Genomic DNA, 72,089 nt, shown 5'->3' on the forward strand with positions numbered 1-72,089 from the left:
TCGAAAAACACTCACAAAGAACACTCATACAGATAAAAAAATTTTTTTTGAGATTCTAGAGTAAAAAGATGATGTGTAAAAAGAAATTAAAGTGTAAGAATATATTGTTGTAAATTAAACTCTAAAATCATTTCTCAATTATTTAACTAATTTCTACTAATTCATTCTCATATGTCGGTATAGGTCTTTCAGTACATGTCTTTAAACATTAATTAGTCTTTCTCTATCAACAATTTCTCCACCATACACTCGGATGATTCACACTTGTGTAAGTTGCATTTACTTTTCTTGCTCATTGTGAAGTCAATGTTGCTATATTTTTTTTTCATTACATGGTTTTGGTTAATTTTTTTTATTATTTTCGTGCTGATAAAAACATGTGTAGGGCCGTAAATGTTAATATACTATTTTTTAAGTGGAAGAATGTAAAATATAAAATATATCTCAATTTGAGTAAAAAAATGTACAATGAATTAAGATGACCTTAATTGAATGTCAACATAATGAATTATAGATTATGTGCATGAAAAATTTGCCAAATAGAAAGGTTTGAGCTATAAATTTTGGTCATTCTATTGTTATGCTTAAAAAATATTACTTCACAAAAAATTATATATTTAAGAAATTTTATTAAATTCTAAGCATGTATAAAAAGGTTTGAGTAATTAAGAAATCTGGTGTATATAATTTGTTAAGCTTTGAATTAGTATATGTAAGATTTTAATTAAATAAAATTTATATTATCAACATTAGAATAATAATAATGTCTCTAAGGTAGTTTGTGAGAATAATAAAAATATAAATATGTGGTTCTATAACTAATCGTCGCTAAATAATAAACAACAGCTAAAAGTAATATAAAAAAACTAATGTTGCTAATAAGACTATTAAAAAAAGAGAGATGATAAACCCAACGAAGGGTTAGCGAAAGCAAGGCCAGCTATGAGAGAGAAAAAGGAAAAAATTAAAATTATTTTTACATTTCTGCATATACTCTTTCACCCAATAGGGTTTCATATTTCTGCATTTCTTTCTCTCTCTGAAACGCATCATTTATTTCTCTTCTCCGGCTCCGGCTGCATTTATTTCTCTTCTCCGGCTGCATTTATTTCTTTTCTACGGCAGCATTTACTTCTCCATGGTATCCTTTTTAAGGATCTTTATTATTTTTTTAATATATCTAGGGTTTAGCTTTTATATATCTAGGGTTTAGATTTTACAAGTCTAGGGTTTACATTTTACAGATGTATTTATGGATTTAAACTGTTTGAATTTTCAGGAAACCGAAGCACCGAACTTGAACAACCTTGTAGATGAAGAACTTAACCTGAACAGATCCACCCCTTGTTGAACCCGAAAGGTACCCTGAACAGATCTAGTGGTTTCGGGACAAGGAAGGGTCCTTCCTTGTCCCGAAATGGTTGGTTTCGGGACAAGAAAAGGTCCTTCCTTGTCCCGAAATGGTTGATTTCGGGACAAGAAAGGGTCTTTCCTTGTCCCGAAATGGTTTGTTTCAGGACAAGAAAGGACACACCCTTGTCCCGAAATGGTTGGTTTCGGGACAAGAAAGGATCCTTCCTTGTCCCGAAATGTGTGGTATCTTATAAAAAAATGTTGTGTTTCGGGTCAAAAAATTATGTGTTTCGGGACCCGAAATGAGTCGTTTCGGGACAAGAAAGGGTCCTTTCTTGTCCCAAAACCAACCATTTCGGGACAAAAATTGTTGTGTTTCGGGACCCGAAATAGGTGGTTTCGGGACAAGAAAGGTGGTTTCGAGACCTGAAAGGTGGTTTCGGGACCTGAAAGGGTGGTTTCGGGACACGAAATGGTATTTCGGGACCCGAAAGGGTGGTTTCGGGATCCGAAATAACTTAACACAAACAAATCCCGAAATTGTAGAATTACACAATTCGACTTAGCACTTAAGTTTTATAGAGATAGAACACAATCTTATCACTTGTAAATTAATTGTCCATTGTGTCCCACATTTACTCCTCTTCAGCTGCTCCTTTTATAGGTGAAATATGCCAACGGTCATATTTCATTTCCTTGAATTTGATTGGTTGAGCAGAGGTTCAGACCTGGCGGTCAACATTTCAGACCTGGCGGTCTAATCTTCCAGTATGTAGGACAAACCGGCTAGGTTTGTCTTTTACTCAATGTGGTAACTGTCGGTTGGACAGTTGTCTGTACTTGGAAGATTGCCTTTCTGATTTATCTTGAAGTGGAAAGATCTTGTAGGACAGTTTTCTGCAGCCTGCAGATTGTCCTCAGACTTGTATGAATATGGCAATGTTCAGTCTGTTCCTTTGGTATCATTCTCAACAGATACCCGAAGTATCTTTTCATGCTGATCGGTTATTTGTGTTAACCGGATGGCTTCCGGTTATTCCTTGGCTTCTAAATGACCGACTGTCTAGTGTTTCCTGCCTTCTGTTTTGACCGATCTTGCCTTCTTTGTGCGGTCATGTTTCTGGTCAGTTTAAGTATTTGACCGGTTAAGTTTCTTAACCGGTTCAGTGATTTGATCGGTTCGGTTCTTTGTCTGTTCCTGCATAGGAGATTTGTTTGTGTTAAGTTCTATTAACCGGTCTAATTTTATCTAACACACTTTAACATACATTATGTGTAAAAAATACTTCAACAATACTAGTTTCCGAATTGTGACATATTTATGTTCTCATTCTATATCTGGGTCCAGTGGGAGGTTGTCGAGGACTTCAATTACTTTCTTCGCAATGTTGATGACAACAACATAATAATGACTTTCGTATAAAAATGGGAAAAATATCTGCAAAAATATCACCAAGATTCAGATGACATATATGAGCAAGAATAAGTATTTAATATAAGTATATTGGACTTACCAGATTAGCAGTTTTCATGTCTTCGGGTGTTATTTGGAAAATTCTCATTTCTTCAATCATTCTGTCAATAAAAAGCTCTTTCGTTCTCCAAAAGTCCTGTAAATTAAATCAACATGACAATAAGACAATTGGTTTATACAATAATGAAAGATATAGAGACTTACCGTAAGGACTGTTGAAAAAACGATTTTCGCTTCGGAGGCTAATTTGTAGTGCAGTGTGATAATGTTGCCCACGCATCAATAATACCACTTTCAACATGGCATCTACTTTTCATGGATTGAAATTGCTCTATGTTGATATTGGTATGCTCGGATACATATACTAATTCTTTCCTGAAACCACATAAAGAAGAAATGAAGTTAAAAAAACACCCATTTCGGGTCCCGAAACCACCCATTTCGGGACAAGAAACACCCCTTTCGGGACAAGAAACCACCCATTTTGGGTCCCGAAACACCATTTCGGGTCCCGAAAGCACCAATTTCGTGTCTCGAAAGCACCCATTTCGGGACCCGAAACCACACTTTCGAGACCCGAAACCACCCATTTCGGGACCCGAAACCACACTTTCGGGACCCATAACAGCCAAACACATAAAGAATACACATAAGAATTCAACTTTCAGGTCCGAAACCACACTTTTGGGACCCATAACAGCCAAACACATAAAGAATACACATAAGAATTCAACTTTCAGGTCCTGAAACCACACTTTCGGGTCCCTAAACCACACTTTCAACATAATATAACCAACATCAACTAAGAAAGATTGATTTACCTCGCATTCTCATCATCTTTATTGTCAAAAACGAATCCCAAAACGACCTCATCCCGGTAACCTATATTGACAAAATCGAAGAAAACTTTATTTCTTTTCTTGTTCTTCATCAAATATTGACATTGAAGGCGTGGTGGAATTTTCATGACTTCGAGGGGATATTTCCTAGGTTTTTTGACAAATTTTCTTCCTTTAAACACCGCTAGAGGAACTTCTTCACCACCCTCTTTTTGTACCACCAAATCATGTCCAACTTCATGAATTTGGGCAGACTCGAAGTTCTTCGGCTTGTCCTGCGTCATATATGGAGATTTAAGGTGTGCTGGAACTTTCATTTGTCGCACGGGATTTTTCCTTCTTTTTCTTGGAGCCACCTCTTTTCCATCGTCCTCAGTGTGACACCCCTCATCATTTTGAGCAGCAGCCTCCTTGTCAGCGGCCTCATCAAGACCTCCCTCATTTTGAGCAGCAGCCTCTTTGTCACCCCCTCATTTTGAGCAGCAGCCTCCTTGTCACCGGCCTCATCAAGACCCACCTCCTTGTCAGCGGCCTCATCAAGACCACCCTCATTTTGAGCAGCAGCCTCTTTGTCACCCACCTCATTTTGAGCAGACTCATTTTGACCGGCATCTTTGTCACACCGTTCTTCAGATGGTGTTTGATCCTTGAAGTATTTATGCATGGCATCCCTGAAAAGTTTATTCTTGTCCATTGCTCTGTAAATGATGTGCATGGAATTGTCATACAATGGCGTTGCATCCCAGCCTGAACTTAAAGATTCCATTTTTCTCATGGCTTTTTCAAGCATCACTGTATATTTCGTAACGCACACCAAATTCTCTGTAAAAGTTATTATATCCAAGTACGGAGCTGTGTTCAGAGGTGGTGACCTATTCCTAGGTTATGCTGTTGTTGTCGCCGCCTTTGGGGTCTCAGACACCCCATCATTCATATCATCCTCCTCGTTCTCCTCCTCCTCGTTCTCTCCGAAATCATTATCCTCGTCGTCGCTCTCCTCCCACATCCCCGGTAGTGGAATGCGTCCCAGAACGCTTCCACGTCCGAATCCTCCATTATCAAACTCTGTATCCAGCCTAAACTTCAACGTTGTGTCATTCCAACATGACAGTATAGGAAATCGTCGCTCAGTAACTCCTCCCAGTTCAGGGTTGCTCACCCTATAAAGGTAGCATAGCTGAAAACATACATATGTTAAAACTAAATATTTTTGAAAACATGAAAATGAATTAGTGATAACTTACGATAAAGAACGTATGTGATCCTTGGAAATGTCGTTTTTCATTCTGCTTCACTTTTGAGCATGATTGAACTAATCCTTCAAGTAAAAATTTGCACCAATTGAACTTCTTGATATTGTCAACATCTGAAATAGATTTCAGAATTCTATACCTGCAAATGAAAAAAACATATTTGAGAATTATTTAACAATACATATTTGTTGTCATGCAATTGAAAATAATAGAAATGAGATATACCTGGATAGGTTACCTAGGTGATCACACCAGAGAAAGCAACTAATAACAAATAATACGAAGTCTATCTTGAAATTGTTGTCAGCAGCTTTGTTCTCAATGATTTTGATCGGCATAGCAGTCTCTAAAGGAGCGCCATTATTAGGGTTACCCCATCGAGTCCTAAATGCCTTCAACTTGTCATTAATCTCGTTATTCTGATATTCTACAATATCCAGCTCCCCTCTGGGGAGACCCAATACCATATGAACGTCCTCTTCTTCGATTTTTACTTCCTCGCCATTCTCTAGGGTGAATGAACATTTATTGCAGTCAAACTTTCTAACTAGATAACGAGAGATCTCCCCGGGGCATTTTGAAAGCGATAATGAAAGTGAGCGCCAAAGCCTATTGACTTCACAGAATCTTTTTGTTTCTTAGACAGCATTTAAAGAAGATTGAAAAGGCCACTAGACGATGTCCTAGTTAAAAATAAGTTGTGGGGGGCTGCTTTGGGAGCTGTTGCTCTAGGGGATTTGGGAACTGCTTTGGAAGCTGCTTTGGGAGCTGCATTGGGACCTGGTTCGGGAGCTGATTCTTGGACATTCCTTTTACGTTTATTTGCCCTACAACAACAAATGATAAACATTTAAAAACCATGAAGTAGATAATCACATAAATGAAGCAATTCGAGTCCCGAAACACCCTTTCGGGTCCCGAAACCAACCATTTCGGGTCCCGAAACACCATTTCGGGTCCCGAAACCACCCATTTCGGGTCCCGAAACCACCCATTTCGGGTCCCGAAACCACCCATTTCGGGTCCCGAAACCACCCATTTCGGGTTCCGAAACCATCCATTTCGGGTCCCGAAACCACACTTTCGGGACCCTAAATTCAGCCAAACATTAAGTAATCCAACTTTCGGGTCCTGAAACCTATCATTTCGGGTCCCGAAACCACACTTTCGGGACCCTATATTCAGCCAAACATAATATAATAGCACTTTCGGGTCCTGAAACCTATCATTTCGGGTCCCGAAATCACACTTTAAGGACCCTAAATTCAGCCAAACATGAAGTTATCCCACTTTCGGGACCCATAACACCCTATTTCGGGTCCCGAAATCACACTTTCGGGACCCTAAATTCAGCCAAACATGATATAATTCCACTTTCGGGACCCATAACAGCCTAATTCGGGTCCCGAAATCACACTTTCAGGACCTTAAATTCAGCCAAACATGATATAATCCCACTTTCGGGACCCATAACAGCCTATTTCGGGTCCCGAAATCACACTTTCGGGACCCTAAATTCAGCCAAACATGATATAATCCCACTTTCGGGACCGATAACACCCTATTTCGGGTCCCGAAATCACACTTTCGGGACCCTAAATTCAGCAAATACACAATAATTTTAGTTTTCGGGACCCATAATTCAACCAAACACAATTAAATCATACTTTCGTGTCACGAAAACTTTGTTTCGAGAACCATAATGCAACAAATACACAATAATCATAGTTTTCCCTAACCCTAACCACAAAACTCTAATCCTAACCGCAAAACCCTAACCCTAACCGCAAAACCCTAACCCTACGATTCTAAAATAGAAGATGTCTTATTTACCTTGTCCTTGGAGATCTGGGAGATCTTGGAGTCTTGCATGGAGATTTACCTAAAACACCAGCCTGAAAAGAAAATATTACGAAATGAACACGAAGGCGGACGATTCTGAAACTGAAATATTAAAGAATGAGAAGTGTCTTACCATTTTCGATTGAAAGAAGAAAGTAGAAGTCGGGATGCCGGAGTGAAAAATCGCCAGAAAAGACGTCGGTTCGTTCGCCGGAAGTGATAAATGAAAAGAAGAAAGAGATGGAAGAAGAAAGAAGGGAATTGGACCTGAAACGTTTTAATTTTTTTTCTCTCTCCTAGCTGGCAAGGCCACGTAGGATTCGTGGCCTTGCTTTCGCTAACCCTTCGTTGAGAATATCATTTCTCTTAAAAAAAATAAGACTAAAAGATGATTTGACGATATTTAAGTCTAAATAAGACTTTTGCACGGTTGTATTTTAAAAAAATAATTATAATAATTGAATATATTTATATTCTTACTAAATAAATTACTTAATTATTAATCAAAATATTAAAATATTTTTTATTTAAAAATTATATTATTTACCATATTATATTATTATATATATATATATATATATATATATATATTTTGAATATTTTTCTTAAAAGAAATATATCTTCTCAAAATAACCAACCATTAACATTTTTTAAATAATTTAATAATTATTTAACAATAAAGATGACATGAATCAAAAGATTATATAATTACAAATTATGATTACTTACCGAACAAATAAATAGTTAGGTCATCTCCAACCTTTAATCTTTACACGTAAAAGGAGTAAACCTGATATTAAAAATAATTCATCCTCAACCCAAAATCTCATTTTAAACTAAAAAAATATTCTCATAATATCTTTTTTCTTATCAAATTTTTTTAATACTATTTATATATTTATAAATTTTACAAACTAAACCTAAATATTTTTTCTATTTAATTAAAAGAAATTATAATAAAAAATATATAGGAAAAAAATAATTAAATATATAAATAAATAAAATTAATATATAAGTAAATTATATAAATATATATAAAAAAATAATATATTAAAAGATTAGATAAAAAAAATAAAAAAATAATTATATAAATAATATTAATATATAAATATATAATATAAAAAATAAAATTAAACTTATAACTTTAAACTCTCATAAACTCAGTTTATAAATATTAAAATATATAAAGTACTTGAAATATGTATAAAATAGTCTTTTAGAGGATAAATAATTTTCAAGAAAGAGAAATGCGTATGAATTTGATGGTATGAATTTAATGGTGGGTCGAAGTTTCTAAACTCAAAATGAGGTTTGTATGTCGTTGAATTGGAGATGGTCTTAATAATAATAGAAAAATTGATAAGAAGTTAGAAGTCGAGTTTTATTAAAAAAAAATAATTTTGGCATTTTTGATTTCCGGGGTTTTAGCCCCGATTAGCAAAGGACCAGGTGTATGATTATTTCTCCAAAGCATTTCTTTGTTACATTATATGAACATTATTTTCTTTTATTAGTGTGAATCATAAAAAATTATAACATTTGGAATGCTACATGTGTAGAAATGATATAAACTTTAATAAAAAGAAATTTAAAGAACATGAAATTTCTAGATGTTTGTGTAAATAAAATATCCAACTGGCGTCACTTCACGACGATAATCATGGACATGAAATTCAAAACTAAGCATGTGGCTGAAAAAAAAAAAGTCAATTAATTTTATTAGGCATCGCATTTAATTTCTTATACTTGGTGTCTACCTTGAAAAATGTTCAAATAAATTCTAATTTTCTATATAAAAATAAAAAATATATTCTAAAAGTCTAATAAAAAAATGTCAATTAAATAGAAAATATATAAAAATAATTTTAGTTAGACACAAAGAGGAAAGAATTTTTTATTTTTTTCAATTAAGGAGAATTAAAATGACACCCAGATTTGATCACTGCTTGAACTTAAAAAAGTTTCCAGTTAGAATCGAACCCGCAACACTTTGACCTCTTAAGCCGACATTTATTAGTGATTTACATCGGTGGATTATGGAGAGGAAGGTAATTAAAAATAAAGAAAATGAGTTCTTGGCTTGTAAAATGAAAGTCTTAAGGTAAAAGCTAGAAGTCTAACTTTATCATATAACATGGAAAGAAATATTTATGCCTCAAATTAGATCAAGGTGTCAAAGTTGTGTGTCAACTCTCATCACCTGCCCTTTAACTAAACGATGTATATGTCTCCGATCAATACTACGGTCATATGAGTTTCGACTCGACATCAAACGACAACTCATCATAGATATAACAAATTTGATGGTATTAGGAGTTTAGTTATCCAAATTAATCTTTATCAACTCTTTTATTTTTGGGAGAAATATCTTTATCAATTCTTTATGGCGAACCATATCCATAATTTTCAAAGTAAACTTCTAAAATATATGGTGGCAGCAACAAATGTACTCGATTCAAACTAGCTAGACTTGTATTCTAGTGTAAATATCTCATACTAATTTTCTATTTCAGTGATAACTTTAAGAAAAAAATTAAGATACAATGTTTTTGTCCCAAAAAAGTTGAGGGAGGCTTCGTGGACGACGATTTTTGGTTCTGTTGGAGAAGCCTCGTCCGCAACAGCAAAGGTGTATGGTTAGGCTGGAGAAAACTTCGGCCACGAAGATGGCTAGAGTTCAACTAAGATAGAATTTAGATTGGGGAGACTTGATTTGATACCGGGACAGAGTTTAGAGTTGGGGTAAGCTTGAATTTAATGACTAAATTATATAATATATATGTATCAAAAAAATTATAATGTTTAAATAAGTTGAGCTCTACGAGATTTTACAACATAAAACTCATTTATAATAGAATATACATTTATATATTTAGCCAAATCTCGTTCAATATAAAGTGTCAAATAGTCGTCATTGCTGAAAATACTTGCTAAGTAGTAACGATAGAAAACAAGTAATGTTAAAACAATATAAATCAATTTAGTCAGCATAACCACTCTCAGTAAATTGTTTACACAACTCAACAACAACTCAACAAGTGTAAAACCTTCAAATTATGCATCACATCAAATTTATAATATACCAATTCATACTTCAAAGCAATAATGTCTTGCTCTATAATCTTCAGGATAAAACTTCGTTGCAAGTTTGCAAATATCATCACTAGATTGAGTCGAATGAATATTTTGTATCTAAGATGTACTTAGAGAAAGAAGTTCTACTGATGACTCATTAAACCAAGTATTTAACTCCATCAAACTGAAGTCATTTACACAGCATTAAAAACATTGAAGTGGTAATGATGTTCAATTGTATTTTTGTTGACGAGGAACGACCGATCTCAAAATTTTACATTAAATCAAACATATATAAAATCAATTATAAATATAATATATATAATTAAATTGAATTGAAGATTATACCAATTAAAAAGAAAAGGAATTTTTACCTATTTAAAATATATTTATTTACAGACTATTTGTGAATTTTTTTTTAAAAGAACATCAACCATGAAACTAAGGAAAAACTATCATATATTATATATATAATAAAATTGAAAATTCATATTTTTCTAATATATATATATATTGGAAAAGATGTGAATTTTTAATTTTATTTTTTATATATAATATATATTTTTTAATTAAAAAAATATTAATTAATTAATTTATTTATTTATTTTTATTTTATTTTTAAAAAAGGTGGGCTTAAGCCCACTTCATCCCCTTGTTAAATTTGTTCCTGGGTTCTGATGGCGAGTCCTAAAAAGTTTAAATTGAAAGAAAGAAGAGATGAAGTATGGGAATGAATTGGTTAATTTTGTTGTCTTTTTCTTTTTTGATAGATCATTAAAATAAATTAATAATGATAAATTAAAAAGAAAAATACATGAATATAAAGTGAAAATCTTTTAACAGGACTTGACATGTCTGTTATATTGAATAAATTTGATTTTTTTGTTGTTGTAAAGTTAGTATAAATATATATAGAGAGAGAATTTAGATACTTAATTGATAAATTAGACAATTTTGATCTAACTTAATGCATAAAATTCATAGAGAGATTGAATAAGATTAAAATTCATATATATTAAATGATATAACAATTTTATTAGAGAATCATACAAAATAATTAATACATATTTTTATAAATTAATTAAAAACAAAGTAAAAAATCAAAATAAATGAAAAAGATAGAAAATGGAGCTAATTGAGGTTATATATATATATATATATATATATATATATATATATATATATATATATATATATATATATATATATATATATTTAAATAATTTATTTAATTAAAAACTCATAAAAGCATAACAACACTATCCTTCTTCCCCGCCTAACGTATAAAGAGATGAATGCTAACCTTAAGTTTTTAAGTTCGAGTTCGTAATCCGTTATCCTATTTTTTTTAAAGTATATAACATGAAATTAATGTCATATTTAATCATATAATTTACATTTGTCAAATAGTTTCAAACATGTTAAAAAATGAGATTAGTGGACTTAATTTGTAGTTATTGAGAATCAAACATAAAGTGTAATTTACAAAAATTTGTAATCATTTGATTTTTAAAATTTTGAATATCTACCTATTTTATAGGTAATAATTTTTTTTATTATTGAATTTATTCTCAATACAATTATTCCTATATGATTATAATTATTCATTTGCAATCATATATAATTAATTAAAAACAAGTACACTAAACATCAATAAAACTCAAAAGATATATTAATTAAGCAAATGCACTAGTTAAACTCCAACAAAACAAAACAAACACTACATTCATGCACATGCATGCATGATCATAGATTATTCATTCATAATTATAAACCCAAACTATTTCTTTATCTTCTTCTTCTTCTGATCTTCTGATCTTCAATTCTCTAGATAACCAAACTTCTTAATAATAATAATTAATCATGCATTCTTAATACCTAGAACTCAAAGCCGAAAAAGATCGAGCCAATAGACCAAAGAAAGCCCCAAGCAAACCCATAAACCAAGCCAAAACCAATATCATCTTATCCTTAATCTTCCTCTTAGGAAGATGTCCCCTATCAGCCACCATTAACGATCTATAAATAGCTTCTGTAACTGAATATGCAGTTATCAAATCCGATTCATCAGGAAGAAACCCATATTCAGTCAAACACACAATATCATAAACTCCAGTCGCCTCCGATATCTCCAAATAATCGCAAATCTTCAATCTCGCGTTTATCCTATCCTCACACCCCACCTCATCTCCATGTGTCAAGATCAACAAAGGATTCTCATCTACAATTTGTCAAAAAAATCAATACAAACCAATTTAAAAAATAATAATAATAGATAAAGTAAATGTAATTACTGCATTTTCGAATGGCGGGTGAACAGAAGATTTGACGAACAGCCTCCAATGGTTGACGATCACCGGACTTAATAGCTTTATTGATTTCAAATAGGTTAGCCACCACCATAACGAATGTAACCCTTCTTTTTGCGAATTTTGGAGTTGATGAAGTTAATGAGATGTTGAAATCTGATTCCATTTTCTTCCATGGATGGTGACGGTTGTGGCTTTCATCTTCGAGTTTCTTCAAGGGTTCTCGGTGGTAAACGCCGTCGATCATCCAATCCCACATTTCTCCGGTGAATTCGTTAACCTCGTCGTAATCGAATCCTGCACTGTCGTAAACGCAGAAACCACTCCTCATTGATCTCAATACGTTATGTTCTTCCAATGTAGGTGCCATTTGTCTCGAACCATTTCCTGTCAATATTCTTGTTTTTAATTAGATCAACAATTATAAGTTAGTAAATTAAATTAAAGGTATGATCTTTATCCAATTATCCATACCGGATAATGTCTGGGCAAATGGGATTACGCCGGTGCGGCCAAGAACACTGTACATGAGATTAACAAGAGAACTCTTTCCCGAATTATGAAAACCCACCAAGAGAATGGTATTCACAGGTGGAATATCCATGTCTTCTCTCTTAACACCGCCGGCGGGAACCCAGAAATCTCCGGCACGATAAGCGTAGAGTTTCTGCCGGAGTTCATCTAATCCTTCCGGAGATAAAAGAGCAAGTCTTTCCATTTCTCTCATGAAAGTTAATTCTGGGTCAAGTTTGAATGGATTGAGTGATGGAGATTTGGCTTCTTCTTCTTTCCATTTCAGATATTCTTCGAATTTGGCGGCGGATCGCCACCAGCAGAAAGGGGCAACGGTTAAGAGGTCGCTGTAATCATCGACGGAGACGTCTTCTTTGAGAATGATTGATTGATCTTTCATGGTTGATATGTCGGGTTTCGATAATGGAGTGGAATTAGAAGCTTGAAGGTTACGATGAATGGAGTTGATTGAAACACTGAGGGGGGGTTTTGAATTGAAGTAGACAAGGGTTGATTGTGGATTCTCTTTCATCCATGATTAAAGAGGAAGTTTCTTAACAATGGTGATTTAGGGTAGCGACATTAATTACAGAGGATTGTGAAAATAGTATTTTATTAGATGAAGGAGAAGCAGCTTCGTTGAAGAGGAAGAAGACATACAGAGGTTATTAAATTAATGTTGTTTTTAGCAAATAAATTATCATTAAAAAATCAATTAATCACGTACTAAATATGTTTTTCATTTTCAATTACTATTTAAAATAGAACTTGAGTAATTTTTATAGTATAATGCTCAAACTTTGAATTTGTGAGACTAGGTTTAACTATAAGAATTTTAGCTATTTAATATATTTTCTAAATGAACAAAATGTAACTCTTTTTATTTTAATGTAATGAATTAGGAAGTTTTTTTTTAAAATTGAGTATTATTTTTGAGATTTGAGCATTTTAATTTGTTGGATTGCATAACTAAAAAATGTGTTATTTAAAACAATTTTGAATATTTTTTTTTTTTAAGGGAAACCGACTTGATAATTATTTTTTAAAAACTTTATAACGACATAACTTTGTGTATTTTTTTATTTATTTTTTAACAATTTAAACGTATTTGTGTTTTAAATTGATCATTTTTCGAGATATACACGTTCAAAACTTCTGAATACGGTTTGAATACTTTAAAAATGTGTAAGTAGAAAATAATTAAAAACAATAGAAAAAAAAATTACTATTTTATATTTTCAAATATGGTAAATTAATTAAGAAAAATAAAAATACTATATGTTAAAATTAGAATATTCGACATTCATTTGTTCGTAAAAAAGTTATTAAATAATTAAAATTGTGATACTTAAATTCAAATATAACATGAGTCTTATATATTAATTTATACTATTATACTATTCAAAATTGTCACTTTTTTCACAATCTATACTATTTCAACAAAATTAATTTAATCCACCCCAGTCTTGTCACTTTCTATACTAATAAGGTTAAATTAACTTTGAATAGTAATTACCGAAAGAAATGGCTCCACAATAGAGTGATTATTATTAATATAATATAAGGAATTCTCACTTTTAAAATTAAAATTAAATAAAAATTATATTACAAGTTAAAAATAATTAATTACCGCAACTTCCAACACACCAAGCCAAATAGTGAAGTAATAACATTTAAGCACCTTCCAAATTTGTATTCAACGAGAAAGTACGGACTATGCCCTAGTTTTATTACATTTTTTTTGGATATGTCAAAAATATATTATATTATTTTTTGGTATGAACTCATTAACTTCATCTTATTATATAGTTACTAGTCCAAATTAATTCAAAGCCAAACAAAATTAACTTAGACCTCATAATTGAGTTTTTTAGTGAAGAATCACATGTTCAATTATGAATAGCTCTCACTGAATAAACCATACATTTGTTGCATGTCCGAAGTTTGCTTTTTTAAACGATGAAAGTTTTTTTTTCTTTCAGAAAACTAACCCATATTTTTAGTAGTGTCCACATCTACAATCGTATCTAAGGGTTCAATTAAAATCGAAAAAACTAAATAAATTAATTGAATTGATAAAAAATTGAACTGATTGATGAAAAATCGAATGAAGTGATCTACGTCGATTTACTATTTTATTTTATAGAGCTTGATTCAGTTTAGAAAAAAAAAACAAAAAACTGGCATATATTGATTTAATTATTTTGATTAATGGTCTTTCTATATATTATAGACAAACATATTTATTATTTGGTATACTATTTATCTTTTAAAAGTTTAACAAATATTTTAAATTTGAGTGATTTAGAATTAAAATTAAAATTACATAATTTATTAGAATATAACTACCTAGACTCTCATTTTATTCCTCGTTCTCTCTCAAATTATTTTAAAGCATCTAGATAAAAAGCCCAACATAAAAAAGACTCACTATCATTCATTGGGCTATTTGATAAGAAGCCCAACATAAAATAAATTTTGGCCCATTTTATTACTAATAACCTGCCTTTGCAAGTTGCAAAAAGCCAACAAACAAAGATTAATAAATTAAACAAATCACAAGAGCATATTTCTTAGCCTATAGAAATAATAAGTACCAACCACACTTCCATTTCTAATAGCCAGACTTGTTTTAAAATGTTTACAAACATGACCTTAAACGAATCTTATAACATTCACTAGCACCACCAAAAACGCATAATTGCATACAGTAAAAACTTGAGTGCATTTGCGGACAATGTGTTTAACCCGCAGATACTAGTAGCACTCAGAAGAAGAACGGAACCAATGTTCTCCAAAATAAAAATAAATAAATAAAAAAGACTTCATGACATAGAATAAGGTTGGTGGGAGGGGAAAAAAGGAAATATGTTAACTTATGCAACCTTGAGGCCACCACAAGAGAGATATGCATCACATTGAAAAAATTAAAATAAAACTATACACCACCAGCAACCCTTTGGGGAGGACATCCATAAGACGATATTGAACCCCCCCGATATTTGTTCACCTACATATAATCACATTATTTAAATTATTAATCAAAATACTAAACATTTTGGTCATCGGTTTACCCAAATAACTCATATTCTAAGGGAAATACCTTCAATTCAACCGAAGTTGAACCCACCAGATGGAACAGGAAGATTGTTCCCACCAAAGTTGAAACCAGACTGTGAACCATCAGCATCAGCCGAAGGAAGCTGTTCATCCTCCTCTTCTAACCAATATGTCTCAAGAATCTTGACAGCTTTTTCATAGATTTCAATATTATCGTGACTCTGAAGATTTTCAATCTTTTCCAGTCCTTCAGCATCATCAATCAACTGGGCATAGTAATTCACTTCGCCTGTATTACCCGAGTTCTTCTCGGATTCACCCACTTTTAGGATGTTCTCTAATCCTTCCAAGCAAACAGTAACTATTCTCGGGTCAGGACAAACCAGTAGATCACACAGTGGCCTTATACATCCCAGGCTCACCAAGAACCTAACAGAAAAATCGAGGTTTAGATATCTGACGTGAAATACAGTATTTAAGACAGTAAGGAATACAGAGGAGATAAATCTATTGTATACTTGATTTGCTCATTAGTACCCCCGGATGTGGCATTTGAAATTGCCCAGGAAGCCTCCTTCTTGATCTCGAACTCACCAGTATGAAGCAATTGGATTAATGGAAGAAAGATACCAGAATCAATAACAGCCTGAATATATATAATTAGGTGTTAGGGGACAATTTTCCACATATACACAACAAAGTCTCGATAAAGAATGCAGTCAATAAACTACTGTTTCTAGCAATCATGGACACAAATGCCCCCTATTTGGAACCACTTTTTGTATCACATATCTAATCTGGATGTGGATCTGAGATCACATTTTCCAATATAACTTAGTCATCTGAAGAATATTCGGTACCTGTATCTGTTCCTTGCTACCCGCTGTTATGTTTGAAATGGTCCAGCAAGCTTCTTTCTTGATACTTTTCTTGTAATTTTGAGTCAAGAGGTTAAGAAGGCTTGGAAGTGCCTGATGCTCAATCATAATCTGAAGCAGTAAAGAACAAAGTTTCCAAACACAAAAATTTAGATGTCCAGGTTAAGAGAAAAATGAAGTTGAGAAATAATAACCTAATGAAGTACAAATGTAAAACATCAGTAGTACTCAAAAGCAGGGTTTTAACATAAGTGGGTTGATCTTAATAGTTCCAGAATATTGAATAAAGAATAATAAAACAGATGAACATCTTGATCAATTCTCTAATGATGTTTCATTACATTACCTGAGTTTGAACATCATCACCAGTAACAATGTTACCAACTGTCCGAAGGGCAGGAATGAGCACTGATGGTGAAGGATGACTAACAAATACATGATTAAAGAGTAAGATTTCTACAGTCACAAAATATAAAACCAAAGCAAACAAAAAAACATAGAAAGATAGCCTTACACCAAAAGTTCAACAAGACGAGAGCAGACATTAGCCTCGATTACAGCTTGTATTTTGTCATTAGTACCATCAGAAAGATATGACAAAGCCCAGCAGGCATCAGTAAGTACTTCATCGTCATTTGAATGGATAAGTCGTGCAAGGGCAGGCAGTGCAGGTTTTGTCTAGAGATAAATATTTAAGTTCGTTTGAGAAACAACCACCACAAAACAAAACGAAAAAAATCACTATCATGATAACAAAGCATGCCAACCTGATCAAACTGTGGCTGTGGTTTTCCCCTACAGAAGTTTGATAATGTCCATGTGGCATTTCTCAGCATAGAAAGCTTAGCGTGCTCATTAAATTGAGCCAGCAATGGAATCAAAGCACCATGGCCAAGAACTAGATCACGACACTTTGGTGAATCACCCGCGATATTCCCCAATGCCCAAACAGCCTATTCAAAAAAAATAATAATAATGTTGCAAAGAAAGATTTCTTGAATATTCAACCAAAAATATCTACCTGTTCGCGGACCTCATCACTAGATGAGCCAAGCAGCCTCACGAAAATAGGAACAGCACCATGATCAATCACTACTTTAGTATTGTCAGAAGTTCCAGATGCAATATTGGTAAGCGCCCAAGCCGCCTCAAACTGTTGTACAAAATTATAATAAATAAAGTTTCAATTCATTACCTTCTTCTCTAAAAAATTAATAAGAAAGAATATCCAATCTAGAACCTGAAGTGGCGAATAGTCGTCACGATCAAGAAACTGCACAAACCGCGGAATAACTCCAGCTTGTATGACCTCTTCAATAGGTGGATTTCGTTCTGTAACCAAAATGAAAATGAATGATAATCATATAATTATCATCCTAACAAAAACTACAAAAGGGGAATATAATCATATAAAACCTATCGAAAGCAGTTTCCGGAACTGAGATGTAGCTTCCAGCTGCAAATTTGTATCCTCAGACCACAGACCAGCAACCATAGCAGGAAGACTCTCTAACTGCAGTTAAATTAGCAGAAGCCTATAAGAAAAGTGGATATATCCCCCCACCCCTGGATGATAGCCATAATCACCTGTAAAAATGAATTTTAAAGGCCTTCTATCCTCCTCCTAACTAACTATCATGATACTATCAATCGATTGAAATTCATAATCATATATACTATCATGATATCATCAACAAACAGAGCACAAACGAACTGATCAAACAGAATCAGTAAGCCATAATCACCTGTAAAAATGAATTTTAAAGACCTTCTTCTATCCTCTGCCTAACTAACTAGAGCAGTATCAATAGATTGAAATTCATAATCATATATACTATCATAATATCATCAACAAACAGAATCAATTAGGTTAAACTTAAACCATCAGACCTTTTTCTCAACTTGAGATGAGGAATTGACAGTAGTCTGAAATTGATGCGATTGAAGACCTTCACGACGCTTCTTAAGTAAATTCTCCTCTCGTTTATTCTTACGGATCTCAACCATGTTATCCTCTCGCCTTCGACGACCTTCTTCGGCATCAACGGCGACCTTGTATCGACTACGACGAACATCGGTCTTCGCGCTCGGCCTTAGAGACATGATTATCAGTAATCAGAGCGATAATCTCTTGAAAGAGTGATGAACAGAGTAGGGTTTTGATTTCGAAATTGGACGATCTAATTACAGCGGTTTCTACTTTCTAATAAGGGGCTTGTAGTTTGGAAATTTAACGAATCTACCATTTGATTTGGACTGACGTGATTTGAAGATGGGCGGCGCCGGTGATCGTATGATTGTTTGGAAAAAGGGGGATATATCTGGGACGTTGATTTAGATGACTTTTTTGAAGTCATGTTTGACTCTACTTTTTTGTCATAGACAGTACACTCTTCCACTTCTCCATGTTTTATACAGGTAGTTTCTTTTGGATTATTATAATTAAAAATTATCATATAATTTTTATATTTGAAGAAAATCAAGAATGTATTAGTGGAATCAAATAAAAGATTTTGACACTTAAATTATATAATATATGAAATTTTACATAATATCTTTCTCTAATCTTATATTTTGTTTATGGGTAGAAATATCAAAATGACTTTTTTTTATTGTAATCAATTGTTGTTGATATGACTTTAGTGTTAAAATTATATACAAAAATAAGTTTGTCGTGTAAAAATGTCAAAGTTAATAATATATTTGATTATCGGTATAGTGGTTTCACTAGCCGAAGTAGATATAAAAGAAGATTAAACATTATGTAGACTTCATTCCATAATATAGTTTTACTTTTGATACGACGCAAATAAGTGTCATCGTCTGATCAACACAATATGTGTAGGCAACATATTGATAGTTTTCATGTGGGTATTGCTACAAGTTGTTCGCTAAGATGATTTCATATAATTCTTGTTGGAAAAATTTTGGGAGTCAAAAATTATATCCAATATCTTGTTATTTGAAAAGAGCGTTATTCATTATGAAATTCTAACTGATGATATGTGTATGAAAAAATGTTGTATTATGGTTAGTCGTATGTGTCACGAAAAAGTTGAATCGGCAACTCGCTTAGTTTTGCATTGTTGGAGGGTGACTAGTATTTGAAGTCTTTTGTGTAGTATTATTGGGATTCATTTGGTGATGTCCGAATTTTTGGGTAGTTGTTGGAAAATTTGGATTTAAGATGCTGATATGACAAACCTACATATTTGAGTTATCATCTCAATTATTCTTTGGTAGACTATCTGATCGGAGAGAAATCGTCGAACTTTTAATGATCGTAGTCGTACGATGCGTATCATTCATAATACTATTATTATGATAATTTCTAAGATTCGTTCAGGAAAGTCAGTATAGTCTATCGAGGGTTAATAATTTTCTCGAGAATTTAAGATTTTTACTATCAATTCTTTAAAATTTGGTAGTTAAAATCCTTATTTCGCTGAGATTCGATAGTCAAAACTCTTAATTCGCTTGAATTCGATAGTTAAATTAGTAACATTTATCTTTTATAAATAACACGTAAATAATAAATTATCGTTAATGATAAAATTTAATTTTGTATAACTTTAACTAGAAATAATCTTTCATAGAAGATATATGTATTTCAATTGTCCCAATTATGAAGTTTAAATTTGAAATTCCACCCATTAAATAATATAGTATATGAATTTTTAAAATCTTTGAATTACATTAAATCTTTCTCAAATCTTATATTTTTTTATGATGTATAAGAGTTTTTTTAATGATCTAAAGTAATATATTTTATATTTATATGAATATTAATTTTACACACATTAGAGTATGTTTTTGTTTAATTGAATATAAATATTACTTTAATTATTTATTAAATCATAACTTTGAATTAATGATTTTGATCTATTATGTATATATTCATGTCAATTGAGGGTTATGTTTCAAGTATTAGAAAAATAAAATAAAATTTGGATATATCAAAAAATATATATATATATATATATATATATATATATATATATATATATATATATATATATATTTGAAAATTAAATTATTTTTAAAGTATTTAAACTAGTAACTTTAACGAAACTTTCTCGTAAGCAATGCTCCATTTTAACAAATTAACCAATTTTTTTCATAAGTATAAATTCGTTTTACATTCGAATAAATGAGTTTCTATAAAAGTAATATCCTCCAAACTTGTTAAATACCATTTCGAACCCTAGAAAAAACATATTTCCATCCAAATGTGATAATATTGAAAAAAAAAATCATTACATTTTTCTTTTATGTATTTTTTTTCTTTTAATGGTTCGAATACTAATTACGTGGGGTTATTTAAAAAATATTAGAGGGGACGGTGATTTGATGAGACAATTTTTTTTATATAAAATAACTTACTATTATTAATATTAATAGATAATGATAAAATATATATTTTTAAATAAAAGATATTTTAATATTTTAGATAATAAATTAATTAATATAATTGATGAGAAAATAAATAAAATAAAATTTGATTGTAATTTAATTTAAAAAACTAAGTAAAAAAAAGAAGGAGAAACGTTAGTATTATAATTTTAGTTCATATTTCCTATTTTGTTTTAAGAAATAATTAATTTCTGAAATAAGAGTACATTCTCTACATTTGTAGAGCTTCATATGATGTGAGTTTTATTTATTTATTTATTTATTTAAATTCAATTATATCATTATATATCTTTTTAAATTATTAACACAAATAGTTTACTTTAATTATAAAAAAATTTAATTGAAAAAAATATTATAATAATTCATTTAACTAAAAACACAATTTATTTTTTTATTAAACAATGTTTTTAATAAAACTCTTTAAATAACATCAAATCACATCAATTGAATTATTAGAGGAGATATTTTTGCTTATATTCTTAATTAATTGTTTATACATCATTATTTATTTCTTTTGCCACATAGATTTTTTTTATTGTAGCTAAGCTGTCTAAGTCAGATAAGTCAGTGATAATAATTGGTAAATTTTTACAGTAAAAATAATTATTAGGCAATTTTTAAAACATTAAATAATTAATTAACTTCTTTTTTTAGAAGGATCTATGAAAAAACAATTAAATTATAAAATGGCTAGAAAATTCCATCATTTCTTCTATATAAATTTATCTTTTTATATAAATTCTAAATTTTTATATGGATAAGAATAAAAATCTAAACCATAGACTTTTTACGAGAGATCGTGTAAATTCTAAATTTCTTGGATGTGTACGGAAGAATATTGATGGAGGATAGATGCATAAAAAAAATGGTGCATTATGGTTAGTCATTGTATAATGTGTTGCGAATAGTGAAAACGATACTACATTATTTTTGCATTGCAAATGATTGCTTGTAATTTGGAGTCTATTTTGAAACATGATGTATTGTGTGATTTATAAGTCAATTGTTGGTTGTTGGGATGTTTTTGGTAAAAATCGTAAGTTAGGTTAGATTGAATCGAAGGATACATATTATAATTGTTTTCTGGTGGACTATTTGGCTCGAAAAAACGATAAAGTGTACCGTGATCGCGGTTCCCTGATGTATTTACTCCGCCACGCTTTTATTATTACGACATGGGTGATCTCTTTTGAAAAACGGGTGGAGGCAATCATTGAATTCTTGAAAATTTTTGAGCTCGTTAATTTGTTTTTGTTTCATTTTTGCTCTAAAATGGTTAATCTTTTGTTTTTGTCGCTAAAGTAAAAATTCATATTTTTGTATTGTTTTTATCATTATATTTAAATGATTATCATTTATATTATTATAACGGTTTCCGAAATATATATAAACTTCACATTTTTTTTTTATTATTCTTATTCATTATCTATATAGAAATAAAAAATGGATAGATTCTTTTGTTTAGAGATGGAACAAAAATATTAGGGCAAATTTTATTATAGGATAGCAAAAACTAAAAGATAAAGAATTTTGACACCTTACATCAATTCCCAATAATTGTAAACCGTCAGATCTAAACGAGATCATTTCCTTTCATGAACCCTAAATTTACTATAGAAATTGGCGATGAATTCATCTGCTTTTCTATCAATCATCTCGTCTCCTTCATGATGATTCTGTTCCTCAACTTCATCATCATCATCGCTTTCTCCGTCACTTCCAAGTTCCAGCATATTAATGGCGGAAGCAAATGCAGACGAATGATTCTTACGAAGACCTTTCAAACTCTCCGATGAATCAACTCGATCTGATTGATTTACGAGATCCTGTTGATTCGTGGCAGTGACGAAAGATTGATCAGAGAATGCAGGAGATGAACAATTTGGAGATGATAGTTCGTCTGGAAGATGAAGAGGAGGACGAATTGAACCTATGATCTTGTTCAGAACGACGGGTTGTGAAACGACGTCGGGTTGAATCGGCTTAGATTTGCGTCGGAGTAAAGATATGGCAGCCTTTAAGAGGACGAAGCTTTTATCGTTCGTCTTCTTCTTCTTCTTTTTCTCGTCGTCGCCGGAGAATGTGGTGGCGGGTGGTGTATTTTCCATCTTATAATGAAAGAAAAAGAGGGTTTTCTTTATAATGACATTGTTTATTGCTATGTGGAAGAATTAAAGCACCGATATGCCCTGCAAAAATGCAGGGCTTATGGAAAAAAAAAAACTATCGGGGGAGAACTTGGTAAAGGGATCTTCTATATATATATATTCGGCCTGCCGGAGAAGAAGAGAGAGGGAAATGGCGGGATTTCGGCCATTTTTTCCGGGGAACCGATTGAAGATGGTGATGTCCATCAATGGAGATCAATAGCTCTTTATTTCAATTTTTTAACTCAAACCTCTTTTTATATATATTAATCATTTGATAAAATTTTAAAAACAATTTTTTTAATAATATATACAGAAATTTATATTATTATATTGAAATAATATAAAAAAATATGAAAATAAATATGTCGATAATATTATATATTTAATTGTGTTTATTAATAGATGGACGTCGCATATTTTACCACCAATATGTCATTCTCTCTCATTATTTCCCGACAAAGCACAATAAAAGTTAATACTTGTAATCAAATAGGTTAGGAACAACGTTAAAGTCTACTCATTAGTATGTTGCATACATCGCACTTCTACTTGACACCTATCGTAATGATAAATGGCTTATCTCGTCGTGACCTTCTTTTAAGTCTTGTCTATTCTTAGTTTGAAAATCAGTCTATTGTACTAAAGATGGAGTTCGGGGGTGTTCGAATAAGGAGAGATTGTTTTGTTGACACGGTTAAAGATATTTGAGATGGGGAATGAAATTCACTTTTGAGATGTATTTCGGAAGGTTCAAGATACTCAATCACATCCTAACGCCGCATTTTAATGATATTATTGATTCACGTATTTGGATGGTTGAGAGAGACGAGAAGTTCAATTCAAACCTAGATTGGGAGTCCATACGCAAAAGGGGTGATAATGTGGACTAGTTTCATGTTGTGTGGTCATCTAAGATCGTTCCAATGCAACAATTCATATTATGGTTGTTTTTTAGGAAAAATCTCTAAACTAGGGATCAACTTAAGGGATTCATGGATATACTGGATATTAAGCGGATATTAAGTGCTTGTTATGTGATGAAAACGATGAGACAATGGACCATCTTTTTTTGTTGGTGCCTTCCCCAAACTGATATGGGGCGTTAGTGTTGATGAACATCTTCATGTGTATAACGGGATCTCATGTTCCGTCAAACTTGTCAATTTCGTAGTGCGCTCAATCACTTGCTTGTTCTCTCGCTGCACACTTTATATATTCATTTTCGACTGCATGTTATATCCGATAGAGCAATGGGAGGTTCACCACGCACTACAGGGGCAACTAGCTGGAACTGTTCTATTTATACGTAAATTAGGCTTGGTAAACGTAAGCTATTTAAGTAGGTTCACAGTTTCGCTCAGCAAAATAACCTTATTTGAATTCTATTAGTAAAACGCTAGCGCCTAACCTATACAATGGGCTTTTAGGGGATAGGGTCTGAATGATTGAAATCTTAAATCAAAACATTATTGAGGAGATTCTCGACATGAATGGAGTTCACTAAATTTATTTCGGAATGACATGAGATAAAAGAGACTGTCATCGTTAAAGCATATTTTCAAATGCTGCTATGCTTTGGTTATATATCACGTTTGGTCCAAAATGAATGCAATGAGTTTTCTAAAGTTCGGCGAAACGAGAAGAAGTATGGAAAAATATCATTTTGGACAGTCAAGCCCTTGGAGGCGTATTTCAGTCCCTTCATAGAATAAATTAAATATAAACGAACATTTCAAATAATTGAACTTTTACCAGAGTTTATAAATTAATTTCATTTATATAAATAAAAATTCAAAAAATATTTTTTATTTATATAAGTAACTAAAATTATATAAATGATAATAATTATATTTTTAGTGTAATTTTTTTGTTAGATCAATTTATAAATATAATTATATATATAATTATAAGTAAATTCTTAATTTTATTTAACAAGTAGTTGTTTTAAATATTTTGAATTTGGAAGTATTTAATTTTATTAAATATTTGAGGTTTAAGAGTGGTGTTTGTATTTTCTTTGTCCAATGGGCCGTGAGTCCCGTGACCCCTCTTTCCATACATTTTATTTTGTTTCACAATAATAAATATAATATGGATGTTTATACATAGTCTAACTAAATTTAAATAAATCAACCATACAAATATTTTATTTTATGGGTAATCATTTATTTATATTTTACAAACACCACACATGAACAAGGTTAATGGTTTGGTTTAATAATAAAGTTACATTTTTTAATGTAAAATTTGTATTAATCAAAATTCAACAACCAAATATAAAGTAACATCAATATATAATGAAATCTATGAAATTATACATAGATAATGGTTCTCAAGTTCATTGATTCTAGAGTTCAATTTTCACTCAAAATATGTGAGTGTCCAATAAAAATAAATAAATTATATATTTAATATAATATTATTTTTTAAACAATTATTATGCTAATTTATAATATTAATGGTATTGTATTATAAATATTTATAATATTATAAATATTTATAATATTATAAATATTTATATTGTATTTAATATAAAATAAAATAATTTTAAATTTTAGTTTAAAATAATAAGAACAAAATAAGAGTTAAATATCTGCTGAAATTAAAAGAAGTTTTAAAAAAGTCATGGATTTTTAATTTACAAATTAATGAATAATGGGCAAATTTGGAAATGGGCCCAAGTTCACATGTTTTGTTTTGGAAACACATAAGTGTTTGTTTTATTGGTTCTTTTGATTAGTTTTATGTGTTTATTTAATTTTGAGTTAATTTTTGTTTAATTAAGATTTAATTATTAAAATAATTTTTTATTTTTAATATAAGAATATTAATTTAGTCAAGTCTAAGTGTTATGATGTTATTTAATATTGAATCCAATAAAAAAAATCATCATGTTTATTATTATTTTTTAATTATATATATAATATTTTTTGGAAACGGGTAAAACTCATCTGGATACTCATCCAAAACAAACCATTTGGAAACATTTTTAAATAAACAAAACTAAATCAAATACGGATCAGATACATCTAAGTCCAGCATTGCCACACTTCAAACATAGAGAGAATTTTATGTATTTAATTAGTATTTAATGTACATAGTACCCACGTATAACTCAAAAATCAAGCCATCTTAGTCATAAAATCTTTAAGTTTCAGTTTTGCGACCTCCGGAACTTAAAAATTTTGATTTCTCATAAGGTGTCGGCGGAATCCTAAAAATAACATTTGTTGATCTCTACTTGACATCGTTTATGGGTCGTATTTTCGATAATAATGGATGGTTCACTAAAGTGCTACTTGTTATAATTGATGTGGAATATTGTATGGGTATTAGCATTATAGCATATTAATTAGGTGTTCAACTATTAACCTAAACAACATTCGTCATTTTTTTTTATGTACAATCATGATATTGCCACTATCCTAACATCGAAAGTTGATAGGGCATAAACTTGAATGATACGTCGCTGGCACAAAAGTCGTGTGATCCGTCGAGTTATCATGAATAATCAGAGCGACAGGTAAAACCCGCGACATAGGAAGTTAGCCAAAGGTTATGTTTGAATATCACATGACTGAGAAAGTTAGCCAATGGCAAAGTTTGAATGTCAAAGGATCGAGAAAGTTAGCCAAAGTCTAAGTTCAAATGTCACGCGACCTATAAAGTTAGCCTTTGACCGTGGACATGGTCAATATTTTCAACCGAGGGCACTATTTTTCCCATGAAAAAATAATCTTGTGACCCAACTTGGTTAGACTCCTTAGTCCGTTTTTCAAGACGGGTCGAATGGGGAGCTCATAGGCTAATACTTGAAGCGTGAAGATGTCAATTGTCAAGCACACAAAAAGACTTAAGCTGCAAAAATGACTGGGATAAAGGCGTCTTGTCGTTACTAAGAGAATCCTTGTTAATTTATTTTCCTCTATTTATTGATATGTTTAAACTCAATAGGTAAACAAGGGTTTAGGGAATCCTTGTCAATTTATTTTCCTCCATTTATTGATATGCTTCATCTAAATAGGTAAACAATGGTAGTCAATAAATCCAAAAATAATTTAATTTTAAAAAATAATTGATTCAATTTTTTTATTGAATAAAAAATAAATTATTTGAAATTTTAGTTAGTTTAATTATTATTTTTATTTAAAATTAAAATTCAATAAAAATAAAATTAGAATATTTTAGTTTATAAATGAGTGATTTGATAATCAGAAATTTTACAAACTATTAAAAAATTAAATCCTCAAAAACAGCTTATCAAACATGCTTAAATTATAAATCATTCATTTTTACATGTTTTTTTTAACGTTATAAATATATTTTAAACTTTTTTGATATGCTTAAACTCAGGTAATCCCGGCTAGTATAGGATCAAAATGGTCGTCAATAAATCCAATGTGATTTGATAATCAGAAAAATAGTAATTTTTTTTACAAACTATAAAAATAAAATAAAACCTCAAAAACAGCTTATCAAACATGCTCAAATTATAAATCATTCATTTTTACATGTTTTTTTAACTAAGTTATAAATATATTTTAAAATTTTATTTATGTATTAAATATTTAAATTTAATAAAAATAAAGTAAAAATATTTTAATATTTTAATTAATAAAATAATTGATTTTTTTAATTAAAATGAGAAAAATATTATAAAGATATAATATTCATGATAATGATAAAGAGAAAAAACAAATGAGTTTATTTATAATTTTTTAACATTTAAATTGTGACATTAGAGTTACTAGTATGTATCCCGTGCATTTGCACTAGTAATAATATAAAAAATCGTGAAAAAAATATTACGGTAAAAATTTTATGAGCGGATCAACCCATAATCCGACCCAAGTATCCATTTACTCTCACATATATCCAAATTAACCACAGCTCTCGACCCGGCAATCCGGACACTTTTATATATATATATATATATATATATATATTAGTTAGTTAAAAAATTGAACTTATATTGTTAAAATGTCACGCGTTTATCAAATTTTATGTTAAATTTAAAATATAAAGTGTTATTAGCCTAGTTGGTTAAAATGTTGTACTTGGTTTGTTAGGTTGCAAGTTCAAACCATACCTATAGCATTTTTAATTTTATTTTTAACCGTTTTAAGTTTATGGGCGGGTCAACCCATAATCCGACCCAAGTATCCATTACTCTCACATATATCCAAATTAACCACAGCTCTCGACCCGGCAATCCGGACACTTTTTATGAGCGGGTCAACCCATAATCCGACCCAAGTATCCATTTACTCTCACATATATCCAAATTAACCACAACTCTCGACCCGGCAATCCGGACACTTTAAAAATTAAGCATCATTATATATATATATATATATATATATATATATATATATATATATATATATATATATATATAGATTAGTTAGTTAAAAAGTTGAACTTGTTAAAATGTTACGCGTTTATCAAATGTTATGTTGAATTTAAAATATAAAGTGTTATTAGCCTAGTTGGTTAAAAGGTTGTATTTGGTTTGTTAGGTTGCAAGTTCGAACCATACCTTATCAAGTATCCATTACTCTCACATATATCCAAATTAACCACAGCTTTCGACCCGACAATCCGGACACTTTAAAAATTAAGCATCATTATATATATATATATATAGATTATTGCATTATAATTAATATTCTGATTCTCAAACTATTTCTAATTAGTATTAAAATTTAAAATATTTTAATTGTAAGGATTTTTATTTTAATAGTTGACCAAAAAAGTAATATACTTCAATTAGTCAATCTTGTGAATTGATGTTTTTAATAAATATAAAAATTAAAAAAATAAAGTGGTTGAGAAATAAAGGTAAACAATTAATGTAACATGTTGAAAACGCATTTACTCTTTTTTTTTTCTTTTTGGTACCACAACCTCATCAGAGAAACTTCTTAAACCTTCTAAAAACAAAACAAAAATATTTATTTCATTTTATTAATAATCCCACTAACCGACAAAAATATTTACTAAAATAATTATTCAAGATAGTAACCATGCAACGACAGAATTCTGATTTCCAAAGTCAAACAATTCTCTCTCTTGTTCTTGATTTTCTTGATTTCCTTTATTATAATCTTGATCATCATTTACCCACGGCCAACTAAAACTCTCATCCCCGCCGCCGCAACCGCCGCCATCGCCGCCGTCAAAAGCCAACTCCCCCCAGTTCATATCCCAATCCCAGCTCCATTTTCCGGCGTCCGACGTCATCTCCGGCCAAATATTACTAGAGTCCACGTCACCATCACAAATGGACCGACCACCTAAATTAGTTTGATCAATCTCTTCATCCATAATAAACCCATCTAGATCAAACGGTGAAATATCATTCAAGATTTCCTCCTCCCATGATATACCACTAGACTGACCCGTCTCCGTCGCCGGCGCCGGCGCCGGTGCCGGCACCGGTGTAGATGGCAGTTGAACATTTGCCTTATTTTTGGACGGGGGATTATAATAATTAAGTTTGTTTTTCTTCATGGCAGCTCTGCTAGTTCGGCCACGGCCTTTTCTCTTGGCCGGTGCCGGTGCCGGCGCCGGAGTATCAGAATTGATGGTCGGTAAAATAGTTTGATCTTGGGGGGACCTTCTATAGTTATGGACCCTTCTACTAAGGTGTGAATTCCAATAATTCTTTATTTCATTGTCTGTTCTTCCCGGCAAGTGACCCGCGATTTCTGACCATCTGAAACGTGACATGTATGAAAACAAATTAAAATTTAATGCTGCCAACTATATGTTTTTGTTTCCTTAATAAATGCACCGCTCGCCAATAAATAAATAAATAAAATTTCTTATGTTTATTGTTACTAACATAACTTTAAATGTTCTTTTTGTTTACTTAACTAGTCTATAGTTTTTGTAAATACACCATTAAACAACATGGTAAAACATTTAGTGAAAAATGTGACATGACTTTTGTTCTACTACACACTCAAAATTTACCAATTCAATTTAAACGTCTTTATTTAAAAATAATGATATGTATTTTTGGAAAATTAATAATAGTACTGTTTTCAAAAATAAATAAAAAAGGTATAGATTTGTCCACATCTTGTTTTAAAATTTACAGTTTTTTTTTTCTTTTAACTTTTGTGGATCTGGCTTGATGTGATATATTTGTATTATAAATTAATCAACATCATCTAGATAATAATTAGCATAAATATTCAGTTCAGTAAGGAAAGTTTGATCATTTAATCAAAATAAATAATTTCTTTTTCCCATATAATCTGTAACCATAGATCAAACAAGGTGATAAACTTGCTCTTTATATATATTTTTTATTTTTTTAATTTTAAAAAACTAACCGATTCAAAACATTTAATATTTTAGGTCAGTCGGTAATATTTTAGGGCTGGTTTAGTTTAGATTATTTAAATAACTCAATTTAATCAAATATTATTTTAATTTCACTCTTATTTATTATCTCGTTCAACTTATTAATTAAAATATTAAGATATTTTTTTATTTTATTATATATTAATAAAAGAATCTTCTACTTTCCAAAAGGTAAAATGATAAACATATAATAATTATATATGTATATAAAAGTAGTGGGACTGGTAGACATATGAAGTACTAGAGGGGGTAACCTAATTAGTACTAGTAATATATGTAACATGTCCTAAAGTAAAATGACATTATATATATATATATATATATAATTTTTAATTAAATAAAATTAAAATGAGACCCAAAGTCATGTTCTTTTTACTGCCACATTAATGGATATTGAATAATTTAACTTATATTAAATTTATGAGTATCTTACCTATTTCCCAAAGCAGAATGCAGCTTAGTGATGAGTTGTTCTTCTTGTTCAGAAATATTTCCTCTTTTGACATCCGAATTCAAATAATTGATCCATCTTAGTCTACAACTTTTCCCACACCTCAGTAATCCTGTTAATATACATTATTATTATTATTAATATTATCAAATAATGAAATAAAAAAAAAAAATTACCTGCATTCTTTGGCAAAGATCTCCATGATCCTTTCCCATTAGCTTGAATATACTTGGTCAAGATTTCATCTTCCTCCGCCGTCCACCGCCCTCTCTTGAGACCAACTTTTTCACAGCAAGGTGCTCTCCCCATTATTGTTGTTGATTTGGACAAATGGGTTTTTTTTTAGTTTATGTTTTATAAGGTTGTCGCACTTTGAACTATCAAGGTTTTAGTTTTATTATTATTATTATGTGAGGAGAAAGATGAGAGAGAGAGAGAGAGAGAGTTGAGAATGAGAGGACACTGAAAAGTGTTAGTAGAACTTTATAAAGAAGTTGAGTGGTGAGATATAGAGCCACGTCGATGACAAACAAGCGGCGGGTTTGTCTGTCGTGGCTTATTAACCGTCGATAAGCTCGTGACGGGGCGTGCAATTCCCACGTTGATACTCTTCTTATAAAACCACATACTCATTAAACCCTTTCTTAATTCATCAAGAGTATGTATATGATCTTTTATATTAAGTTAGTTTCTTTTATTATCTTTATCATAATGCTTTAAATTTTGTTAGAAGATTGGAAGAATATGTGAAAATGAAAAAAATATATATTTTTCAAAGCTTCTAGTGATGTGAAATATATATAGAGAGAGAAAGATACGATGACGATTAAAGAAAAAAATAAAATTAACTTTTAAACTAAAAAAATGAATTTCAAAATAATCATTTGATTTTTGGATATTATTTTTGTTTGACTTATTTTTTTTTTAAACAAGTTTTTAAAGTTAAATCACGATTTTTACATTTAAATAGATTATATTTTTACATTTAAATAGATTATATAGAAAAATGAATGAGAAAATATAAAATAAAGTTTGGAGTGAAATGAAAGAAAAAAGATTGAGTTTGGAATAAAAATTCCAAAAAATACATTACTAAAAAGAGAATGATTGGGAGAGAGAATTTGGAAAAGAAAATGACATTACACAACTTAATTAGATAAAAAAATTAAAATTTTTATCTCTTTACTCTCTTTCGTCACACTTTTTCACTTTTTCAACCAACTATCTTCCTTTTCCTCCCAAAATTTTCGGAGGAAATGAGATCTGCGATTCTAAAATTTATGTTTCATTTTGTACTACCTTCACAAAACATTCACAAAATATGTGAATTTTTCGTTCTTTCTTCATTACTTTTGACTTATTCTTTAAAATAATTAATTTTTGTGAATATGGTAAATAAGTCTTTCAAATAGAATATATTATTTGAAACAACAAATTTGAGCCCAAATTTTTCCTTTTATCATTCCTCTTATTTTAATAACTTTATTTTATAATTTCTTTCATTAATTACGTTACTTCATTTATTAATCAAATATTAAAAAAATATCTATAATTTATTTTATTTTTATCATTTTATATTAATACAATTTTAAGTATTTTTATCAAACAAATTATAATTTTCTTAAAATCATCAACTCCTTACTTTTTTTTTAATAATTGAATCAGCAAACTCAATTCATTAATTAAAATTTATTTTATCCTTATATATTAATAATTTTTAAATTTAAAATAAAAAAATACAGCTTTTCTAAAACACCACTGCTCAACCTTTTTTAATTAATCCTGATTTATTTTAAAGTTTATTAAAAAAAATCATATTTAAAAGTATTTTTTTCAAAATATTCACATGAGGTAAATCTATCTATATTAGTCTATTTAAAATTATTTTAAAACCATCATGCATAACATAAAATAAGGAAATTTAATACTATTCATCCAAAAAATGAGAGATAATTTAATACTATATTAAATAAAATTCGAAATGAATATTTTGTATTGAAAATATAATTAATAAATAGTAAATGAGCCATCCCAACCACTTTAAAATAATATATATAGTATAGTATTTAATATATATATACAAGTTGGCTGCTATTTTCTTTATAAAATTGATTATATTAAAAATATCGTGTATTTATTATAAAGAGCAAGTGGTGACACTTTTTGCTGATATTGATATAATTTGTTTTATTGGGTATGTATGTACTTGTATTTCGGAATTACAGTGAAATCCAAGAATAGAACTGAATATGTTACACATTTTGAATCAAAACTAATCTCTTTCAATAGATAAATCCAAATATAAAAAGATAATGTATTATAGTTAGGGTTTAATTAATCTCAATCTTTATACAATTATTTATTTTCTTCTTTTATCAAATGAAACACAAAATGCAACTAGGGTCTGAATAATTAATTTAATTGTTTTCAAATATTATTATTTGATTTATACGTGAGTTATTTGAATCAATAATTTGATTATTTTCAAGTATCATTATTTGATTTATAAGTGTGTTATTAATTGGATGACCCACCAAAATGTTTTCTTGTATGAATATTGATTTAGACTAAAGTTTTATATTTATAATATTTTTTTTATTGAAAATTTTAAACTATAACTTAGAATTTAATTTCGGTAGTTAATAGTACAGTTCCTTACCATTATGATTTATCTCTTCATTAGGAAAAATATAAAATTAAAAAAAAAAATCAGTCCGATCGTACATAAATATCTGTTTGATTGATCTCTTATGGCTTTTACAAAGCCACGTTTGATAAAAAAAAAAATAAAAGTTATGTATAGTCTCTCTCTTTTATGTGGGCTCAATTTTGATTTTCTAGAATGTCATTTCCTGTTTTTGTTTTTAAATAATGGAAACCACTAGAAGAAAATAAATAGGGAGAAAATGATGTCTCAAAAAATATATATACTCTCCCTTTCCCATTTATTAAAAAAGGCCCACTTATTTTTATACAACGTTAGGTTCAAAATTTAATTTATACTTAGAGAATATTGTTATTAATAATGATAATCTATAATGCTTAATTTTAGAAGTGTCTGAATTGTTGTGTCGAGGTTAATTTGAATATATATGAGAGTAAATGGATACTTGGGTCGGATTATGGGTTGACCTGCCCATAAACTTAAAACGGTTAAAAATAAAATTAAAAATATTATATGTATGTTTCAAACTTTCAATCTAACCAAATTAGTAATTTGATTGACAAAAGTGTGAGGTCACCATGTTAAATGTTAAAAATATGAATCAAATATTTGATTTAACAAAGTGAAAGTGTAAGTTCACGAAATGAGAGGTTTATTCGGAAAAACGAAGTGATGAGATATGTGAGAAGATTTTGTTTTACCGAAATAAATAAAATGTGAAATGAAAGTGTTTTATATTTTATTTTAATATATTATTCGTGATTTATTAAAAATTTTAAACATTAAATACATAATATTATTATTATTATTTTATTTCAATTTATAATGCATTGTATGAGAATTTTTTAATATTCTTAATTTATATTTTATAATAATTTTAAAAAAAAATTAAAGATAGAACTCAAAGTGACTTTAACTTAATACCCTATAAATTATATAAATATTTGATAATAAAAAAAACATTTATAATTTTTAACTAATAAAAATAAAAACTAAAGATAAAGAGCTTGTTGGGTAATAGTTTATTTTAATAAAAATACTTTAGTATTAATAAATAATAATAAAATAGATATTTTTTTATTATTAATAAGAGAGTGAATGCTAATAAATTTATATTTGATTATATATATTTTTTTTTAAAAACACCAACTCGACAAGATCCAAGCTTCTTGCTAACTCTTTCATTCTACATCCACCGTCCATCTCTTCTAGAAGACCACGTCATCAATAATCTCATATATCAGTATATTCTAGAAACACTCTTCAGTAAAATCATTATTTTAATAAAACAATCAATTTAAATATACTTTTGGAGAGATTATTTTTTAACTAGTTTTTAAAAAGGATTATTATTTGTTTGAATGTCATGACTTTACCGGCGTTTTATTTAAAAATTGAATCCGACATTTTTAGTTAAAGGAACTACGAAAGGTTTGATAACTAAAACACGAGAATGAGAAGGTAGTTAATTCGATTGATATGTCTATTGAGAAAACATAAACAAAAAAAAATTTCTTTGTAAAAAATGTTAGTTAATAAGTCTTTTAGATTTGGTCAATATCATTTTTTTAGTTAGTGTCATTAATTTTTGTTACAATTAGTTATTAGCTTAGTCATTTAATTGTTTTTTTAATTTTTTACATGATTGTTTATATTTAAATGTCTCACTAGTTATTAATAATATATTTTTCTGCATAGTTGTTTACATACGGTTTAAATGCCTCACTAGTTATCAATAATATTATGGATTCTTAGTGGTATCAAAGCATTTTAAGTCTTCCATCTAGAGTGATTACAAGCCCTAGAGCTAGTACACAAATACGAACAAATTGAAAGCTTGAATGTAAACACGAGTGAAGTGTGAGGCATTTTTTTTGGAAAATGGAAGAGAAGGGAGAACAAAGGCTTTTGAAAGTTCCTAAATTTGATGATATTCACTATGATCATTAGAGTGAATTAATAAAAAATCTGTTGAGGTCAAAAGAGGTTTGGAGCACTGGAATTCCTGAGGAGAGTGAAAAATACTTCAACTAAAATCGAAAAATTTAGAAAAAAAATTATAGGATGAAAATCGAGAAACGTTTGAACAGATTCTCGACCGACGAACGTCAAAGATTGTTTGAGATTCTTAAAGAGAAAATTTGGAGGAAATGATATAGTTAAGCGCTCATTTCTAAATACATTGCGAAGAGAATTTGAAGTCCTGGAAATGAAGAAAGGGAACTGATAAAGGAGTATTTTTTTCAGAGTTAAAGCGGTGGCAAATAAAATGAGAAGAGACGGAGTTGCAGTGGTGACAAATCAAATGAGAAACAACATAGAGACGTTGACAGATAGAGTCGTGGTTGAAAAGATCCTCGTAACTCTAACTAAACGTTTCACTTATGTTATAGTATCGATTGAGGAGGCAAGAGATACTCGTAACTCTAACTAAACGTTTCACTTATGTTGTAGTATCGATTGAGGAGGCAAGAGATCCTCAAACAATGATAATTTATGAACTTCAGAGTTCGTTAGTTGTGCATGAGCAGAAGTTCAGAGAAAGAAAAAAAAGACTATCATCTTCTAAAAGTTACAAGTGATATAGGAAGAGAAAAGGTCAAAATTCTAATAGAGGAAGAGGTTAGAGGAAGAGGTTAGAGGAAGATCGCATCAATTGTCATATGTCATATATGTTGGGACACTTTCAAAGAGATTGTCTAAGTTGGGAACATAATGCTAACTTTACTGAAGAAGAGGAAATGTTGTTGATGGCCTATTAAGATCCAAATGAGAGACAAGAGGAATGAACCTGGATTCAGACTCTTGGATGTACAAATCATATGTGTGGTATCATTCATTAAAATTAGGAAATAATGATAGATTAACTGTGAAAGGAAAAGACATTATAAGGCTTAAAACTAGAGGCATTAAACAAGATATTTCTTGTGTGTATTATGTGCCAGAAATAATTTATTAAGCATTGGTCAACTCAGCGAGAATGAGTGAACATTTTGATTGAAGAAAAAATATGCAATATCATGCTCAAAGAAGTTTATTTCTAACAACAAAAATGAGTACAAACATGTTGTTTCCTCTTGATGCATCTGTGATGATTGATGATAAAATTTCAATTAATGAGGAGTCATGTTTTCAAGCTAGCTTGGAAGAGTAATCTTATTTGTGGCATTGCAAATTTGGACATGTGAGTTATAAGAGTCTTCAAATCATGTCGTCTGAATGCCTTGTTGAAGGTTTGCCTAGTATAAAAGCTCCATACATAGTGTGTGTGCATTGTGTGTCAGGAAAACAACACAAAATAAAACAGCCCGAAAGGAGCAAGTTAAGAGCAACTAGAAAACTCCAGTTGGTTCATTCAGATATTTGTGTCCCAGTAACTCCAATCTCGACAAGTGCCAAAATGTATGTGCTCACATTTATTGATTTCTCTAGAAAAACTTGGGTATATTTTTTGCATGAGAAATCAGAAGCATTTGACATGTTTAAGGCTTTCAAATTGATGGTAGAGAATGAGAGTGGATGTTCACTAGCATGCTTAAGTACGGATAAAGGTGGTGAATTCACCTATGTTGAATTCAATGAATTTTGTGAATCAAAGGATATAAGAAAACATCTGACAATGGGTATACACCTCACCAAAATGGCGTGATAGAGAGAAAGAACATAACTATCATGAATGTTGTGCGAAGTATGCGACAAACAAAAGAATAACTAAAAATTTCTGGCAAGAGGCTGTTTAGTGGGGTGTACACATTCTAAACAGGACATTCACAACTTCTCTAAAGAAGAAAGCACCTACAAAAGCTTGGAGTAACATCTCTCCATCTTTTAAGTTATTTTAAGATTTTTGGATGTCTTAATTTTGTGCATATTCCAGATTAAAGGAGGGTTAAACTTGATAAAAGAAGTCAATGCTGCATTTTTGGAGTAAAATATGATCTAATCTTCAAGAAAATTGTAGTTAGTAAAGATGTGGTGTTTGAAGAAAACGACTATTGGGATAAAAGTTCTATTCAATTATATTGTGAACTAAAATGGGAAGAAGAATGTGATAGTGAAATTGATAGAGCTACAAAAGATGAAGTTGAGACTCAAAATGAATTAGAAATGTCTGATACTAGCCAATTACAACAGATTCCAGAAGATGAGATGAGTCCAGTTCAACAAACAAAACAATGAGAAAAGCTCCAAATTGGCATAAAGATTGTTTGACAAAAGTAGACTCTAATGATGAAATCAACCTAGCCTTTTATGATTCGTTGGATCATGTTTCCTTTAAAGATGCAACAAACAATAAACATTGGATAGAAGTCATGGATCGAGAAATGAAAGTCATTGTAAAGAATAAGACTTGGACACTTGTTGAACTACCAAAGGGAGCAAGAACAATTGGTGTCAAGTGGGTCTATAAGACAACACTCAATGAGTTGGGAGAGATCGAAAAATACAAGGCGAGATTACTCGTGAAAGGGTATGCTCAGAAATATGGAATAAATTACAAGGAAGTATTTGCCCCCAACAAAGTGGGATAATATTATAATGATATGGGCGATTGCTGCTCAGAAATGATGGAATGTGTATAAGTTAGATGTTAAGAGTGCCTTTCTTCGTGGAGAACTCCTAGAACTCCTTGATGATATATTTGTAGAGCAACTAGAGAGTTACAAAAAGATCATAAAGTTTATAAACTACAGAAGGCCCTATATAGACTAAAACAAGCCCCAAAAGCTTAGTTTAGTCGTGTCGAATCATATTTCACTCAAGCAGGTTTTAAGAGTTGTCCCTCTGACTTGAATGATAATATTGTGATAGTGTTAGCATATCGATGATCTTGTTCTTATTAGTAAGAATGAGGAAATGATATATTAATTTAAGAAAGCTATGATGAATGAGTTTGAGATGACAAATTTGAGGAAAATGAGATACTCTCTAGGAATTGAAATTTTGCAAAATGAAAGAGGTACTTTTATTTGTCAAAAAATGTATACTACTAAAATTTTGGAAAACTTTGGAATGTCACCATGTAATTTTGTGAGGAATCCAATGGTACCAGAAACCAAACTCTTTAAGGATGAAAATGGGATGAAGATAAACTCCACTAATTATAAGCAAATTATTGGGAGCTAGACCAGACTTAATGTTTGTTATTGGACTGATAAACAGGTTTATGAAAGCACCTATTCCTATTGAGTTTCATCTAAACTCAGTTAAACGTATTTTTCGTTATATAAAGGGTACACTCATCTAAACTCTGTTAAACGTATTCTTCGTTATATAAAGGGTAGACTGGAGTTTGTGATATGGTATGAAAAAGGTAAAAAAAAAATTGATTGGATATACAAACAGTGATTATGCAGGTGACATTGATGATAAGAAAAACATATCTAGATATATTTTCTTGTTTGGAGAAGTTGTTGTTGCATGGTCATCTAAGAAACAACTGACAGTGACATTATCCACAACTGAGGCGTAGTTTGTAGCAGTTGCAGCCTGTACTTTTCAAATAACAATTATGAAGGCTATTAACTTCCTATTGAAGAAGTGTGCTACATCTTTTTGTAACAATGTCTTGACAATCAAGTTGTCAAAGGATGATGTTCTTGGAAGAAGTAAACACATTAATGTGAGGTACTGTTTTATTTGAGACTTGTCAAAAGAAAGGGAAATCGAGTTGATTCATTGCAAGCCTGTACTTTTCAAATAACAATTATGAAGGCTATTAACTTCTTATTGAAGAAGTGTGCTACATCTTTTAGTAACAATGTCTTGACAATCAAGTTGTCAAAGGATGATGTTCTTGGAAGAAGTAAACACATTAATGTGAGGTACTGTTTTGTTTTATTTGAGACTTGTCAAAAGAAAGGGAAATCGAGTTGATTCATTGCAAGCCTGTACTTTTCAAATAACAATTATAAAGGCTATTAACTTCCTATTGAAGAAGTGTGCTACATCTTTTTGTAACAATGTCTTGACAATCAAGTTGTCAAAGGATGATGTTCTTGGAAGAAGTAAACACATTAATGTGAGGTACTGTTTTGTTTTATTTGAGACTTGTCAAAAGAAAGGGAAATCGAGTTTTGATTCATTGCCCAACGGAAAAACAGGTAGCTGATATCATGACCAAGGCTTCCAAGTTGGAAGCCTTTGCAAGGATGGAAATTCTGGAAGGTGACAAATTTTATGTAGAAGTGGGTTAATTATTTAGTTGTTTTCTTAATTTTCTGCAATTATGCTCTTAGGCCTTGTTCGGTTATGGGTTTTTTTAAAATCAAGAGAAGGAAAAATTGAATAATGGGTGATGATTTTGAGAAAATAATGATTATTTTTGGTAAAAAATTTAAAGGGTATTGATATATATAAATAAAATATAAAATAATAATTTAAATGAAATGATATTTTAGTATTTTGATTAATGAAATAGGTGATGTAATTGATTGAAAAATTAATTTGGTTTAAACCGACCCTAATCTTAATCTGTTACCAACAAAAACTAATAAAAAAATTGTCAATAAAGTGTCAAATCACAAAAATCTTCTGAACTCAGTTTAGACTTCAGAAAGATTTCTTTAATTCTTAAAATTTAAAGAAATTGTAAAGGACATAAAATAGGGCTAGAGCCCATTGGATTGAATTAGTTAAGAAGTTGGCATTAGCCCACGGCCCATACACAAATTATTTTGAATCTAATTTATTTTATTTACTTTTCAATATGTAATAACTTACCTTAATAACCAAAAGATTATATTTATTATTTTATTTGGTATAATATATATATATATATTTTTTTTAAAGTTCTCAAACAATTTTGTTACATTCTTTTTATCATTAACTTAGATTTAAAATTATTTGAAAATTTTACCTTCTTTTACATCCACTCTTAGCTTAATTTAATTATATCTAAATAAATCAAATCTTCCTTATCAAATAAAGATAAAATAACTTTTTTTTTATTTTTTACTTTGATAATTTTCAAAAATAATTGTAATAAAATACTAATTTTTAAATAACCTCTTTTTAATAAATAAAATCTTATAACTAATTTCTTAACATGTTTTTAATAATTTTTTTATTATATACAAGTATCCTAAATGAATCGATCCGTTCACATGTAGGTCAATTTCAGTATAACAAAATTATTTATTTTTATACACATTATTTTAAAAAAGGATCCAACCCACTCAATCCAAACACGAGCAGATTCAAAACTGCTATTCCACACCATTTAAAAATCGATGATGACAACGTTGTTTTGAATATATTAAAAAAATTGCACAACTAAACATTTCATCTTTTCTGTCTCTCATCTCATCAAATATATTTTAAAATTGCACAACTAAACATTTCATCTTTTCTGTCTCTCGTCTCATCAAATATATTTCTGTCTTCCGATCCAACCCACATCCAGGTTAGTATTATTTTCATCATTTTCGTTTTCAATGTAGTAACGATTGTCGACGTTTTGAAAATAATACTTGAATGCGTGTTGGATCGGAAGGCAGCAGAAATATATTTGATGGTTTGAAAAGATCTGTTGGGTTGAAGGGAAGTTGTTATGGAAACGATGAGATGATATATTTGATGTCATCTAAACGGAAACTTACTTTTTCATTAATTTTTAATATATTCAAAACGTTGCCCCTAACACCCCTTAGGAAGAGTGTTTTATTTAGTGCTAGAGCTTGTTTGATCTTACTTTTTCGGGATTTGTAGAATTATTTGGAAAAAACACTTATTTGACTTATCGGGTTTAAACCTCGAAAACACCTAAAGGAGGTACAATTAAACGTATCAAACATCTATTGTGGCCCTAACAAGCTAAGACTGAATAAAGAGGGAATAAGCCGAATCAAACTAACCCTTATTATGCAGCAATCACAGTTTCCCGCAAAGTTAGAAAACAGGTGTTTTGGTCAGTGAAGAAACTCTATTGAGGAACAAGAGAGAAAAAGACATTGATAATGAAAGAGACAAACAAAGTTGGTGACATGTTCTGTTATTCAAGAAGCAACAGATACACATGTTATCAACATTAATAGAGATTCAATTGATCACAGTTATTTGAAAATATGGATACTATGTATCTGAAACCAGCAGCCGCGGTTAAAGGGTGGTTACCGATTCCGATAGCTGTTATACCGTCCTTCATGTTTGGGAAATCATTAGCGGTTAGTTCCAAACCGGCTGATCTAAGTCTAGACAAAAGATACTTAATTGATGTTGGTAGTAAGAGAGTGGAGGTAAGAAGAAGAAGGAGATCAGGAGATGAAGAAGAAAAGGCCTGGAATTGGATGCTTAAAGTTTTGCAGTCTAGAGAAGAATTCAGAAGCAAGGTCGACCTTGATCATAATGAAAATGGCGAGTGCGAATTTTGCATGATTAATGACGATGAAGAAGAATTTGACAGAGCTTCATTCTCGAAGCTACTTCGAAGGGTTTCATTGTCAGAAGCTAGACTGTACGCTCAAATGGCATATTTAGGACACTTGACTTACTCCATTCCCAACATCAAGGTTTCTAATTTTCCAGTCTTCCCCATCAACTCAGCTCCAAACAAGGGCTAACTTTTTATGTTTTTACTGCAGCCAAGAAATCTTCTCAAACTTCATGGTCTGCGTTTCGTGACGTCGTCAATGGAGAAGATGAAGAAGAAACTAGCTAGCTTAGAAGATGAGAAAGAAGAAGAAAACCTAAATTCGTCATTGTTTGAGGGTGAAATGCTGAAGAACATGGGGAATCAACTAAGTGGTTATCAGATTGCCGCATCTGCAGCTTCATATTTTCATGCTCAAACGATCAGCTTCATTCCAAATATCTCTTTCCCAAAGACAAAGACAAATCCAAACAGAACATCAGATGTAGAAGCAAACAACATGCTGAATGAAACTGTAATCAGCAAAGTAACCGCCGTGGTTGCTTCCGAGGAGGAAGTAAAGCAAGCCTTAGCAGATGATTTGACATCAGAATGGTTCATATGCGACGATGATCAGAGTCAAACCCGATACTTTCTCATTCAAGGTTCCGACTCTCTAGCATCATGGAAAGCCAATCTCCTATTTGAGCCAATTCAATTCGAGGTAAAGAACCTAAGCTTATCATAGAATTATCTGTTGTGGGCTAAGCTTTATAAATATCTTGTCTTACTACTATTTACGTATTTTCTTTAGGGGTACGATGTGCTTGTCCACAGAGGAATCTACGAAGCAGCGAAAAGAATCTACAAACAAATGTTACCAGAAATCCGTCTTCACTTAAAACGTAATGGAAACCGAGCCACTTTCCGTCTTGGGGGTCACTCTTTAGGGGGGAGTCTTTCTGTTCTAGTGAGTCTCATGTTAATCGTAAGAGGTCAAATTCCATGTTCTTCACTACTTCCTGTTGTAACATTTGGCTCGCCATCTATCATGTGTGGAGGAGACGCGTTGCTTAAGGAGCTTGGACTCCCCCGAAGTCAAGTCCAGGCTATTACACTGCACCGAGACATTGTGCCCCGAGCATTCTCATGTAGATATCCTACTCGTATCACGAAGCTTCTCATGGCTGTTAATGTTAAATTCAGGAACCTTCCTTGTCTACATAACCAGGTTAGAAGAAAAGGGTCCACAAACGTGTATCAGTCCCATTTGAAAACATCTTCTAGATCTAGTTTCAGATGAAGAAATTGCTTCCAAATGAGCATGTTCTCTAGAGCTAAAAGACATATTTCTTTTTCGTGTTTTTTTGCAGAATCTGTTGTATGCCCCAATGGGGGAATTTCTAATTCTGCAGCCAAGCGAGAAATTATCACCTAGTCATGATCTTCTTCCTGCGGGGTGTGGTCTATACATACTAAGATGTTGTGAACCGGTACATGTAACCGAGGTAGATACTAAGATCCGAACTGCTCAGTACAAGTTCTTGAATTCACCACACCCACTTGAGATCTTAAGCAAACGCTCCTCATATGGCTCTGACGGGACCATTATGAGAGATCATGACATGAAGATTTACATGAAATGTATCAGGCAAGTGATCAGCCAGGAGCTAAGAGAAATGAAGAAGGCAGAAACAAGCCCACATCCGCTAGTTTGGTGGCCTATTAACACCAGCCAAGAACATTCCTCCTACTTGTTAGATGTTTTACAAGCATGGAAAGAATCATTGTCCTTGATTATATCACAACACAAGCATCTGTTTGTGCTGCTTTTGTTCCCATCAAGGCTACTAAGTTTGTGATTTCCTATTAATCTATTAGTTTGTGCTGCATCTGTCATTACTTGTACATAGATGTGGATTAATGAAAATAAAAGTGTTAGAAAGGATGATATCTACCCATGTAACTTTCCATCTTAGGCTACTTAAATTGGACAATAGATGAATATGGGAGATTGGTTAACAAGATGCAAAGTTTATTTTCATAATAGTATAACAGCACACTATAAATGTTTCACATATCGATAGCTAAAGATCGAGTTTACCTTCCAAGTACATAATAGTATAGCAACAAACTATAAATGTTTCACATATTGAAAGCTAAAGATTGAGTTTACCTGCCAAATACCATGAATGCATTGCCAGACTACCAAAAGAGAAGATATTAGCAAGTGAAGACAAACCATGTATCATCCCAAATTTCTTATTCATAGCTGCAAGTTTAGGATTAGCCTTAGCAGCTTCCCTATTCTTTGACCAACCAATCTCTTCTCCAATATTCTCATCCCTCTCAATTTTATGCCTCTCCTTCATCATCTACAATTTCAGAATTTCTTTTACCATTACCAGATCAAAGACAAGGAATTTTGATAACCCTTCTTCAAATTAGAAACAAGGAACTTACCCCGATAGTCATGGGCGTGAAAATGAGAAGATTGCTGAGATTAAACGCGAAAGCGGAAACGAGGAAGCTAAGCTGATATCGTTCGGAAACGGAGGACGATTTCCACGGATGTAAGTAGCCGAAAGACGCTACTGATACAGCACAGCAAACCCCGACCATTGAGAAATATGCAGGGAACATCTTGCTTTGCAGATTTCCAAATTGATGCCTCGGAAGATTCCTAGGGTTTAACATACAAGTAATTCGAACTGAGTGATGTGAAAGGACGGAGATAGAGATGGAAACAGAGATAGGGATAGTTACTTGAACATGATGATACCGCCGATGAAAGTGACCCATAGAGCAGCTCCCCAGGCGGTGGAGAAACAGAGAAGATGAGCAAGCTTAATGAGAACGGATAATTTAGGCGATTGTTGGCCGTCGGAATTTGATCCGAAGGTTTCCGGCGAGAATACGACTCCGATTGATAAGAACGTCACTGCTGTCACGAATCGGGTAAGCCAGGCCATTTTTTCTCTCTCCTTCTTTTGAGTTTTGACTCTCTCTCTCTATATATATATATTCGATAATAACAAAGTAAGATACAAAATTAGAATTGAAATCATTTTATTAATTATTTTAGATTACAGTTATTTTAATATCATCTTTTTAATTAAAATATAATTTATTTTATTTAAAAAATAATTTAATTATATAACTACACTTTCTTTATCTAAAGTAAATATCAATTTTAATAATTTTTATATTGAAGATAGGTAATTGATTTTTTTTTTTTGTCCATTGTTTAAATTAAAGTAATTCAATTTTTTATAATTTATATAATAAAAATATATGAATAAATACAATATATTTTTAATATAATGGTTTATTATGATGTAGGATTAAATTACAAATTATGTGATAGATATTATAATTTATTCTCTTTCAAGTTCTATCACTAGAAAAAAAAAAGTTTAGATACATTTGAAAGGAATTTTTTTTGTTTTAGTATTGAACATGGTCTTGTTTATCTTTTTATAACCTATATTTTAGTTGGTATTTGTGTTTTCGTGTGATGAGGTGTTTTATTTATTTGAATTGAATTTTTCATCTCTCGAATTCTTGTGTTTCGAAAAAAATTTAGTGAATCGTTTATTGTTAATACCATCTGATTGTTGATTATGTTAGTGATTATTTATCGAGTCTGTGTTCGTTCTCTTTTTAGCAGATAAATTATCGGAATTAGAGTTCTTTCATTTTTCAATAACGAGTTATTTGATTTGATATTTTTTTAGAAAACGACATAATGACATTAAATAAATAAAAGATTGAAAAGGTAAGGATTACAAGAGTTCATAATTCAGGCAGAACACGCATTTGTAAAAAAATAAATGAACCAACAAAATGAAAACATAAAAAATTATCAAAATAAGAACAAAAGTGAAGGATATAAACAACGAAACTTAGAGCGCATTGAAATCATAAGTAAGAGTGATTTTCTCATATTCAATGTTTCATCTTTAACAAATCGACCAATTTCTTTCACAAGTGGGAATTCACCTCCACATTCGAATGAGTGAGTTTCCATTAAAGATAATTTTATTCCAAACAAACTCCATGTCATTTCGAACCCTTGAAAACACTTTTGCATTCGTTTCCATCCAAATATGATAAACAATGTTTGCAAAGAAACACTTGAAATTTTTTGAACTAGAGTCTCCTTTGGCTTAATGATCGTCATTTCCTTGATATCAATCTATTTGTTTGGAAAGTTAAGGAGACTTACCCCAAAGAGATGGTCAATGGTCTCCTCATTTCCCATATAAAGAAAGAAACTGGAATCCGGGATATTCATGTACTTCTTAATTTGATCGTGCATGTTATGTCTTTCATGGAACGCTAACCACAAAATGAATTGATATCTATGAATAACTTTCGTGGACCACACTAAATGGGATCATAGAACCACCTCCCCTTTATCGCGGTCAAACCTATATTCATTTTCAACACTCCAAATTCGAGAATTCTCACAATTATTAAAATGACAGGAAGACAGGGTATTGAGGATCCTCGTACCTTCTGGAATTCCCCTCGAAAGGTTATTTCATTCCCCATTTTTAACTTGTTAGACAGTAACCAGTTGACATTTTCGTCTTATCCGAATAAGAGATAAAATTATGATTAATAGGGTAATCCTCAAACCAGGGATCATGCCAAAACATAGTTCCATTCTCATTCAAAATCTGAAGTTTAATCATTTTATCAACACTATCTCTGAGCTTCAGAATTTGTATAAGGACCATGCCATTTCTATTTTGATATGGATGTGTTGATTTCCTTTCTAATAAATCTCGAATGATCCCATTTGATTTTCATTTTTTTTTAAGGGACCATGCCATTTCCATATGATTTGATCTTTTATATTAAGTTTTTTTTTTACATTTATCTTCTCATTATTTATATAAGTTTTTATTATTTCGGTCATATATGTATATGATCAATTATTATTTGGTAAGATTTTTTTTGACATTGCTTATCAACCCTCCGTTAAAGATAATTTTAATTATCGCTTATAATATTTGATAGAAATTTTTTTGACACAATTTCATTAATTGTTCGGCTTGCTCTACAGTCTACTCCAACCCTCATCATTTAAAAACTCAAATGAGTTCTTTCTTAAAAGCGACCATATACAAATTGAATGACTGTTGAATCTTCTGATAAAATATTTTAGTTTTGTAAATCATTTCTACCATCCTAGTATTGATTTTATATTATTTATTAATTAATTTGTTTTTATGTGTTATAAAAACAATTAAATAAATAAAAACGAATAAGGCCCTAGGCCCATAAGCGAGTCGGTGGTTGTAAATTCGCAGGATCCAAGCCCAATTTCAAAACGCGCCTTCTGTCAGTCGCCAATCGCTAATCGCAAGCGTTTTTATTTTCTTGAATTTATTTCCCTCCCGCCAAAATCCATCCCTCCATATTTGTTGTCATTTACTATTTTACCCTTCCCGCTCTAGTAGTTTCCCCGGCGAGTTTCTAAAGCACGAATCTCTCTCTCTCTCTCTCTCTCTCTCTGTGATTCAATTTAGGGTTTGCAGAGTTCATCTTTCTTCAATGATGGCCAGGCTGGGAAGCAATCAACAAGGTAACAAACATCAGTCCGCCGCTTTTGAAGGAGTTCGATTTTCTCTTTTTGGAACCGAACCCATCAATCTAAACAAGGTTTTTCTCTCTTCAATTGCTTCATTTTACCATCTTCTTTCCTTACGTTTAATTACATTATTTATCTGATATTGTTATGTTTATTCGACACTAAGATACGAGCGAAGCTCATTGAAGGTGGAGGGATTGACGTTGGCCAGTACAGTGCCAATTCCACACATGTCATTGTCGATAAGCTTGCATATGTATGTTTTCTTTTTTCCAAGTTTTCTTTCGCCTGCTAAACCAATTGATTTACTGGAAACCCAATTCATTTCTATGGACAGGATGATCCAGTTTGCGTAGCTGCTCTGTCTGATGGGAAGACGTTAGTAACGGGATTATGGGTTGACCATAGTTATGATACCGGCATGCCTGTTGATCCCACTGCTGTCAGTTTCCTTATTCTTATTTGATGTAATTTGTTTGGTATTTCTTTTCTACGAATCTCAAGTATTCAACTTTTTTGTCTACAGATAATGTACAGACCTCTAAGAGATTTGAATGGAATACCAGGCACAAAACCTTTAACTGTATGCCTAACTGGATATCAACGTCAAGATCGAGATGATATTATGGTGTGTAATTGTTTGTTTCTCATCTTGTTAACGGTTCAAAAGGTTGTAAACTTGTAATTAGCTAGCTGTTAACTGTGTTTTGTTTCAGACAATGGTTGCGCTAATGGGGGCGAAATTTTCAAAGCCATTGATAGCTAACAAAGTCACTCATCTTGTATGCTATAAATTTGAAGGTATGCGGGAATTTCTACTGATAGTTGACGATTATCTTAGATGCTGAATTGGCCTAAATGTTGCCCACCCATATTTGAATTGTTCCTATGGACATTTACCTTGACCTACAAAATCTATGTTCCCAATGTATTATTTGCACAAAATTGTTATGAAATTTTCTTGTATGCAGCATTATTGTATCAAAAACTCGATAGAAACAATGAATTGGTGTGGCTACTTACTACCTATTATAGTTGATAATGCAGCATCTGATCTTTTGATTTTTGCAATACTAACTCTTTAGTGGTCTTATCATATTAATAGGAGAAAAGTATGAGCTTGCCAAAAAGATAACATGGATAAAGATTGTTAACCATCGGTGGTTAGAAGACTGGTAAGTTGTGGTTGTTTTCTCTTAAAACTTTACTTATTTGTTTAATTCATAATGCGAAAAATACTTCTTGTTTGTATTACAGTTTGACAGCTTGGGAAATTCTTCCAGAGTCTTCCTATGCTAAAAGGTAAGGATGAAGTGCTTTACAAAAAAATAGCCTTCTCTCTGTTCGATCAAAACAAAAATCATAGTTTGTCTGGTTCTCTTGTTTATTCTCAGTGGCTATGAGTTGGAAATGGAGGCTGAAGCTAAAGATTCTGATGAAGAAAATGTGACAAATGACGACATTAATAATAAAGAAATGTATGCTGGAACTCTAAGGACCAATCCGTCTCCCCTGTCCAGACAGGGTGTTTCTAGAATCAACTCACCTACAATTGGCCGGAATTCTATTAGCAAAATATTAGCCACGAGCGAAGGCCCGTCACATAAAACTTCACCTGCCCAACATATTCGGAATAAAGAACCAGATATCCTATGTCCCAGAGATGCCACCTTCAATGGCAATGTTAATCTTGCAGCTTCCAATAATTTTGCAGATGATCTGGTTTATACTGATGGCAGTGCACCAAAGTCTAATTCTGGCAGTTCAAAGTTCAGTAGTATAAGCTATTCTAGAAAAAACAGGAAGAATGATAGGGATGATACCTCCGGAATCTCTTATGTGAAGGAGAATGAGTTATGCGGTGAAGATAAACAGAGTGGAATTTTTCCAGGGAAGAGAACTTTGGATCTCCCTTCCAATAGTTCTAAACTTCAAAAGACAAACCAAAATTTGAAATCACCCATCTTAGAGCCGTTGTTGCAGAGTGGCATTGGAGACTTAAGTCCTGAAGATAATTATGACCGCTCTCTTGTTACGAACGGTAGCTTTTCATCCGCGAGAACCCCTCAATCTTCGAATTTGAACATGGAGTTGCCCAAAGGTGGGAAGTTCAAAGAAATTCCAAATATGGAGTTACCCAAAGGTGGCAATAATACTAATTCACTTTCAAAGCCAAGAAGAAAAGCCATTGCAAAAAATAAGCCGGGTTCTAAGTCTAAATTTACTCCCAAAAGCACTGAAAACGAGAAAGGTCTTCCTCTGGACTCTAGTCCAGGCACCCTACAGTTGAGTAGTGCAGTTGATGAAGAAGAGATGGTGAAGAAATGTTCTGATATAGTTGAAACGAAATTAACAGCAGTAGAAACAAATGTTGCTGGTATTCATGGGAATGAAGCTGGGAAAGCCTCCTGGGATGACACAATCGCATTTGAAGTTTTGCAAGTTGCATCAGATAATGAAGAGTTGAAGAACAAATTGGGAGCAACAAAGAGTGCTGAGGTTGGGAATTTAAAAGAGAATTTGAATATGGAATTGCCCAAAAGTGGCAATAATACTAATTCGCTTTCAAAACCAAGAAGAAAAGTTCTTGCGGCAAAGAGATCAGGTTCCAAGTCTAAATGTACTCCTGAAAGAACTGAAAACCGGAAAGGTCCTCTGCAATCGAATCCAGGCACCCTACAGTTAAGTAACACAGTTGTTGAAGAAGAGAAGTTGAAGAAATGTTTCGATATAGTTGAAACTGAATCAACATCAGCAGTAGAAACAAATGTTGCTGGTAAATCTGCATTATTAAAAGCTTTGCAAGATGCATCAGATAATGAAGAGCTGGAGAACAAATTGGGAGCAACAAAGAGTCTCACGGTTGGGAAGTTAAAAGATAATTCGAATATGGAGTTGCCCAAAGGTGGAAATAATACTAATTCACTTTCAAAGCCAAGAAGAAAAGTTCTTGCAAATAAGAAATCGGATTCTAAGCCTAAACTTAGTCCTGAAAGAACTGAAACCCATAAAGGTCCTCTGCACTCGAGTAGCTCAGTTGTTGAAGAAGAGACTGTGATGAAATGTTTTGATATAGTTGAAACCAAATTAACAACAAAGAAAGCTTCGGATGAGGAAACTGATATGGTGGCTAAATCAGATAAAGATATTGAAGACAAATCCCTTCCTGAAAATGAGCTAAGGATATCGAAAGTGAAATCATCCAAAGCGAAGAAACGACCGTTGGGGAAAATATCAAAGGACAATGATGAGAATGCAACAAGTGTGAAGGTAAAAGGTCCTAAAGCTTCGAAAAAGAAGAAATCTGTTCCTGCAAAAGAGTTGAAAAACAACATGGCTGAAGTAGAAGACAAGGAGAACATGCCTGGACATAAAAATGTAAGAACAATGCAGGTAGGAGAAGTGACTCCAAAGATAACAAATGTGAAGGGTGTTGAAAGAACAAAAGTTCTTGATCCCAAATGTTTTATCCTAAGTGGGCATAAGCATGAAAGGAAAGAGTTTCAGCAAATTATTAAACGATTGAAGGGAAAGGTGTGCAGAGATTCTCATCAATGGTCTTATCAGGCAACACACTTCATTGTTCCTGATCAATTGAAGCGAACTGAAAAATTCTTTGCTGCTGCTGCATCAGGAAGGTATATATATATATGTTATTAATGTCAATCTCATTTAGGTGATGAATGAATAGATATGATCATATAAATGAATGTGAATGGAAAAATGCAGGTGGATTTTGAAGAGTGATTATTTAACAGCTAGTAATGAGGCAGGAATGTTTCTAGAAGAGGAAGCTTATGAGTGGCATAAGAAAGGTGTGTTAAGCGAAAATGGAGCAATCAGCTTGGAAGCTCCAAGGAAATGGCGGTTATTGAGGGAGCAAACCGGCCATGGAGCCTTCAATGAGATGCGTATCATTGTCTATGGTGAATGCATTGTTCCTCCATTGGTAAGTTCATTATTTGAAAATTGATAGACTTTTAGAAATGGTTCATTATTTTAGTTGATGGAGTGAATTTCAATTGTGATGACAGGAAACCTTAAAACATGTAATTAAAGCGGGAGATGGGACAATATTGGCGACATCGCCACCTTATACCCGGTTCTTGAAATCGAGTGGGGTTGACTTTGCGGTTGTGAGCCCGGGAATGCCACGGGTTGACTTTTGGGTCCAGGAATTCCTTAGGCATGAGATTCCATGCATTTCGGCGGATTATTTAGTTGAGTATGTTTGCAAACCCGGGTATTCGCTCGATAAATACGTCGAATACAACACTCAAGTTTGGGCAGAGAAATCGTTACAAAAGTTAATCAGCATTTCTGAAGAGTAGATAAATCACAACAATTGTTGCAATAATGGAAATAGTCTAAAGAAGGGTCTTGAAAGGGGAAATGATGTTAAGTGATCTCTTTGTATTTTAATTAATGAGATTTTTGTGGAATGTTATATGTACATGTAATGGGAGTATTCAAACTGATTTGCCTCTAATTTATCAACTTCATTCTATCTGAAACAATTGAAATATAAGGTTTTGTTATAAATAAATTGATATATTTGAGTTTTTTTAAATAACCATGGTATTAAATACTGGGCTTTGTTAGGATTTTGATTATTTGAAAAAATAGTAATGGATGATTTTTGGGGAAGTTGTGATTTATTTTATTTTTTTATAAAATATTTAAAGGTTTTAATAAATAATATTTTTATTTTGGTTAATAAATTAAATGACGTAATTAGTTAAAGAAAACAAATAATATTATGATAAAAAATTTTTTTTTGTTGAGCTGTGTATAATTTACATTTGTTAAACAATTTAATTGTTTTTACTAAAATGAAATTTTTTGTATTATTTTTGAATTATTGTCACATTTATTTAGCATTTAAATTTATCTTAAATAAATATTATTTATAAACTTTATTTTGATTATTATAGTTTGAATGATTATTTTTAAGTTAGTTTACAATAATAATGTTACATTTTAATTCTTAAGTATATAAATGATGGTTGAATATTTATAAAAGCAACTTAATATTTGATATATTTAATCTATAGACCATAGTATAATCCAGTATTATAATTAAATTTAAATTTATCTAAAAATTAAGGCATTTTCGATTTTAGTTATTTTAATAACAAAAAAAAATCAAACAATACTTCACTCACTCTCTCATCCATCAAATTACTTAATTCATTCACCAAAATACTAAAATACCTATTATTTATTTTTTATTTTATTTATATATAATACTTTTTCTAAAAAAATATCAAAAAAATATCTTTATCTTTTAAAATCACCATCAATCATCATCTTTTTTCTCTCTCTAAATTATTCAAATTATTAAAATAACTTCTATCGAACAAACCTAAGAGTATGGTGTAGTGATTTTAAAGATTTTTCAAAATTTTATTTCAAGTTCAATTATCTTTTCATTCATCCTTTCAACTATCTGCAAAGCATGAATAAAGAAAAATTAATATAATTTTTCTTTTATTTGTTTCCTTCATTTTCCTCTCATTTTATATTTTTTCTTATTTTTTCCCAAATGAAAATTAATATAAAACTTACAAGACTATTAATATGTAATTATAATTTAAAATAAAGAATATTTTAATTAATAATTTAAGTGACTTACAAAAATGAAGTTTGAATTAGTTTGATTCAAACAAATCCTTGGAAATTGTTATATAGGGTGGATATGTTAATTTTTGTTGGTTTAGGTTACAATTTTGAATACGCAGAAAAATTAAGGGGTTATATTATTATGATTATTTGAAAGTAAAAAATTTGAATTGAAGGCTAATTAATAAAGGTAGCTGAATAAAAAGAAAATCTCAACTACTCCCTCATTTTCTTTTTCAGTGAGGCAGACTGACTTATCATCTAATATTGTAAAAGTTGGCAGGTAAAAAGGGCCATTACTTTCACTGTTTTGTACATTATTATAAATTACTCATCTTTCATATAATATTTTAATATCGAGCTCATTAGCTTTATCATTAAAAATTATATATAAGGATTATATTTATGTAGAATTAATAATTTAGACAAATTAAAAATAATAATTACTCCCCCTCTGAATTGATATATATATATATATATATATATAAAAAGAAAACAATTTATCTAATATCTAATTAATTAATATGATGATGATGATATGTCTGTGCAGATAAGATGAGAGTCTGAGCATGATTTGATCACACCAGATGCTTGTTGACTGGTCATTACCATTTCTCTGCATGCATGCAAACCAAATTTACTTTTTATTATAATTTTTAATTTTAATAAATAAATAAAAAGAAATTTAATTTAATTCTTACTAAAAGAATTTTAAATTTAAACATCGGTCATTATCTCTTGTTTTAAGTTATAAAAAGGTCGGGATATTTCAGATATTACCCATCCACTAGTAGGTTTTTTTTCAATTTGTTAACTTTTCAAATTTAAAAAATATCATCTATATATATATATATTAAAAACTGAAATAATTCAGAATCCATATATATATACATATTATAAATATAGATAGAATGGGTAGTGGGCAAGCATTAAATTTTTCTGGTTTCCATTAATGTTGGCAAGATTCAAACATCGATCACATGGGTGATTAATTATGTGCAAAACAAAATAAAACCTCATTCATTCATCATCCATTTCATTGGATCCCCATCCCAAAGTCAAATGTTCCTTCTACCAATACATGTATAACAATATTCAATTTATGATTAAATCCACCTAACATATCAATTAATGACATCAGTTTATAATAAATGGAAGACTGCCAATTTTGTAAAGTATAACATTTGAACAAATTCAACTAAAAAATATATATGGGTTGAGTTGTATATATATAATGAATAAACAACACAAATTATCAACATATATATGATTTTTTTTTATATCATATCTTAGGGATATTATTGTTTGTAATAAGAAATTATTAGCATAATAGTTTTATTAGAAAAAAATAATACTGTAAAAGTTAGAGGATTAGAAGTTAATCAAGGGAAAGTTAGTTTTAGATAATTAAGAAGGATAACATAGTTTTAGATATTCAAATTTGGAATGAGCATGTAGAGGAGATTCATATTTTACGAGCGACTCTTGTTGCGATGCATGTTCCGCGATTTCGTAGAGAATAGTGGTGAGAACGACACATTTCTGAAGAATGAAAATCATAACGAGGATTAGGAGCCTCAAGATGAGTTGCATGACAATGTTCAATCAATGGGAGATGATTTTGAATTGATGAATTAGGGTCAATGTCGCATACACAATTATTGTGTGTACGTGTGTCGTGTGTGCTGAATCAATCGTCTCCACTATTCCTCACCAGGCACCACGATGATGATCATGAATCGCGAGAGACGGAAGGACTTCATTAGTGAGGCACTTTCATCTAAAGAGGGCATCAACTTGTTTGAGCATTAGATTTGTTGATTGGCTTAGTAATTGTGAAATCAAAACTACTAATAAAGATTACGTGAATGGTCTTTAATGTTCGCACTAAAATTGAACTCGATAAACAATTTAGAACAACTTAAGTAAATTAAGAGGACAATAATGGTAATATCTCGGATCAAGCAACCTAAATTCAATAAATTTGAGAATCTTTAATATTTTTCTTAGCTATTTTGAGTTATTTATTTTTATTTAATTAATGTGATTAATCCATTACAAAACAATGGTGACTTGTAATTATTTTTAGATTTTATTATAATTTTGATTTTACAACAACTATTGAAATAATTAACTCATCTTTATAGTTTAAGTGTTAAGAGACTAAGAGTATTTGTTCAAAACAACGTTTTTATTCGATTTTCATGAATAACATCAATATAATTATTATCTATTTGTATAACTAAAATAAAGAAAGGTAACAAAATGAAAAAAAAAAATCCATTTTAAAATATTACTTTCATCTATTTCATGTGACATGAAACCATTTTCTTTCTTATTTAATTTAAAACACACTTTATATTTATATTTTATACAAGTTTTCATTATCTTTCTAGATCATTAATTGGCAGCAGAAAAAAATATCTAGATCAGTATTCAGTAATACTATTTATCTAGAAATTTGTATTACTTTAATATTTAATAAACATTTTTTAATTTCAAATGTTACTGCACATTATAAATCTAAATATCTAAAGAAATTTTCTTTTATATATTTATTTTATCTTGAGTACCGAAAACCAAGAAGGTATCCCATGCTGATGCAGACCCATGTAATGGAATCCAAACAGTTCTAAGTTAAAATATGTAAATTAATTCACAATATATATATAATATACATATCAATTAATTGAAATATTTTTAATATTTCTTCTATATTGTAAGAGATATAAATGATGACAAAAACAAATCATACATTAGAATGTACCATAGACTTGTGATCAATTAAATGATCACAACCAACCATCAATGTTTCGAATTGGATCACCTCTTTAAAGTCATCGACCATCATTTTTTTCCTCCTCGTATATTATAGAAATAACCTAATCTAAACAAGCTACATTGTTTTGCAAAGCTTAAAAAAAATAAAAAAAAAAATAACAGAGAATATTCGACAGTATTGAGGTACAGATGTGATAAAATTTTGTAAGTTTTGAAAAATGGGCTTGTTTTAGTATTTTTTTTTTTTAATTTTATATATAATCATCTCTATTGTTTTAAAATATATATATATATAAATAGAAATAAATAAGAGAAGGAATATTATTATTATTGTCAGTTGGGATGATGGGCAAAGAAGGAGAAGAAATGCGTGAACGCAATTGTGTTTGTTTGTTTGTTTCTTCTGCCTGTAATTTTTATCTTTTGCAGACTTCTCACATTAATGAATTCACACAATTTACCCACTTTTATTTATTATTAATATTCATTCTACATAATATTTATTTTACTATACATATATATATTATAATGTTATTTTTCTACTGTTATAAAATAGTAAAATAAAGTACAATATGCCTGACAAACAATATATTCGCTTGACGATGTTGACGTACAATATTAGTTAACTATATTTTCATTTTAATTATTAACTTCATTATTTAAATAATTAAAATAAATATTCATTCTTTAATGATTTAATTTAATAATTAAAATATTATTTTTTTTATTATAAATTAATACATTTTACATAACTTTACTTAAATAAATAAACTTTTTTTAATTTCAACTAAATTAAATTTCTAACTTTAAAATCACATAAGCATTTTTAATTAAACATTAAAATAAATATTTATTCTAATCTAGGGTAAAGAGACGTGGATATTTACCTTAAGATCCATTCGAGTTCATTTTGCGTCTGATTAAATGATTGTCCCATTTTTAAACATTAAAATAAATAAAAAATATATGTACATGAGGAAAGGTTCCATTTGAATTATTTCAATAAAAAAACATCACTACTCAAATTTAAAAATATCTATCCAAATTATCTCAAAATCATTACAAATTATTTCTTTTTTTAAATAACCATAATCAGATTTTTTAAAAACAGAACCTAAGACCTAACTGTTTAGTCATTTCCTTAAAAAACTTTGATCTTAGTAAAACAATGTAACAGTTAAACTTTTCTCAAAAGAACTAAATTTTTTATTTTTCAATATGTAAAATAAACATTTAAATGCTAATTTATAAATTTAGTAAAGTTAAATGGTGCTTTTGTAATTAAAAAAAAAGACTTTATAGAGCAAATTGCAATTTTAATTACTTAAAGGAAAAAATACAAAAAGAAATATTTCTGTACATATAGGCTAGAGAAAGAAATTAAATAACAAAAATTTCCCGGCAAGATTCCGCCGCCGGCGGTAGCCATTAACGGTCTAACTTAAACAATTAAGAACAAGTTCTTACCTTTAATATATATAATTTTAACAGCTTAAACCTTCATACTTAACCGGAATCGGCAAATTAAAACCCGTCTGAGAAATCAAATTCCCAACTGCATTCAAATCCCTACAAAATATCCCTTGATAAACCGCCGCCGTTGAATTGGGTTTCATTTCCGTCCGATTAGAATTTGAATTTTCCGGCGAAAATTGTTGAATTTGAATTGCAGTAGCTTGTAATGCCACTGCCGCCTTCAACCTCTGTTTCTCCACAGCTTCTTCTTCAATTATAATCTTCATTAATAAAGTATAACCTTTCTGAATCAACCTGAAAAGCAATAAAGATGATGTTCTTGCTCTTTCTTTAACAGAATCAGCTTCCATTTCATCAGCAAACTCACATCTTTCAATAAAGTAAACAGCTTTATCTGGTTTATGTTTCAATGTGAGAAGTAAATGAGCTCTTTGTAACTCTGATCTAGAACACCCACGTTTAAGACCAATTAAGGAGTAGTAATCGACATTCCCTGTTTCACCGGATGCAATTCTCTGTTTTAGTTCTTGACTTTTCGATGTTAAAGAACAGAGCTTTCCTGGTATTTCTCTATATCGAACTGTTTGTCGTTTCCATGCAGGACCTGGTTGTTTTCTATCACGAAGAATTGAACTATAAACAAGTTTTAAATGTTCAAGATCGTGTAGTGAATCGGGTAAACATCGAATTGTTTCGAATAATGAAGCTCGAATAGTAAGTGCTTCGATACAACTCGGATCAAGAACGAGTGTTCGATTACAATCTGCGATTGCCTCCGCGATTCGACCGACTGATTTGTATGCAGAGGCGCGATTAACGTAACATTCAGCTAAGAACCCTTGTGGGGCACCTCGTCGACTGTCGACTATTTTGGAGAAATGTCGGATTGCTTCTGTGTAAAGGCCGGCGTTTAGGGCGGCGATTGCGGCGGTTTTGCGGCGAATGAGGAGTTTGACGTGGCTGATTAATTGGGAAATACTCTCTGATTCTGTTCTTGGTGGGGTTGTTGGTGTTTCAATTGATATAGGTAATGATGAGAGAGAGAAACTGTCGTCCGACCAGCTTATACTTTTACGGCGAAAGGCGTCGGCGGCGAGACGTTTTCCGGTTTGAAGGAGGATCATTGCATCCTCCATTAAACCTAGATGGCAACAAGCTTGTCCCAATACTAAATACCTGTCATTTGAAATGTTTTTTTATAAATAAAATTTATTAAAAATAATAAAAGTTGGGTAGAGAAAAATATTATTTAAAGGTTATTTAAGGATTCTTTTGAAAAAAAAATAAATTTATAAAAATATTTTATTTGTTAAATTATTATAATATTATATGTGGAAGTTATTTAAATAACTTGTAAAAAAATTTATGATTGGTTATAATATTTGAATGGAAGTGTATTGATATATATAAATAAAATAAAAAATAATAATTTAAAATAAATTGTATTTTATTTAATGAATTAATTGATATTATGGTTAGAAAATGAGTGAAGTGATATTTTAAATTATTATTATTATTTTTTTGTTATTTGACTAACTGAATACCAAATAAGGCTTAAAAATTAAATTTTTTTTAAAGATAATTAAAATATTTTAGTTATTGAAATTAATGATTTAAAAGGATAAAAGAAAATTGGTAAAAAGCTGGATAAAAAGAAATACCATTTTTATACCAAAACTCTTCATATATCTTATCACCATTTTTATATATAAAATACCAAAACTATCCTATTTAATTATTTTCTTAATCATTCAAGATATATAAAGAGATAAAATATTAGGAATATTTTTGTCCTTTAATAATCAAAAAATTATTATTTTTTTAAATTTAATCCATCTAAGTTTTTTAGGAAAAAAATCATTAAAACACCCACCCAAAGATCAAGCCCAAAGTAAGCTATAGCGTAGATTGTAAGCCAAATAACCATAAAACAAGATTTAACAAGTAAATTACCTCCATTGCCCTTCTTTATCAAAGTTTTTACACAGTCCCGCCATAACCTTCTTCTTCAAATCAGAAACAGAGAAACATTTGACCGGCGACAACGAAACATGCAGATCTCTTTCCGGCGAATCTCCGGCTCCCCATGACGAAAGAAGCTTAACCCTTTCCTTAGAAAGCGGTTGAGAAATAGATCCATCTGAAGAAACAGAAGAACTCGACGACGATTCATCTGAATCTAGTCTATGTTTCAGACTAGGAATATAATCCTGAAGCATATCAGCAACTTCCTTAAATCGCCGGAGACAAAGAAGAGATTTCGCTTTCAGTTCAAGCGCAGGTTCATAACGAGGATACAGAATAAGAGCAGCTTCTAGAAGATTCAAAGCCTCACTCTGTTCTTGACTTGTAATCAAGATTCTTGCATCCTTCACATATTTCTCTACCATCTGGAAATAACTATCAATATTACTATCCATAATAATACAAAATACAAGAAATTCAAATGATGATTACCTTTCTATTCCTGATCCAAGCCATGGGTATGATTAAAGATCAAAGCTTTATTAACATTTGATCGGCCGGAGAGAGTGAAGAGGTTTATAAATGAAGAAAAATGCCAGCTTTGTAGTGAGAGAAAGCTTTCATCCTTCAATTTCACCGCTGGCAAATGCCACCACAGATTCTCTAATTCTCTCTCTAGGTATGAGACTCTATCTATTATAGACTTATAACCTTTACCTGACCCCATTAATAACACTATTTATTATTTTAATATAATTTTAGTACTTTTATTTTGGCATTTTTCAATAAGGTGTGTCAATAATTTTTTTGTTAATATTTGTGCGTGTCGAAAATCAATTAATTATTATATTAATTTTAATTTTAACTTTACTTTTCATTATTCATATATTTGATATATTTGTAATGAAAAACCATGTTTATTATTTTGCTATGTAAATTTCATATGGTCAACAAGATTTCTATCCGTTTTATTTGACCCACTTTAATATTTGTTTGGTAAATAATGAGCTGTTTGTAATATTAAAAGTGGATAATGATATATTATATGAATTCTTAATTTATTTTTACAATTTATTTATATACTTTATCATTTTTTAATTAATTATTAAATTAAAATACTTTATTATTATCTTTATTATAAAAAACTAATTTTAAGCCACATGTTAATACATGCAAAAAGTTGTCAGTTTTAATAGTTTAAATGGATATACATTATAATTTGTTGTTTTACTTAAAAAAATAAAAATCACATGTTAATAAAATGAAAATGAAATTATTGTAAGGAAATAATATAATTCAAATAAAAATTTCAGTTTTAGATTTTTCATTATAAATTTGAGGGAATTGTTAATTTATGAGTTGTTTTTCTAATTACTAATTAATATTTTAATAATGGTTATTTATTTATTTTCTTAATTATTTTTCATAATTTAATATAATATTGATAAAATTATTAATAACATATTTCTTAATTAGTTACATAGTAAAAAGTAATAATTAGTAATAATGATAAAAATATTGTTTATAAATGTATATTTTCACCAATTAAAAAAAGGGTCTTTAAATATGAGGGTGAAGCATTGAATGCTACTGCTAAGTCGTCTCTTTATAGTAATGAATATTCATAAATATTTAAAATAAATTATCCAAACAAAGCCTTAAGATGAGAAAAAATTACCAAGCTTACGTTAAATCGAAGGAAAAAATGGAAAGACCAAATCGGAAGTTAGCCGCCAACCTATTTTGGGTAGTAACGGCTCATCACTTTCCAAATATAGCAAATAATTAACTATGTCTATTTATTTATTTTTACTATAGTATGTGATTAGGTATAGCATTTAAAGAATTTGTAATGATATCATCTACCATTGGATAATTTAATGCGATTATGTTAGTTGATTGATTAATTAATAAGCATTTCATCATGTTAAGAAAAAAATTATATTGTATTTATATATCTTCAATCTTACCCTAACTTTAATGGGTTGGCAAATAATTAATTGCTTCCAAGGCCCTAGTAAAGATAGTTAATTGAAGGTTTTATAAAAAATAAGTTTAATTTCAACCCCCAAAAATTAATAAGTTAATTAAATAAATTTTATTCTTTAAGAAAGATTAATACTTTAGTTAAATATTTAATAAAAACAAATGTGGTAAAACTTATGAAGGCCATAAATAAGATGACAAAGTTTGGATTACAAAAATGACCAATTAATTAAAGTTGCAAAGAAGAATATTGATTAAGAGATTAAGTTTGGATCATTATTTTATTCATTTGTTTCATAAAAAATAAAATAAAATAAAAATGCTATAATTTTGATAATGAATTTAAGAAAAATACTAAGAAATATCACTTTTAATTTATTTTAGAAATTATGAATGTGATAAAATATTAATTTTAAATAACTATTAAAAATATTAAATATATGAAACTTTTGTTATCTTATAGAGTGAGTTTCAACTATTGATGTTTTTATGATGAGTGGAGTGAAGAATCAATGTGGAATTAGGGACAAACTTAAATTAAGGAATGCATATATTTTAATTACTAGACTATAATGTTATATGCTGTTATAAATATGATTTTTTGATTTCGTTTGGGCTAAGTTGTGTGATAATAACGCTCTATCAAAATTGCGATATTTGAATCTTCATTGATGATCATCATGTATGAGAATATGGTTGAATAATCGTAATTCTATGTATTGAGAGTTAGTTGCACACCTTTCTCTTATACTGTATTGAGGGTACCAAAGTTTAAATTTGTCTTTAAAACATCCAACTAGGTTGGCTAGTTGGTTGGGATATTATTTAGGTAATGCAAAGACTATTGAGGTCTTTCAAAAGTATGGACCACAACAACTAGAATAGAAGGATTGCAAAAGTAATAGGGTTGTATTCATGTAAGTTTGTGGTAAATTATCATGTTAAAGCGTAACCGTAAAACTTTCAATAGGGACTTGTCTCAAATAGGTTATTCGGGGATTTTACCTAAAAACTCAACAATCAAATCTCTTATATTTTTCTTCATTAAATAAAATACTAAATTATACCTTATTTTATTATTTATTAAAGATGGGAATATTTAAGTAATATATACATAAAAAGGCAGTTTTTCCCCAAATTATATCAAACTAGTTTTTTTTTTAAACCTAGTATTTACTCTAAATAACTCAGATTAAAAGTGCTCTAACTTCAAACACCCCGGCTTTAACTGAAGTAAGGTGTTCGTTGAGTTTTAACAAGAAATTAATTGATATACAAATGAAATTTCATGCTATAGTTTTTTCACTCTTACTTTTCTTCGTTATTATTTTATTTTCAGTTATCTCAATGTTAGTTTTGGTCATATTTGACAGTGTTTAACTATCCTTTTATTTATTTTTAATATACTAATCATTTTAAAAAAAAATGGATAGACTTTAAGGTAATTGGAATTTATTAAGAAATAAATGAGGTGAAATAAGTGATAAGATAATGTTACAAAAATAATAAATAGAAGATTAATATTACATGTGAGCCAATTAACATCCATGATCGGGTTCAACCAATTACCAACCGGAGTAAATGCTCCATTGCCCGAAAATAGGCAGTAAGAAATGAAAGTCAGTCAAACCTCAACTACCAATTTGACTATTCTGTCCCTTCAGGCAATAAATGTTTACCCCTTTATACCATTCATAAAAGCACTAATATTTCAATGGTGATTTTTTTTTTAAAATTTATTACGATTAATTAAAAGAGGGGGGCAGGAAGGGAATTTTGGAGAGAAAATAGATGAGGGAAAAAAATGATAAGGAGAGGGAAGAGATAAAATTTGTTATTTTTTCGATTGAGTCCACGTCATTCTCTCCTAAATTTTATCTACAATCATTTCTCTATTTAAAAATAAATAAAAAATGGTCAACTCCACCTCATGATCTTGTTCAGTTTTGATTTAAAAAATCAAACATCATATTTTATTTTTGTTACTGGTCTATCAAATTAATCAATTAATCAAAATATTAAAATATTTTTTATTTTAAATTATTATATTTTTTTATTTATATCTAATAATAACCTTTAAGTATTTTTTAAAAAAAAAACATCTTCACGTCCTCAAAATCAACACTCATCATCACTTTTTTAGCTCTCAAAGTTATTTAAATAACTTTTACCAGCCCATGAGTTCTTTTATATATAATTTTAAAATAGTCTAAATCGTTTAAGCATATAAACGATGAAGTCTCACATGAGGAAAAAGATCAACAAATATGGAAAAAAATAAAAAATTACCGATTCACCGAAAATGATCGATTTTCCGACCGAATTCATCGATTTTCCGAAATAAATATCAGAAAACACTGCAATAATAATATTATGAGTGATAAATACAATTATTAAAAGTTTGAGAAATTCTTATTATTAGTTATAAATCTGTACTCATAATCAAAGTTTATGTTTTTAAATTGACTAATATGACTCCACTTACATCAATATATTTAAAATGAAATAAAATTTAAGTTACATTAATTATATATAGTATAATATGTATACTTTTGTTGGGGGTTTGAAAAGGAAGAATAGGCCCACCATGCACCCATTATTATTTATTTGTTAGGGAACAATACTTGTCATTTTGTGTAATAGTAAGTGTAAGATATCAATGGTTATTCAATATTGCCACTTCCATATAGTCTACAACTACAAAGAATAATAATTGAAGTAGCACTAAACCTTATTAAGTGAAATAACAAAAGGGGATGGGATCGATCGATCATGTGATCAGTTTATTAGGGTTTTGAAATTTTTGAGAAAGAGAGAGAGAGAAGTACTCAATACTTGTCATGATCATTTTTAAAGAATATTGTCCTTTATAGGTATATCCAATTTTCACCATCTTTTTTACATTGCCTTTTTTTCTCCATAACTTTATTACCTTGATGCAAATGTTACCTTGTGGGGGCAATCAAGCAAAGATATTCAAAGATGATCGATCGGGTTAAAATAGTAAAAGACAATAGTTTTATTTTTACATGCAAATATGCAATGGATGGAAGTTATTAGGGATAATATAGTAACTTCTCATCCATCTTTCTTTCTATCCGGTAAAGCACAAGAATCATGGCTTTTTTCCTTTTAGGGTTGGCTTTTTTTATTTCACCCACATTTGATTAATGAATACACATGTTCAATATATTGATACATGCGATGCCCATGTGGGATTGTCTGTCTTCGTACCCTCTTTTTTACTCTCTCTCTCACATACACACATAATTGATTCAATTTTAACCTAAAAAATCTCTTACACACAAGTATTTTTTTAGTGTTAAATAAAATAAGTACAACAAATCGAATGAACAATAGTAGATCGATCGTCGGAGAAAATTTAGAAATCTTATCGATATAGTTAGTTAATGCATTGAAAGACTTAAGGGGTACAAAGGTATTTTCATATAGGATATACCATAATTAAAAAAAAAACACTATTTTATTCTTGGATCATATATATACACTTTAATTAAATTACTAGTTTCTTATTTAAAATCAACTTATAAAATATTAAGTTATGTCTGCATAATTTATGTAACAAACAGATTAGTACAAATTAAATTAACAACTTTATAATACCCATTTAGGCGCGCAAATAACAGCTCGTTTGTTATTGTTTTTTTGTTCTTATAAGGGTTTTCCCAAAAAATCGTGTTTGATAATTTAAAAAGAAAAATGTTTTTGGGTGTAATTTGACGAAAATTCCCTTATTTTTCTCTCTTTACATTGAATGATAAATTAAGTTTAAATTAATAGATAAAATATAATTTTGGTATTTTGGTAGATAAAAAGAGTAATTAAATGGGTTGATGGTTGAATTTTAAGTAAAAATTTCTTAAAATATCCCCCAAAAGTCTAAATATTCAAACTTGGCCTAACTGGACATATATATATATATATATATATATAGTTAAGTTAATGAGAGGTTGAAAATTAAGAAGGGTTATAATAAATGAAATTATAATAATATTGTTGATAGGACCACTAAATTAAGGGACAAAGAATGACAAGCATTGAGGGCTTGGTGTCTATTTAGAGAGACCTGGCCTGTCAATGGCTAACTATTTTTGAGAGGTCCACCTTCATTTTCCAGCTACAAGAAAGCTACATCTTCGCCACGTTAATCATTGTCTCAACTCTCAACCAAGCAATTTGGATTATTGTTATTATTATTTTTATTATATACAACACTAGCTAGCTAGCCAGTGTGTTCTTGTTCTCCAATCATCAAGAATATTATTATTGAATCTCTCCAGCCATTGACATAGTCAACCACATATAGTTGTAATTCTAAAATTTCTTCTTCCTCTTCTTTATATTAATTTACAAAAAAATAATAATCAACAAATTATTCGAATTAATTCTAACATTTGGGTACATATATTATTTGGTAATTGTATATGAGTTGTTATCAAATAAATATTAAGTCTAATTAAAATGATCTATTAAAATATAAGATTATGAGCTTATTTATACATTTATAATAAATATGAGAATAAATTTGTGTAGAAAATGAAATATCATTTACTATTTTGTTGATATATTGAATAGTAAATGAGTATATTAGGGTTAGGACTCCAGCCCATATAAAAAGTCTACCTATTATATTCCTTCTCAAGAAAACTCAAGAGATATTGATAAAGGGTTGGAAGACCTAAACTTCACCCACGACAGATATTTCGATCTAGGTTTAGATCCATAACTAGGAGATGGAAGATCAAGAGAAGATTCGAAAAATAACGAAGAACGGCTTAATTATGTTTTCGCAGCTACATTTTATCTTAATTTATCAACATGACGTATTAAGATTATAGATTTAATAGATAATGATTTAGACTAAAGATTTTAACAAAAACATCTAAAATATCGATTCAACAAGCAATATGAAACTCATATAATTAATAGTGGGTTTGTTAGCGACAATTTATTTAACTAAACAATAAAGAAAAAAACTTTTTATGCATGCACTTGATCACATCTCGTCTGCTGGAAAAAAAGAAAAATGAAGCACATGCAATGTCCAAAAATTGAAATTATAAAGGAATTGATTTAATGGGTAGCAAAATTCCAACCTTAGAAACTCATCACAATGGTGGGGGCATTAATTTATTAATAATGAGAACTTTTATTGCTATACAATAATATGACATTGCAATTTGCAGTCTGCCTAATTATAATGGTTATTGATGGGATGGATTATGATGGGTGCATTCTGATTGGCTTTGGATTTTAGTTGGATCATTTGCTGTCATTCCCTGCCTTGCCTTGCCTATATTAATATTCTCATTATTACTATTATTCATTCACATTCTTTAATTAAATGGATATTATTGAGATGCCTTGTTAGCCACCATTATTACATTGTTTAAACAAATTACTTTTTTATTCTATACTAATAGTATTAAGTAATTGGATAATTCTAACTTATCCACTAATAGTCATGTGATAGATTTAAAATTGTTAGAACTTATTTTTCTTTATTTAATTTAAACAATCATATATTTCTAGTTCGTCTTCTCAGCTCTCGGACTTCATTGAGTAAGACACTTGCTTTTACTCACAAGGTATGTCAATATGTCATCCCGTATTGAAATGATTTTGATAACTACCATATAGTTAGGATAAATAGCGCACCTAAACTTATAAACTAGATATTACCGATTGTTAGACATATATGTCACCCGCATTAAGCACAAAAAGTCTTAAGTTAGTGCAAATAATCGTGCTAACTTATTCCGAATAGTATTATGTGGTGGTATAAGATATATTTAAGGAGGAGTTGTTAATTAGTATTTATGATGACCTATTAAATTATCTGTAAAATAATAAATAAAACCTAAATGAGTTGTAAGTAGATTATTAGTATAATTTTAAATAAATAAAAGTGGAAGAAGAGGAGAGACTCTTCCCATTTTCCAAGCATGCTGGGAGAGAGGGGAGCATTTGGGTGACATGTCTTCTAAAGATTCCTTCATTAATAAACAACTTAATTAATAACCACAAGTACATATATGCTTTATTTTATGGCTAATCAAAATTAATATCTACTAATACTATAGATAAGGTCTGCTCTTTTTCTTGGTATATGCAATATTTTATTCATATTTTATTGCATATTTATATTATTTGAAATTGTTTTCTATCACAAATCTTATCTATTCAATTATTTTCTTTATTTTGTTACTTAGTATTATATATTTATTTGACATATTCTAAAAGTACATTTTATCAATTAAAATTGAGATAAAGAAATGATATATATATATATAACAAGACAAAATATTGAATGTTTTAAGGTTAGTCTTAGCTAGGGTAAACTCATTAATTATAGTTTCAATTATTTTGAAATACCCTAATTATTTAGGATTGAAACTTTATAAATGCATGCTATCAGTTTTTATCTTCAATCTTTTATTTATTTTATTTAAAATACATAATAGAAGTTATAGATTATACATAATATATATAGTTTTAATTTAAAACTAACATGATTCTCCCTTTCTTAAAACATTATTAGTAGAAAATTATCCGTTTATTACATTTAACACTACTTTACCAATTTCAACTATTTTAATGAATTTTAAGGGTTTGATCGATTTGAATTATTTAAATAACATGATTCAATAAACATTATCTCACTATTTCTCTTATCTATCACATCACTCAATTTCATTAACTAAAATATTAAAATATATATTTTTTAAATTTTATTTTTATTATCATATATTAATACCATATAAACATTTTTGTCCAAAAAAAATTACATTTCATCACAATCATCACTAATAATTACTTTTTAAATAATTAATTTTTTAGAAAACCTAATCTGATCCAGCCCTAACTTATGTATAAATAATAGTTTTATCCTAACTAAATAAGATCAAATTATATATAATATTAAAGAGTCAAGACAATAAAAAAGTTACTTTTTAATTAATTAGGGTTTGGTATTCTATAATAATAAAAAGAGAGAAAAAGATATGAGGCATCGAATCATTTCATCCAATTGGTTGGGAGTGGGATAGTAAAGCCATTAACCCAATTCCCGATTCTCTCGATCATCAGTTCTCTTTTGTTTTTACTTTTATCAATCATATTTTAAAAAATGTATAAAAAAAAACAAGATAATAATAGTTAATTAGATCTTAAATTGTGTGCTTAGAGCATCCCCATCCTTGTACCCATACATAGGTACAAATATGTGTCACATCAGCAGCCACATCACAAATAAATTATACCTCTCAATTTATACCTCTATTCCCCCAACCATCTCAAGTACAATTGTGGTCCCACCATCCACATCATCTAATTCATACAATATTTTTTAATTCAATAATTCAAGTAATTTTGTTTTATTTTTTATTATATTAATTTGTTTAAATTAATAAAACTAATATTTATAAATTATATTAAAAAATTAAAAAAAAAATCAATAATTTTTAAAAATAATTTAGGAAATTATCATCACAATAATACTTGAAAAAAATAGACTATTAAATCATATTTTGTTAAATAAAAAATTAAATAAAACGGTTTATTTTTTAAAATTTTTAAATGTTTGTTTTTTTTTTTATAAAAAAGTGGGGGTGGGGACCACTTTTTTTGACTTTTTCTCATTTGTACCCAGTAGCAAAACTTTGCTACTCAATTTTCTCTCTCCTTATTTGTACCCATCTCCCCATTAGTGTACCCAGGTACAAATTTTGTCCACATCAGATTTGTACCTATCGATGGGGATGCTCTTAGTGCTTCCTGCAATTAATCTGACTTTGATCAGAGAAAGTGGGAGGGTGTGGCACGTGCCGGGAATCACGTGGTGGGATGGGATTGATCATGTGGCAGACGTGCATGCCACCAGACTTTCTTTTGCCTACGTGGCACACCCTTTCTTTGCCAGCCTGTTTCGGCTAGCTAGCTGGTCTTCTATTTTTTTGAAACTTGTACATTGATTGATTGATTTGATTTGATTGGACGTTTCAGTTTTCTAATTTAATCCATTCATCTTTTTAGTTTTTGAATTTGTTTTGAGTGGATAACTATTTGATCTTCTTTCATGACATATATATGAAATCAAACATATTATTCTAAAAATTTAACTTATAATAATGTAATTTTGTATAACAAGTTAACCGTAAAAATTATAATTAAACTCATTTATATTTAAATCCAATCCACCAACAGTTTTGAAGTTTAGGAGACCCTATGTAGAAAAAAAAAAATTCTTATTTTTTATATAACTGTATTATTGTATATTATATTGTAAAATTAATAATTTTGTATTATATTTATTTTAAATAATTTAATCATATATTAGTGATAATAAATTAGTTGAAAAATCTAAAACAAGAATAAAATAAAGAGACTAAGTATATAAAACACATCAAACATTAGTATTAGCGATACAAATAATGTACATAATAATATTAGAGGAACGAATAAGGTAGATAGAATAAACTGAATCGAAATAGCCTTGCTTAGGATTGCTTTTTTTTTTTTTTTACGATAAACATGATGTGTTTAATTTGTTCAATTTAATTAGGTCTGGTTTAGTTTGAGTTATTTCAAATCTAAGAAAACATCGTTTCATTTCATCTCTTCTATCAATATCATTCAATTCATTAATAAAAATACATATTTATTTTGCATTGTTCGGTGTGAGTTATTTTAATAATCCAAATTAAATCAAACATCAATTCACTTTATCTCATCCATTATATTACTTAATTCATTAACTAAATTACTAAAATATTATATATTTGAAATAATTATTATTTTTATTTTATTTATATATATATCAATATCTTTTAAGTATTTTTATTCAAAAAAATCATTATTTTCTCAAAATCATTAACCATCGTTATTTTTTTCTCCCTCTTAATACTCTTTCAATTTTTTAACAAAAAAAAATCTATCAATCCTCAAAATCACCACCAATCTTATATTTTAAATAACTAATGTTATTTAAATAATCCGAAACCAAACAATGCCCATTTTTTTTTTCAATTAGATTATTGGCCAAATTTAATAAAACTAGCACATGGATGGGCTTCTCCTTAATTATTAATCCTGATGTACATTTTTTTTAATATTTATTTCAAACCCAAATTTGATTGACTCAAAGAAATTAGCCCATTTAGTTGATTAGCAGCCCATTTGGCTGATGCAAATAAATTAGCTCATTTGGGTTGAAGCAGAGAAACTAGCCCATTTGACTTGCAGCAGACCATTTGGTTAATGCAAAATATTAATTTGAGTAATTTTCTTTCACCCCATTTTTATTTTCATTTTGTTATGTTGACTATTTTATTTTTATTTGTATTTTCTCCTACCATTTTCCGGTCTAGCTTATTTTCACCTGTGATTTATTGATCTATGAAATATTATTTACATATGAAAAAAATATATATAAACAATTTATTGACTCTTCAAGTTCATGCATGTTTGAGTTTATTGTAATAACAATGAAATATTTTATTTTAATATAATGGAAGATGTCATATTTATTAATCACTAACATGTACTCCGTGCATTTGCGCGAGTAATAATAATATAAAAAATCATGAAAAAAAATATTACGGTAAAAATTTTATGGGCGGGTCAACCCACAATCCGACCCAAGTATCCATTTACTCTCACATATATCCAAATTAACCAAAGCTCTCGACCCGGCAATCCGGACACTTTAAAAATTAAGCATCATTATATATATATATATAGATTAGTTAGTTAAAAATTAAACTTATATTGTTAAAATGTCACGCGTTTATCAAATTTTGGGTTGAATTTAAAATATAAAGTTTTATTAGCCTAGTTAGTTAAAAGGTTGTAATTTTTTTGTTAAGTTGCAAGTTCGAACCATACCTATAGCATTTTTAATTTTATTTTTAACCGTTTTAAATTTATGGGCGAGTCAACCCACAATCCGACCCAAGTATCCATTTACTCTCACATATATCCAAATTAACCACAGCTCTCGACCCGGCAATTCGGACACTTTAAAAATTAAGCATCATTATATATATATATATATAGATTAGTTAGTTAAAAAATTGAACTTATATTGTTAAAATGTCACGAGTTTATCAAATTTTGGGTTGAATTTAAAATATAAAGTGTTATTAGCTTAGTTGGTTAAAAGGTTGTATTTTTTTTGTTAGGTTGCAAGTTCGAACCATACCTATAGCATTTTTAATTTTATTTTTAACCGTTTTAAATTTATGGGCGAGTCAACCCACAATCCGACCCAAGTATCCATTTACTCTCACATATATCCAAATTAAGCACAGCTCTCAACCCGACAATCCAGACACTTTAAAAATTAAGCATCATTATATTTATATATATAGATTAGTTAGTTAAAAAATTGAACTTATTAAAATGTCACGCGTTTATCAAATTTTGGGTTGAATTTAAAATATAAAGTGTTATTAGCCTAGTTGGTTAAAATGTTGTACTTTTTTTTTAGGTTGCAAGTTCGAACCATACCTATAACATTTTTATTTTTATTTTTAACCGTTTTAAATTTATGGGCGAGTCAACCCCCAATCCGACCCAAGTATCCATTTATTCTCACATATATCCAAATTAACCACAGTTCTCAACCCGACAATCCA

General features: G+C 29.9%; 8 protein-coding genes across 9 annotated transcripts; 2 read left to right on the top strand and 6 right to left on the bottom strand.

Moving 5' to 3' along the window:
* Window positions 1-11,488: 11,488 nt before the first annotated feature.
* Window positions 11,489-13,227, bottom strand: LOC124916287. The gene is made up of 3 exons (XM_047457015.1): window positions 12,620-13,227; window positions 12,131-12,532; window positions 11,489-12,057 (listed from the first exon to the last, which is right to left on the bottom strand). Exons 1-3 carry the CDS (start codon window positions 13,188-13,190, stop codon window positions 11,708-11,710), a joined length of 1,323 nt encoding a protein of 440 aa, XP_047312971.1. The 5' UTR covers window positions 13,191-13,227; the 3' UTR covers window positions 11,489-11,707.
* Window positions 13,228-15,250: 2,023 nt separating this feature from the next.
* On the bottom strand, window positions 15,251-18,830 carry LOC124920238 (importin subunit alpha-like). 2 transcript variants are annotated; one of them, XM_047460682.1, is made up of 11 exons: window positions 18,487-18,830; window positions 18,013-18,109; window positions 17,837-17,928; window positions 17,618-17,749; window positions 17,364-17,549; window positions 17,111-17,274; window positions 16,943-17,021; window positions 16,579-16,707; window positions 16,237-16,364; window positions 15,762-16,147; window positions 15,251-15,668 (listed from the first exon to the last, which is right to left on the bottom strand). In XM_047460682.1, exons 1-10 carry the CDS (start codon window positions 18,697-18,699, stop codon window positions 15,769-15,771), a joined length of 1,599 nt encoding a protein of 532 aa, XP_047316638.1. In that variant the 5' UTR covers window positions 18,700-18,830; the 3' UTR covers window positions 15,251-15,668; window positions 15,762-15,768. The 2 variants fall into 2 exon arrangements, with proteins under 2 accessions (XP_047316638.1, XP_047316639.1); XM_047460683.1 differs by having other exon boundaries at window positions 18,013-18,183; window positions 18,487-18,616.
* A 3,647-nt stretch (window positions 18,831-22,477) lies between these two features.
* Window positions 22,478-23,277, bottom strand: LOC124916298. The gene has a single exon (XM_047457026.1). It carries the CDS (start codon window positions 23,115-23,117, stop codon window positions 22,593-22,595), a length of 525 nt encoding a protein of 174 aa, XP_047312982.1. The 5' UTR covers window positions 23,118-23,277; the 3' UTR covers window positions 22,478-22,592.
* Window positions 23,278-29,085: 5,808 nt separating this feature from the next.
* LOC124916309 (transcription factor MYB12-like) lies at window positions 29,086-31,449 on the bottom strand. The gene is made up of 3 exons (XM_047457037.1): window positions 31,161-31,449; window positions 30,967-31,096; window positions 29,086-29,877 (listed from the first exon to the last, which is right to left on the bottom strand). Exons 1-3 carry the CDS (start codon window positions 31,291-31,293, stop codon window positions 29,172-29,174), a joined length of 969 nt encoding a protein of 322 aa, XP_047312993.1. The 5' UTR covers window positions 31,294-31,449; the 3' UTR covers window positions 29,086-29,171.
* A 10,266-nt stretch (window positions 31,450-41,715) lies between these two features.
* LOC124911836 (phospholipase A1 PLIP2, chloroplastic-like) lies at window positions 41,716-43,869 on the top strand. The gene is made up of 4 exons (XM_047452365.1): window positions 41,716-42,159; window positions 42,232-42,723; window positions 42,814-43,230; window positions 43,373-43,869. Exons 1-4 carry the CDS (start codon window positions 41,716-41,718, stop codon window positions 43,859-43,861), a joined length of 1,842 nt encoding a protein of 613 aa, XP_047308321.1. The 3' UTR covers window positions 43,862-43,869.
* Window positions 43,870-44,013: 144 nt separating this feature from the next.
* On the bottom strand, window positions 44,014-45,009 carry LOC124920240 (transmembrane protein 205). The gene is made up of 3 exons (XM_047460685.1): window positions 44,766-45,009; window positions 44,463-44,682; window positions 44,014-44,374 (listed from the first exon to the last, which is right to left on the bottom strand). Exons 1-3 carry the CDS (start codon window positions 44,969-44,971, stop codon window positions 44,159-44,161), a joined length of 642 nt encoding a protein of 213 aa, XP_047316641.1. The 5' UTR covers window positions 44,972-45,009; the 3' UTR covers window positions 44,014-44,158.
* A 3,072-nt stretch (window positions 45,010-48,081) lies between these two features.
* Window positions 48,082-52,089, top strand: LOC124916318 (BRCT domain-containing protein At4g02110-like). The gene is made up of 7 exons (XM_047457045.1): window positions 48,082-48,229; window positions 48,318-48,402; window positions 48,707-48,776; window positions 48,859-48,903; window positions 48,996-51,239; window positions 51,331-51,550; window positions 51,636-52,089. Exons 1-7 carry the CDS (start codon window positions 48,131-48,133, stop codon window positions 51,930-51,932), a joined length of 3,060 nt encoding a protein of 1,019 aa, XP_047313001.1. The 5' UTR covers window positions 48,082-48,130; the 3' UTR covers window positions 51,933-52,089.
* Window positions 52,090-57,286: 5,197 nt separating this feature from the next.
* Window positions 57,287-60,127, bottom strand: LOC124916329. The gene is made up of 3 exons (XM_047457055.1): window positions 59,938-60,127; window positions 59,434-59,870; window positions 57,287-58,656 (listed from the first exon to the last, which is right to left on the bottom strand). Exons 1-3 carry the CDS (start codon window positions 59,959-59,961, stop codon window positions 57,489-57,491), a joined length of 1,629 nt encoding a protein of 542 aa, XP_047313011.1. The 5' UTR covers window positions 59,962-60,127; the 3' UTR covers window positions 57,287-57,488.
* Window positions 60,128-72,089: the final 11,962 nt, after the last annotated feature.

Source organism: Impatiens glandulifera, chromosome 1 (assembly GCF_907164915.1).
Source record: "Impatiens glandulifera chromosome 1, dImpGla2.1, whole genome shotgun sequence".
Classification (NCBI taxonomy): Eukaryota; Viridiplantae; Streptophyta; class Magnoliopsida; order Ericales; family Balsaminaceae; genus Impatiens; species Impatiens glandulifera.

Coding starts and splice junctions, on each gene's coding strand:
- LOC124916318 (XM_047457045.1), top strand. CDS start 48,131: ATGTACAGACCTCTAAGAGATTTGAATGGAATACCAGGCACAAAACCT. Junction 48,777..48,858: donor CATCGGTGGTTAGAAGACTG/GTAAGTTGTGGT, acceptor TTTGTATTACAG/TTTGACAGCTTGGGAAATTC. Junction 51,551..51,635: donor AATGCATTGTTCCTCCATTG/GTAAGTTCATTA, acceptor TTGTGATGACAG/GAAACCTTAAAACATGTAAT.
- LOC124916287 (XM_047457015.1), bottom strand. CDS start 13,190: ATGAAAGAGAATCCACAATCAACCCTTGTCTACTTCAATTCAAAACCC. Junction 12,533..12,619: donor ATTTGCCCAGACATTATCCG/GTATGGATAATT, acceptor GAATATTGACAG/GAAATGGTTCGAGACAAATG. Junction 12,058..12,130: donor ACCCGCCATTCGAAAATGCA/GTAATTACATTT, acceptor GACAAATTGTAG/ATGAGAATCCTTTGTTGATC.
- LOC124920238 (XM_047460682.1), bottom strand. CDS start 18,699: ATGTCTCTAAGGCCGAGCGCGAAGACCGATGTTCGTCGTAGTCGATAC. Junction 16,365..16,578: donor GTAGCAAGGAACAGATACAG/GTACCGAATATT, acceptor ATATATATTCAG/GCTGTTATTGATTCTGGTAT. Junction 16,148..16,236: donor GGTACTAATGAGCAAATCAA/GTATACAATAGA, acceptor TTTTTCTGTTAG/GTTCTTGGTGAGCCTGGGAT.
- LOC124920240 (XM_047460685.1), bottom strand. CDS start 44,971: ATGGCCTGGCTTACCCGATTCGTGACAGCAGTGACGTTCTTATCAATC. Junction 44,683..44,765: donor GGCGGTATCATCATGTTCAA/GTAACTATCCCT, acceptor GTTAAACCCTAG/GAATCTTCCGAGGCATCAAT. Junction 44,375..44,462: donor TCACGCCCATGACTATCGGG/GTAAGTTCCTTG, acceptor CTGAAATTGTAG/ATGATGAAGGAGAGGCATAA.
- LOC124911836 (XM_047452365.1), top strand. CDS start 41,716: ATGGATACTATGTATCTGAAACCAGCAGCCGCGGTTAAAGGGTGGTTA. Junction 42,160..42,231: donor ACTCCATTCCCAACATCAAG/GTTTCTAATTTT, acceptor TTTTTACTGCAG/CCAAGAAATCTTCTCAAACT. Junction 42,724..42,813: donor TTGAGCCAATTCAATTCGAG/GTAAAGAACCTA, acceptor TATTTTCTTTAG/GGGTACGATGTGCTTGTCCA.
- LOC124916309 (XM_047457037.1), bottom strand. CDS start 31,293: ATGGGGAGAGCACCTTGCTGTGAAAAAGTTGGTCTCAAGAGAGGGCGG. Junction 31,097..31,160: donor ATCTTTGCCAAAGAATGCAG/GTAATTTTTTTT, acceptor GTATATTAACAG/GATTACTGAGGTGTGGGAAA. Junction 29,878..30,966: donor CATTCTGCTTTGGGAAATAG/GTAAGATACTCA, acceptor GTCACGTTTCAG/ATGGTCAGAAATCGCGGGTC.
- LOC124916329 (XM_047457055.1), bottom strand. CDS start 59,961: ATGGCTTGGATCAGGAATAGAAAG. Junction 59,871..59,937: donor CTTGGATCAGGAATAGAAAG/GTAATCATCATT, acceptor AGTTATTTCCAG/ATGGTAGAGAAATATGTGAA. Junction 58,657..59,433: donor GATAAAGAAGGGCAATGGAG/GTAATTTACTTG, acceptor TTCAAATGACAG/GTATTTAGTATTGGGACAAG.
- LOC124916298 (XM_047457026.1), bottom strand. CDS start 23,117: ATGGAAAATACACCACCCGCCACCACATTCTCCGGCGACGACGAGAAA.